The sequence below is a fragment of the Callithrix jacchus genome, chromosome 19 (genome assembly GCF_049354715.1).
Source record: "Callithrix jacchus isolate 240 chromosome 19, calJac240_pri, whole genome shotgun sequence".
NCBI lineage: Eukaryota > Metazoa > Chordata > Mammalia > Primates > Cebidae > Callithrix > Callithrix jacchus.
This window is the reverse complement of record NC_133520.1, coordinates 21,862,775-21,934,863: the sequence shown is the minus strand read 5'-3', so window position 1 is coordinate 21,934,863 and position 72,089 is coordinate 21,862,775. Positions and strand designations below refer to the sequence as shown.

Here is a 72,089-nt window from a genome sequence, read left to right as displayed (position 1 = left end):
AGTGATCCACCCGCCTCCACCTCCCAAAGTGCTGGGATGGGTAATTTTTGTATTTTTTGTGGCGACAGTGTTTTGCCACGTTGCCTAGGTGGGATTTCTCTTTCATTGTGTAGCAAACTTCTACTTGTCCATCATATTTTAGTTTAAATACCCCCTCCTCTAAAGAGTTCTCTCTAACACCGGGGGCATTTTTCTCAGCTCCTAGAGTGCTGTGTTTGAGTTTCAGTTGATCTGTTTCTGTGTGTGGCTTCTTCACTTCACAGTGAGTTAAGGTGCGTAAAGGCAGCATTTTGTTTTCTCTAGATTGGTATCTACTCCTGTAGCACAAAGAAGCTGAAAAGGGGCCGGGCGCGGTGGCTCAAGCCTGTAATCCCAGCACTTTGGGAGGCCAAGGCGGGTGGATCACGAGGTCAAGAGATCGAGACCATCCTGGTCAACACGGTGAAACCCTGTTCTCTACTAAAAATACAAAAAATTAGCTGGGCATGGTGGCGCGTGCCTGTAATCCCAGATACTCGGGAGGCTGAGGCAGGAGAATTGCCTGAACCCAGGAGGTGGAGGTTGTGGTGAGCTGAGATGGCGCCATTGCACTCCAGCCTGGGCAACAACAGCGAAACTCCTCTCAAAAAAAAGAAGCTGAAAAGCAAATGGTGGAGGAACACGATACTAAAGTGATACTAAAACCAGTATTTTTAATTATATATCTTTTTTATCAGTCTTAACTAGGATGTAATTCATCTACTACACAATTCACCCATTTAAAATATACAGTTCAGGCTGGGGATGGTGGCTTATGCATGTAATACGAGCATTTCGGGAGACAGACGGATCACTTAAGGTCAGGAGTTGGAGACCAGCCTGGCCAACATGGTGAAACCCCATCTCTACTAAAAATAGAAAAATTAGCTAGGTGTGGTGGCATGTGCGAATAATCTCAGCTACTCAGGAGGCTGAGGCATGACAACTGCTTGAACCCGGAAAGGGGAAGTTGCAGTGAGCCGAGACTGCACCACTGCACTCCAGCCTAGGAGATGGAGCAAGATTCTGTCTCCAAAAATAAATAAATAATAAACAAATAAACAATTCAATGGTTTTTAGTAAGTTCACAGAGTTATCATCCACCATCGCAATCTAAGTTTAGAGCTTTTTGTACCCCGCAGAAAGAAACTTCACACCCTTTAGCTACCGCATCCTCAAGACCCCATTATTCCCCGCTCAGCCCTAGGCAACCAGTAATCTACTTTCTCTCTAGATTGCCTGTCTTGAAGATTTCATATAAATGGAATCATAAATACATGGCCTTTTGTGACTGGCTTCTTTCACTTCACGTAATGTTTTCAAGGCTCATCCACATTGTAGCATTTGTCAATACTACATTCATTTTTTTTTGCCCAAATAATATTTCATTGTATGGGTATCCCGTATTTTCTTTATTCATTGATCAGCTGATAACCATTTGAGTTGTTTCTAATTTTTGGTTATTAAGAATAATGCTGCTTTGAACATTCATGTACAAGTTTTTGTGTGGACATGTGTTTTTATTTCTCTTGGGTAGATCTGCTAGCTGTGGAGTTGCTGGTTAACCTTTTCCGAAGCAGCTGCTCCGTTTTACATTCCCACCAGCAACATTTGAGGGTTCCAGTTTCTTCACATCCTCACTGACATGTGTTAGAATCCATCTATTTGATTACAGCCATTCTGGTGGGTATCTCATTTTTATTTTCATCTCCCTAATGACTCATAATTTTTAGCATCTTTTCATGTGCTTATCAGCTATTTGTATATTTTCTTTAGAGAAATGTCTGTTTGAATCCTTAGCCCATTTTCAAATTGAGTTACAGGTCTTTTTATTGTTGAGTTGTAAGAGTTCTTTCTTATATTTGGGGATTTTTCTCTTCTTTTTTTTTTTTTTTTTTTCCAAGATGGAGTCCCCTCTGTGATCCAGGCTGGAGTGCAGTGGTGTGATCTCTGACTCCTGGGTTCAAGCAATTCTCCTGCCTCAGCCTCCCTAGTAGCTGGGTCTACAGGCATATGTCACTACATCCAACTAATTGTTGTAGTTTTAGTAGAGACAGGGTTTGCCATGTTGGCCAGGCTGGTCTAAAACTCCTGACCTCAGGTGCTCCGCCCACCTTGGCCTCCCAAAGTTCTGGGATTACAGGTGTGAGCCACGTCTGTTATTTTGAATATAAATTTCTTATTGGATATGTGATTTGCAAAAATTTTCTCCCATTCTGTGGGTTATCTTTTCACTCTTGATTTGTCCTTTGAATCACAAAACTTTTTAATTTTAATGAAGTTCAATTTTTCTATTTTTTTCTGACATTTGTGCTTTGGTATCATACATAAGAAAGCACTGCCTAACCCAAGGTCATACATATTCACCACTATGCATTCTTCCAAGAGTTATAAACTGTTAGCTCTTACATTTGGGTCTATGATCGATTTTGAGTTCATTTTTGTGAATGGTTTGACGTAGGGATCCAATTTTATTCCTGTGCCCATGAATATTCAGTTATCTCAGCACCATTTGTTGAAAAGAATATTATTTCCCCATTAAAGTGTTTCATCCCCTCACAAAATCAACTGACCATAAACATGAGGTATGTGGACCCACCATTTTTTAAATTAAGCTATATCCTATTCTTCTGCCACTACTAATTAAAACCGTTTTGTCTTTTATTATGGATTCAAAGACTTTGTGCCAATAATTAAGTTGGAAGCAATGAAATTTGAAGCACAAAGTGTCCCTAAAATTAAAGTAACCTCGAGGACCTGAGAGAAACTCTCAGAGGGTACAAGGCAATGGGCTTCCACTGCTGAAGGCCTGTGCTTGGACCCTGCTAAGGTTAGGGAATCACAGGTCACCCATTCTTTGGAGCCGGCTGCCCCTGCTCAGCAGGTTTTCTCTCTCCAGGCAGTCCCACTGAAACCTTTCTTTCTTCTTCTGCTTCAAAACAAACCCCACCCTATCCAAATCTTACTCTCTCCCTTATCCCAAAATTCATATTTTGAGTTTCTTAGCATATGAGGTGGTTTTCAGTAGGGTGTAATTCATTTTCTTAACACACATTTATTGCACATCTGCTCTGTTCTTCATTTTGTTCTTGGCTCGGGAATACAGAAACAAAACAAAAAATGCTTTGCTTTCAAAGGATGTACATTTTAGTAGCAGAAATTAGCAACAAAACTAAAACAAACAAACAAAAAACCTCAAGTAATGTAATAAGTAAATAAATTCCAGATAGTGATTAATGCCCTAATAAAAATAAAAAGTGATAGCAGAATTGCAAGTGAAAGAGGGGTCCTATTTTAGGTAGGCTTATTAAGGGAGCTTTGCCAAGAGGTTGGTTGGTATTTGAAAACTGAGAAGTGAGCCATGCGAAGATCTGAGAGGAGAGTAATCCAGGCAGAGGTAGCAGCAAGTACAAAGCCTCCAAGGAGGGTATGCAGAGTGGCAAGAAAACAAAGGTGGCTGGAGCAGAGTGGATGAGGGAGAAAAAGGGGCAAGGGGTTATGGTAAAAGAAGAAGCCGAAGGCAAGATCGTGCAGAACTTTGTAGATTGGATTAGGAGTTTAGATTTTGTTCTAAATGTGAGAAAAAGCCCTTGAAGAATTCTAAGCAAGGGAGTGATATGATCTGATTTCCACTTTAAAAAGAGTACTCTGAGAGAAGAAAACAGATTAAAATCTTTGTGACCTTGAATTAGGCAAAAACGTCTTAGATATAATATATAAAAGCTTGATCCATGAAAGAAAAAAAATAAAAATTGGATTTCATAAAAATTAAGAATTTCTCTTTTCTTTCTGAGAAACATTATTTAGAGGATTAAAAGACCAGGCACCATCGGTCAGGCATGTAAGGAGCTTGGAAGTTGTCGCTCCATCCAAACAAGTAAAAAGCTGAACAAACTGAAAAATGAATGAAATAAAAAAACCAATGAGAAGGAACCAGCATGGGGAAGGACAACTTAAAATGTAATTGACAAATTGCTGGAGGCTTAGTGTGGACAAGTCTCTGAGTCAAAAACTCCAGGGGATACAGTCAATGGGGTGTGGGACACTTTTGTGAGTTTTACCTCCAGGAGCTTGACGAGATTCTCACAGTGAATATTGGACAAAAATTCCCTCATTCTTCTGGCAAGGGTATGAAAAAATGAATCATTTTGAAATACACCAAAGCATGCTGTACTTCTTAGCAAGGCCTGCCTTCAGGACTTTGATAAGGACCCTAACCTGCTGGGGTTTAATCAGAATCGTCCCTGGGGGAGGGAAATACTCAACTTCAGCCCACTCTAACCATTCTGCCTAACTCAAGCAGGGAAGAAAACACTAACAAACACTTGTAAAGTTCACAGTCAGTCCATGGGCGCAGGCTCACCTAAACACCTAATCTTATGACTACAGATAAGCAAGTAGTCCCCTACTATTTATGGGGAACTTCCTTTCCCCTCACACTTTAGGACTACATCACTAAAGGTCTATTTATCACAGTTCCTTTTACACGGCACATCATGTCTAGCTATCAAGATAAAATTATAAGGCCATGCCTGTAATCTCAGCACCTCAGGAGGCCAAGGTGGGCAGATCACTTGAGCTCAGGAGTTTGAGATCAGCCTGGCCAACGTGGTGAAATCCTATTTCTACTAAAAATACAAAAATTTAGCCAGATGTAGTGGCTCATGCCTGTAGTCCCAGCTATTTGGGAGGCTGAGGCAGGAGAATCACTTGAACTTGGGAGGTGGAAATTACAGTGAGCCTAGATTTGTGCCACTGTATTCCTGCCTGGGAAACAGAGCAAGACTCCATCTCCAAAAAAAGATAAAATTACAAGGCTTACTAAAAAAGCATAGTTTGAAGAAACAGAGCAAGCATCAGAACCAGACAGATATAGCAGAGATGCTGGAATTATCACAGTGAGAATTTAACACAAATATCATACATAGGCTAAGAACTCTAACGGATAAAGTAGACAGCATGTAAAGACAGATAGGAAAGGTAAGCAGAGAGAGGGCAATATTAGCAAAGAATTAAAAATAAATGCTGGAGATAAAAAAACAACCACTGTAACAGAAATGAAAAATGTCTTTGATAGGCTTATTAGTAGACTGCATATGGCTGAGGAAAATCTCTGAGCTTGAGGTCATTTCAATGCAGTTTTGAGTTTTCATCTCAAAACTGAAAAGCAAAGAGAAAAGACACTGGGAAAAGAAAGAAGGAAAAGAACAATCAAGAACTGTGGGGCAACTACAAAAGGTTTAATGTATGCACAATAAGAATACTAGAAGGGGCCGGCTGCGGTGGCTCACGCCTGTAATCCCAGCACTTTGGGAGGCCGAGGCGGATGGATCACGAGGTCAAGAGATCGAGACCATCCTGGTCAACATGGTGAAACCCTGTCTCTACTAAAAATACAAAAAATTAGCTGGGCATGGTGGCACGTGCCTGAAATCCCAGCTACTCAGGAGGCTGAGGCAGGAGAATTACCTGAACCCAGGAGGCGGAGGTTGTGGTGAGCCGAGATTGTGCCATTGCACTCCAGCCTGGGTAACAAGAGCGAAACTCCACCTCAACAAAACCAAAAAATATTATAAGAAGTTATTCAGTGTGAAGGAAAATGGTATAAGTCAGAAGTTCAGGTCTGCAGAAAGAAAGAAAGCACATCAAATAACAAATTTATGAAGGTTAAAAACTTTTATTTTTTTTATTTTTAATTGATTTAACAACCATTTGTCCAAAGAACAACATCAATAATGTATTCAAGTACAGATGCATGCGTGTGTATGTCTGTGTGTGTATGTGTGTGTGTGTTGATGCTTATATATAAATGAAATGAAATGATATGAATGATAGTAATGATACAAAAAACAGGAAGAAGGAATTCGGATTATTTTGCTATAAACTACTCACACCATCCATGAAGCAGTATATTTTTATTTGCAGGTAGATTTAGAGTAGTGATAAATTAATATTGCAAACTCTAGGGCAGACACTAAACAAGTAAAAAGAAGTATAACTGATATGCTAAGAAAGGACAGAAAGTGAAATCATTTTATAAAATGCTTGATTGCAAAGACAAAAGTAGAAACAGAGAAAAGGGCAACAAGTAGAAAACAGTAACTAATATGGCAAATCTTTTTTTCTTTTTTTTTTTTTTTGAGACGGAGTTTCGCTCTTGTTACCCAGGCTAGAGTGCAATGGCGCGATCTCGGCTGACCGCAACCTCCGCCTCCTGGGTTCAGGCAATTCTCCTGCCTCAGCCTCCTGAGCAGCTGGGATTACAGGCACGCGCCACCATGCCCAGCTGATTTTTTTGTGTTTTTAGTAGAGACGGGGTTTCACAATGTTAACCAGGATGGTCTCAATCTCGACCTCTTGATCCACCCGCCTCGCCTCCCAAAGTGCTGGGATTACAGGCGTGAGCCACCACACCTGGCCCACATCTTAATCCAACTATATCAATCATCACTTTGAAGATCAGTGACATAAATATACCAATTAAAAGACAATGTCTGTGTGGGTCAAAAACAAGATCCAACTATAGGATGTCTACAAGAAGTCCACTTTAAATATAAAGACACATACAGATTAAAAGTAAATGGGTGACCAAATATTTAAGGAAGAAATTATACTAATTCTTTACAATCTTTTTCAGAAGACAGAAGCAGATGGAAGACTGTGAAGCTAGTATCACCCTAAACCAAAATCATAAAAGACATTACAAGAAAACTGCAGACCAGTATCTCTCATGAACACAGATACAAAAATCCTTAACAAAATATTAGCAAATCAAATATAGAAAAAGAATTATACACTATGACCAGGTGGAATTTAACTCAGGTGTGCAAAGATGATTCAACATTTAAAAAATCAACTAATATAGCCCGGTGTGGTGGCTCACACCTGTAATCCCAACACTTTGGGAGGCTGAGGTGGGTGGATCACGAGGTCAAGAGGTTGAGACCATCCTGGTCAACATGGTGAAACCCCGTCTCTACTAAAAATACAAAAAATTAGCTGGGCATGGTGGCACGTGCCTGTAGTCCCAGCTACTCAGGAGGCGGAGGTTGCGGTAAGCCAAGATCGCGCCATTGCACTCCAGCCTGGGTAACAAGAGCGAAACTGTCTTAAAAAAAAAAAGAAAATCAACTAATATAATCTATCATCTCAACAAGATAAAGAATAAAACTAACATCATATCAATAGATATAGAAAAAGCATTAGATCAAATCCAACACCCATTCATCCCTGACAGGGACTATTTAAAAAAAAACCAACCCTACGGCTAACATCATACTTAATGGTAAGAAAATAAAGCTTTCTCACTAAGACCAGGATCAAAACAAAGATATCCCCTCACCTACCATTGGTTCCCTTCCCTCCTTCCTTCCCTCCTTCCCTAATTCCTTCCTTTTTTTCTTTCTTTCTCTTTCTCTCTCTTTTTCTTTCCCTCCCTCCCTTCCTTCCTTTCTTCTTTCTTTTTTTTCACAGGGTCTTGTTCTGTCATCCAGGCAAAAGTGTAGTGGTGTGAACATGGTTCACCGGAGCTTCGACCTCCTGGACTCAAGTGATCCTTCCATCTCAGCCTCCTGAGTAGCTAGGACCACAGGTACGCAACACCATACCCAGCTAATTTTAAAAAGGTTTTTTTTTTTTTAAAGATAGGTCTCCTATGCCCAGGCTAATCTTGAACTCCTGGGCTCAAGTGATCCTCCTGTCTCAGCCTCCCAAAATGCTGGAATTATAGGCATGAACTACTGCACCTAGCCATACTACTCCTTTTCAACATCATACTGGAAGTCCTAGCTAATGGAATAAGACAAGGAAAGCAAATTAAAAGTGGAGTGATAGGAAGGAAAAAATAAAAGTGTCTTTATTGTAAATGACACGATTGTCTATGTAGAAAATCAGGAAGAATTGCCCCCAAACTCTTGGAGTTAGCCAGGTGTGTGCCTCATGCCTGTAGTCCCAGCTACTTGGGAGGCTGAAGTGGGAGGATTACTTGAGCCCAGGAGTTTGAGGCCAGCCTGGACAACACAGTTAAACTTTACCTCTTAAAACACACGAAAACTCCCAGAAATTTTTCTGCAATTATAACAAGGTTGCAGGGTATAAGTTTAATACACAAAAGTCAATCTTTCCCTCTATACTGGCAAATAAGTGGAATTTGAAAATAAAAACACAATACCATTTACATCAGCACGCAAAAAAATGCAACAATTAGGTATAAATCTAATGAAACATATACAAACTTTATATGAGGAAAACTGCAAAACCTTGTTGAAAGAAATCAAAGAACTAAATAAATAGTCCATGGTAAGGGATAAGAAGACTGAATATTGTCAAGATGTCAGGTTTTGCTAACTTGATCTATAAATTCAATGCAATCCTAATTTGTCATGGACAAAGTAGCAAAGGAAATGTAATGGAAAAAAATGATAATCTTATCAACAAATAGTGCTGGAATAACTGGACATCAACATGCAAAACAGGGCCGGGCGCACTGGCTCACGCCTGTAATCCCAGCACTTTGGGAGGCCGAGGCGGGTGGATCATGAGGTCAAGACATCGAGACCATCCTGGTCAACATGGTGAAACCCCATCTCTACTAAAAATACAAAAAATTAGCTGGGCATGGTGGTGCATGCCTGTAATCCCAGCCTGTAATCTCAGGAGGCTGAGGCAGGAGAATTGCCTGAAACCAGGAGGTGGAGGTTGCGGTGAGCTGAGATGGCACCATTGCACTCCAGCCTGGGTAACAAGAGTGAAACTCCATCTCAATTTAAAAACAAAAACAAAAACATGCAAAATAATATATCTAGACAAAGACCTTATACCCTACACAAAAATTAACTCAAAATGGATCACAGATCTAAACATAAAACACAAAACTAGAAATTTCTAGAAGATAACCTATGAGAAAATCTGATGACTTTGGGTTTGGAAATAACTTTTTAGATAAAACATCAAAGTCATAATCCATGAAAGAAAGAACCAATAAGCTGGACTTCCCTAATATTAAAATTTTTTACTCTGTGAAACATACTGTCAAGGAAAGGAAAAGCCAAGCCACAGATGGGGAGAAGATATTTGCAAAATATGTGTCTGATAAAGGGCTGTAATCCAAAATATAAAAATAACTCTTAAAAAGCAACGATAAGAAAACAACCCAATTTAAAACTGCAACGATAAGAAAACAACCCAATTTAAAACTAGGCCAAAGATCTTAACAAACAGCCCACCAAAGAAGATACACAGGAGGCGAATAAGCGTATGAAAATCTCAGCATCATACCTCATCAGGAAATGCAAATGAAAACGAGACACCACTACACAACTACTAGAATGGCCAAAACCCAGAACACTGACAACACCAAATGCTGAGGCGGATGTGGAGCAACAGAAACGCTCATTCTTTGCTGGCTGGAATGCAGAATGTTTCAGCCACTTTGGAAGACAGTTTGGTAGTTTCTTACAAAACTCAACATACTCTTAACGTACAATCTAGCACTCACACTCCTTGGCATCTACCCAAGTGATTAAAAAAAAAAAAAATCATGTTCCCACAAAACCTGCACACAGGTGTTGATTTATTCATAGTTGCCAAAATTCAGAAGCAACCAAGATGTCCTTGGGTAGATGAATGGTTGAATAAACATCCAGACAATGGGATATTATTCAGCACTAGAAGGAAATAACAAACCATGAAAAGACATGGAGGAAAGTTAAGTGCATGTTACTGAGTGAAAGAAGCCAATCTGGAAAGCTATCTGCATATAATTCCAACTATGTGACATTTTGGAAAAGGCAAAATTATGGAGACAGTAAAAAGACCACTGGTGGCTAGGGGTTGATGGGGAAGGAGGGGTAAGTAAAGAGGATTTTTAGGGCAGTGGAATACTTCATATGACACTATAACGGCAGATACATGCCATTGGATCTTTGTCCAATTCCATAGAATGTAAGACACCAAGAGTGAGCCCTAATGTAAACTCAGGACTTTGGGGGAGAATTATATGTCACTGTAGACTGATCAGTTGTAGCAAATGCACCGTTACAGTGGAAGGTGCGGAAATGCACTGGGAGAGGCTATGCATGTAAGGGGCAGGTTTATATGGGAAATCTCTATACCTTCCACTCATTTTGCTGTGCTAAAACTGTTCTAAAAAATTTTTTTTTAAATACAAGGCATACACTGAGAGACTGAGAGAAAATATTTTCAAATCACACATCAAACAAAGGACGTATATCCATTTCCTAAAAGAAACAAAAACAAAAACATAAAAACAACCTTTCTAAACTCAACAATTAGAAAATAATCAAATTAGAAAATAGTAGTCAGGCACAGTGGCTCTTGACCATAATCTCAGCACTTTGGGAGGCCAAGGTGGGAGGGTCATCTGAGCCCAGGAGTTTGAGACTAGCCTGGATAATATAGTGAGATCTCATCTCTACAAAAAATTAAAAGACTAGCTGAGCATGATGACACATGCCTGTGGTCCCAGCTACTTGGGAGACTGAGATAGGAGGATCACTTGAGCCTGGGAAGCACAGGTTGCCCTGAGCTGAGACTGTGTCACTGCACTCGAGCCTGGGTGACAGAGTGAGACCCCATCTCAAAAAATATAAATATAAATATATTTTGCCATATATGTATATATGGCAAAAGACTTGGATATTTCACTAAAGAAGGTATATGGATAGCAAAAAAATCATATGAGAAGGTGTTAGACATCATTAGTCATTAGTGAATTGCAAATTAAAAGCACAAATTCCTACACATCTTGTAGAACAGCTAAAATACAAACAATAATAATATGAATGCTGGTGAGATTATGGAGAAACTGGATCTCTCATACAGTGTTGACGGGAATATAAAGTGGTACATCTATTTTGGAAAACAGTTTGGCAATTTTTATAAAGTTAAACATATACCTTAAAACCTTGATACCAGGCCAGGTATGATGGCTCACGCCTATAATCCCAGCACTTAGGGAGGCTGAGGCAGGCAGATCACCTAAGGCCAGGAGTTTGAGACCAGCCTGACCAAAATGGCAAAAACCCATCTCTACTAAAAACACAAAAAGTAGCTGGGTGTGACAGCGCATGTCTGTAATCTCAGCTACTCGGGAGGCCAAGACACAAGAATCACCTGCACCCAGGATGTGGAAGGTTGCAGTGAGCAAGGTCGTGCCACTGTACTCCAGCCTGGGTGACAGAGTGAGACCCTGTCTTAAAAAAACAAAAACAAAAAACCTTCTAGAGAAGCCGAACTCTTTTTCTTTAAAAAAAAAAAAAAACTTTTATGCCACTCTTGAATATTTACCCTAAGAGAAATGAAAATGTATGTTCACTCAAAAACCTGTATATGAATGTTTACAGCAGTTCTATTTGTAATTATCAAACACTGGATAGTCCATTCCCACACTACTATAAAGAACCACCTGAGATTGGGTAATTTATCAAAAAAAGAAGTTTAAATGGCTCACAGTTCTGCAGACTGTGCAGGTGGCGTGGCTGCGGAGGCTTCAAGAAACTTTTAATCATGACGGCTGCGGAAGGGACGCAAGCACATCCTGTAATGGCTGGAGCAGGAGGAAGAGAGGGAAGGGGGAGGTGCCACACACTTTTAAACAACCAGATCTCGTGAGAACTCACTAACTATCACGAGAACAGCAAGGGGGAAATCTGCCCCCGTGATCCAGTCAACACCTACTAGGCCCCTTCTCCAACACTGGGGATTACATTCTACATGAAATTTGGGCAGGGACACAAATCCAAACCACATCACAACCTAAACGTACTTCACTGGGGAAGGGATATACAAACTGTGGTCTATCTATACCATAGAATACTGCTCAATAAGAAAAAGGAATGGACAATTTAAAGGCATTCCAGGAGGAATGCATCTCAAATACATCATAATAAGTGAAAGAACCACAAAGACTCGTATTGTTAGATTCTGTTTATATAACATTCTGGAAAAGGCAGACAGTGATAGAAATAAATCAGTGGGCCAGGCGTGGTGGCTCACGCCTGCACTTTGGGAGGCCAAGGCAGGCAGATCACCTGAGGCCAGGAGTTTGAGACCAGCCTGGCCAACATAGGAAAACCCTGTCTCTAGTAAAAATACAAAAATTAGCCGGGTGTGGTGCAACACGCCTGTAATCCCAGCTGCTCTGAGAATCACTGAGGCAGGAGAATCACTCGAACCCAAAAGGCGGAGGTTGCAGTGAGCCAAGATCGCACCACTGCACTCCAGTCCGGGTGACAGAGCAAGACACTGTCTCAAAAAAAAAAATCACCACATTCATGTCACCTATGTTATTTCTACACTGGGCAGCGTTGACCGACTACTAAGTGCATTTTCTTCATTAGTCCTGATATAAATGGAGATGAGACAAAAGTTATTTCCTCCATTTTACCCAGGACTTAATCTAGATGTATCCAGTCAAAGGCAAGTGCCTGTAAGCAGAACCTTTAACTCTGAACAGCCTATTTTGTGAGCGTTAAGTTGCAGTTCAAAGCAGGGTGAAAAGCCTTGATACTGTGAACCACTGTGAGCTACAAAGAATGCCAGATTTGATTGGTCCTGAAAAAGTGATGTATTGTATATATGCATATGTGCATATGATTTGTAAGTATTTTCAGCCTACTGAAAACATTTTTTTTTTTTTGAGATGGAGTTTCGCTCTTGTTACCCAGACTGGAGTGCAATGGCGCGATCTCGGCTCACCACAACCTCCACCTCCTGGGTTCAGGCAATTCTCCTGCCTCAGCCTCCTGAGTAGCTGGGATTACAGGCACACGCCACCATGCCCAGCTAATTTTTTGTATTTTAGTAGAGACGGGGTTTAACCATGTTGACCAGGATGGTCTCAATCTCTTGACCTCGTGATCCACCTGCCTCAGCCTCCCAAAAAGCTGGGATTACAGGCGTGAGCCACTGCGCCCGGCCAGAAAACATTTTAAACATATGAAAATTAGCAGAAATAAAAATGAATAGGTAGTAAGGGAAATAACATACTAGATTTGTGGCTGCGTGGAAAAAAAGAGAAATTACTTAAATAAATCCAACATTCTGTGTAAATAAAAAATTAAAAAGAAAAGTCAGCTCTAATTTATCCTATGTTTGCACCTCTAGAGTCAAAAGCACTCTGTTTTTATGTTTTGTCTTGGAATTGGTTCCCTTATATAATGCATGTCAAAATGGCTAGAAAATTATGATTACCTAGTGCTGGCTGAAATTCTTGTCCCACAAAGACAACTCCCTCCCGGCTTCCTTTTTTTTTTTCCCCCTCCATATTTTGGGCACTGTGAGCTAATGGCTGGAGCACAGGCAGGCAGGCAGGCAGTGTGGCTCTCCGAGAGAGAGAATTCCAGGCTTGGGTCTTTTAAGTCTGCAGCAGATCATTAATTTACCAGGTCCTGCTGCCAGAGCCCCTTAAATACTCACTGTGGTCTCACACAGGGTGTGGGCAGCAGGAATTTTGCCGCCGGCTAGGTTTTCACAGAAGCTCAATCTTGTGAAAGTGTAATGTGGGTGCTCAAGGAAGAAGAAAAAGTAAATCAAAACACACTTCGGAGACCTAGGCACAACACTAACACCTTTGCTTTGATTGCCTCATCCACAAAGGCAGAACGGCATTATATACATTCATGAGCCTACCTTCTAGAGAAGGTTTTAAAGAAACATGCAGACACATTCTTATCCTACTGCCAGCAAATGTGCTGTTTTAGGCACCTAACAACTCCTCAATTTCCTGGTAAGTTATCTATGATGAAGTTCATAAACATGATTAAAAAGTTTCTTTGATAGGCTGGGTGTGGTGGCTCATACCTGTAATCCCAGAAATTTGGGAGGCTGAGGTGAAAGGATTGCTTGAGCCCAAGAGTTCAAGATCAGCCTGGGAAACAGAGGGAGACCCTGTCTCTATTTTAAAAATATATATTAAAAAAAAGTTTCTAGAAGAACCTCTCAGGAAGGAATGCATTCAAAATGGCTAACATAGTTTTTGCCACCTGGGTACTCTGAAAAATTGTTTAACTTGAGTTCCTTAGATGACTAATACTTAATAACATGAAGGGGCATTTATAAAACAATTAGGGGAATACGTGAAATAATGCTAAAAGTCGTTTAGTCTTCAGGGTGCTAAGTAAATCTTGAGATTTTGACAACACCCCTCCCTATTTCTCAAATACTGTCCTTTCTTGCTGGTACTAGATTCCTTTTTTTTGAGACAGAGTCTCACTCTGTAACCCAGGCTGGATGCAGTAGTGCTGTCACTGCTCACTGCAGCCTCAACCTCCCAGGCTTAATCTCAGCCTCCCAAGCAGCAGGGATTACAGGTACACACCATCATGCCCAGCTAATTTTTTTAAAAAAAAGTTCTGTAGAGACTGGGTCTCCTTATGCTGCCTAGGCTTCAAGCAACCCTCTCACCTGGGCCTTCCAAAGTGCTGGGATTATAGATGTGAGCCACTGCTCCCAGCCCATTTTTCCACTTTTAATCAATCAATTGATTAATATTTATAGAACAGTTACTTACAATATAACTGGCAGCAGAATAAGCAACAGGGAGGATCCAGAAGATATGGAATGCATGGTCCTTATACTCAAGATGTTTATAATCTATTTAGGAAAATTTAAGATTCAAAACAGCAGCAAACACCATACACCTAGGCATTATATATTTATACCTCTGTGCTTTACCAACATAGTCATATTCTGAGCAAGGAAGATGGGTGGAGATCAGAGTGCTTAGGCAAATCTTTAGAAATCTCATCTTTCTCCTGAGGAGAAAAGTGGGGCAAGAAAAATATAAAGAATGGAATCTTGAAATCTGGAGCCTGGAGGACAAGAATGTCATCTCTCACTGAGCAGGCAATCTAGAATTATGTAACCAAGTTGAATGGGACAAGTGAATTTATTATTTTATTTATTTATTTATTTATTTTTATTTATTTATTTATTTATTTTGAGACGGAGTTTCACTCTTGTTACCCAGGCTGGAGTGCAATGGCGTGATCTCGGCTCACCACAACCTCCGCCTCCTGGGTTCAGGCAATTCTCCTGCCTCAGCCTCCTGAGTAGCTGGGATTACAGGCATGCGCCACCGTGCCCAGCTATTTTTTTTTGTATTTTTAGTAGAGACAGGGTTTCACCATGTTGACCAGGATGGTCTCGATCTCTTGACCTCGTGATCCACCCGCCTCGGCCTCCCAAAGTGCTGGGATTACAGGCGTGAGCCACTGCGCCCGGCCGACAAGTGAATTTATTAAGATGGGGTGCCTAAAACTGTGCTGTACAATATAGCAGCTGTTAGTCACATGTGGTTATTTAAATATAAATGAATTAAAGTTAGATAAAATTAAAATTTTAATTCTTCAGTCTCACTAGCCACATATAAGTGGTCAATTGCCATATGTAGCTAGTGGTACCATATTGGATAGTACAGATACAAATGTTTCCATCATTACAGAAAGTTCTCTTGAACAATAGAGTTCTAGAACCACAGAATTGTGGAGCAAGAGGCAGAAAGTCGTGGCTCAAAAAAATCCACCAAGCCAACTGGCATGCTGGGTCTTCTGGCGTGTACATGATTTCCATGACCACAAGTTGTGCAAAATCCAAAAGTGGTCTAATAAATTTAACAAGTATACACTGAGCACCTAGTAATACAAGGCTAGGTGATACGAGAGACACAAAAGTAAAGTAGGTTCGAGCCTCAAAGAACTTAACATGAAGAGAGGAAATAAAGAGCTGTACATGAATAACGATAGTGCAAAATAAAAAGTGAGAAGCATCCGAAGGGGTGCAATTGAAGCATGCAGGTGTTGAAAGAAAGGACAGAGTACTTCTGCTTGAAGGCTTCAAGAAGACTTCTTAGATAGGCATTATTTGAGCTAAACCTTGAAGAAAGCATTGGGGCTTGGTGGAAAAATCCCTGGGGACCAGTAGTCCAGAGATGATCTCTAGGCTGGGTTATGTCCTAATTAACCGTGCGACTTCAGGTAAGCCAGGCTCCAGGCCTCAGTCTCTTTATCAATTGGGTAACAGAAACAAAGAACTAAATTTCTAGGCAGAGAGATCAATGAAAGCAAAGCAATGAAAACAGGGATAGATTGGTATGTGTAGAGGAAACCATATAGTCACATTAATAATGAAGTGTAGCCATAGTACAACTATCTTATAACTTGTACCTGGGTATTGTATGATTCTTGCACAACCCAAAGCGTGTACACAAAAATGAAAAGTCAGCATCACACACACACACAAAAGCTAGCTTTTGGTCATGTTCTGATAGTTTAGTTCAGATTTGAGAAGCAAAGCAGATAGAATGGAAGTGATTGTATTTGCATTTAAATATGGTTGTTAAGTGGAGCTAGAGAATAACTACTATTTTGGTTCCCTTTGGGAAAAGGCTGTCATTCATGAAATTATGAGCAAGTGCCACACTTCAGGAAACAATAAATAAAATTACAGGACATTTCTGAGGAGGAAGAAAAGCAAGTTAGAGTTTGAAGCTGAGAAATCACTATGGAACAGGTGGTTAAAGGATAGAGCTGACATGAAGAGTAAAGCCAAGAACATGGGAGTTAAAATAAAATGTATTTCATAAGTGGAATGTGGAGTCCCTTGTTAAGAAGCAAACAGAAAATAGTACATAAGTAAACTACCAGCTCAGCAGGTTTGTTGATCTCTATCTCTGAAGCGAACATGAATATACATAGAGAAATATTTGTGTTTTGCAGCTGTACCAAAGCATCTGTCAGTAATCCATTATCATTTTCTTGTGTATATATTTTTATATCCACATAGAAACATTTGAGTAGGTAGAAACATATGCTCTATGTGTTCAAATATACTAAAATATTTACTTAATGGTTAGAATTAAAAGTTCCTAGTAATTGCTTTTTCTAACCCCACAGCCTCCTACTGGCTAAGGGCACATTTCTCAGTTCCTCTTTTATTTCTCTAAAATCCCGAAAATAAGATCCAGTATAGCAAGGCGTGGTGGCTCATGCCTGTAATCCCAGCGCTTTGGGAGGCCAAGGTAGATGGATCACCTAAGGTCAGGAGTTTGAGACCAGCCTGGCCAACATGGTGAAACCTATTTCTACAAAAACTACAAAAATTAGCCAGGCATGGTGGCGGACTCCTGTAATCCCCACTACTTGAGAGCCTGAGGCAGGAGAATTGCTTGAATCCAGGAGGCAGAGGTTGCCATGAGCAGGGATCATGCCACTGCACTCATGCACTCCAGGCAACAGAGTAAGACTTTGTCTCAAAAAAGCAAAATAAAACAAAAAAGATTTACTATGGCTAAGGGAAGACACATAGCCATTATAAACAGAGATATGTGATCACCTACCCATGCAAGTTTTAAAAATAGGCTTAAGTGCTATTCCCTCCAAGATATGTAGAATTTGCTTTAAAAATAAATATGGGTTGGGCATGATGGCTCACGCCCATAATCCCAGCACTTTGAGAAGCTGAGGTGGAAGGATGGCTTGAGGCCAGGAGTTCAAGACCAGCTGAGGCAACAAATAAGACCCATCCTCATCTCTCCAAAACCAATTTTTAAAAATTGGGTAGGCATGCTGGTACATGTCTGTAGTTCCAGCTTCTAGGAAGACTGAGGTAGGCAGATTGCATGAGCATGGGGGTTTGAGGCTTCAGTGAGTTATGATCACACCACTGTACCCAGCCTGGGCAACAGAGTGAGACTCCATCTCTAACAACAAATAATAAATAAATAAATAAGTATTCTTTTTTATAGTGCAATGATCTGTGATTTTGTAAATATGCAATGATTTTATAAATGTGTGGGTGCAACTGTATTTTTTTATGATTTCTAATCTCATTTATTAGTGCTCTTTTCTTTATCGATCTTATTAAATATTGGGTATTCATACTGGATATTTTTCTTAAAACTAACTTTCATTTGAATTTATTTATTTTATGACTTTGATTTCTATTGCAGCGTTTTCTGTCTTTATTTTTACTGATGCCTACTGTTATGGGTCAAATTGTGCCCCCTGCCCAAAGAGAGGTTGAGGTTCCAATCTCCAGTACTTCAGAAGGTGACTTTGTCAACAGGGTTATTGCAGATGCAATTAGCTAGTTGAGATGAGGTCATAGTGGAGTAGGGTGAGCCTCTAATCCAACAAGACTGGTATCCTTAAAAGAAGAGGGAAATATGGACACAGACATAGACACAGAGGAAGTTGACGTGAAGACATACAGGAAAAACATCATGTAAAGACAGGCTTGGTGCACCTACCAGCCAAGGAGCATCTGAAGCTGCCAGCAGTTGTGAGAGAGGCATGGAGTAATTCCTTTCCTAGCACTTTCAGAGGGAGCATGGCTCTGCCTATACAGATAATGATGGTTCAACTTATTTTTCAACTACACAATGCTTTAAAAGCAATTCAGTAGAAACTGTACTTCAAGTAACCATGTAACAATTCCATTTTTCACTTTCAGTACAGTATTCAACAAATTACATGAGATATTGAAAAACAGGCTTCGTGTTAGATGGTTTTGTCCAACGGTAGGCTAACGTGTGAGTTCTGAGCACATTTAAGGTAGGATAGGCTAAGCTGTGATGTTTGGTAAGTTAGGTGTATTAAATACAGGTTTTTTTTGAGGTGGGGTTTCACTCTTGTCTCCCAGGCTAGAGTGCAATGGCACAATCTTGGCTCACTATAACCTCCGCCTCCTGGGTTCATGCAATTCTCCTGCCTCAGCCTCCTGAGTAGCTGGGACCACAGGCGTGAGCCACCACACCTGGCTGCTTTTTGTATTTTTAGTAGAGACGTGTTTCACTATGTTGGCCAGGCTGGTCTCTGGTCTTGAACTCGTGACCTCAGGTGATCTACCTACCTCGGCCTCCCAAAGTGCTGGGATTATGGACATGAGCCACCTCGCTTGGCCTGATTTGGGATTAAAAAAAAAAATCATTCTTACTTTCGGAGGCCCAGGTGGGGAGATCACTTGAGGTCAGGAGTTCGAGGCCAACCTGACCAACAGAATGAAACCCCATCTCTACTAAAAATACAAAAATTAGCCAGGCGTGGTTGTGGGTGTCTGTAATCCCAGCTACTTAAGAGGCTGAGACAGGGGAATCGCTTGAATTCAGGAGGCGGAGGTTGCAGTGAGTGGAGATCCCACCGACACACTCCAGCCTGGGCGACAGAGTGAGATAGTTTGAAAAAAAAATCCATTCTTATAACCTCTGTTTTATAGTCAATTTTTAACAGGTTTATGGTTGCTGAGGCTAATGATAAGGTTTCAACTTATTTTTAACTTTCTTTTTTTCATTTTATGTTTATCCTTCTTTGCTTATTTTTTCCCTTTTCCTTGCTTCTCGTATTGAAAACATTTTCTATATTCCCTTTTTCTTCTGCTGTTACTTTCGGAGCCAGACGTGGTATCTTCTTTAGCAGTTGTCCTTATATGTTAACTTGCATACATAACGATTCCATATTCTAAGAACATCTAAACTATTAAATATTCCTTTTTTCCCTGATTTGATATTGATATTAGCCTATCAATTAATCCTCCCTCTCTAACTGCTGTCTCATATTTTTTTTTATCTCTTTGTCTCTCTGTCCTGTTTCTTAGGCAAAAATCCTCAGCATTATCTTCAAGCCAGTAATTTTCTCTTTAACTATTGCCAGCCTACAGCTTATCTCATCTATTATATTTTTGTTTTAATGACTATATTATTTTTCATTTCCAATATTTCTAATTGTTCTTTTTACTACACATCCATTCTGATTTCATTTATGTTGGCTTTTTTTTCATAATATCTTGCTTTTTAAAAAAAAATATAAGTTGGCCGGGTGCAGTGGCTCATGCCTGTAATTCCAAAACTTTGGGAGGCTGAGGTGGGCTGATCACAAGGTCAAGAGATAGAGACCATCCTGGCCAACATGAAGAAACCCCTTTTCTACTAAAAATACAAAATGAACAAACAAATAAAAAATTAGCTTGGTGTGGTAGTGTGTGCCTGTAGTGCCAGCGACTCAGGAGGCTGAGGCAGGAGAATCACTTGAACTTGGGAGGCGGAGGTTACAGTGAGCTGAGATGGTGCCACCGCACTCGAGCCTGGTGACAGAGACTCTGTTTCAAAAAAAAAAAAAAAAAAAGTTTTTCCTGCCTATGTCTTTCTGCACATTGTAAGCATATTTAAACCTTTTTTCAGATTGTTCTAGAAAATTAATTTCAACAGGAGTAAATTTATGTTCTTATTTTTTGTTTGTTTTGGCTTTCAAAGCATTGGATTTTGGTTGATGAGCTCATTTTGAGACTAGGCTTGCATTCTCTGTCCCTCTCTTTCTCTTCTTTTCTCCACTCCCACTGTGCTTTCTCCGCCCTGTCCAGTGGCTTTGCGATTCCCTTCATTTTGTACTTGCTCCCTGGGGTTCCAGTTCAGACCCAATTTGCTAATGGTGATTCCAAGATCCAGCCCACAGTCATAATGAGGACAGCACAGATTTAGGCACCAAACGGACTGCCTTCTTCCTAGTCACAAGGTTGTATCTGTGTCCTCCCTCTTGCCTAAATCTGCAGTTTGCTAAAAGCTGCAGCTTCTGGCAGAAATAGCTTCCATTTCTGCTTCCTTTCTGGAGTAAGAGAAGCCTGCCTTGCCTCCGGCTTCAAGCAGTGAGTCTGGCTTTCAGCCTCCCATCTCGGCATGGAACTCTTTTTTTAATTTACTCGGGAAGAGCCAAAGTATAGCTAATATTGCCTGATTCAGATCCAGAGCCCCATAAGCAAGTGGCTTCTGCTCATCTCACAGCTTTGTATTTCTGTTTCAAATCTGGGCCACAGATATGTTTACTTAATTTTTAAGCTTGATAAACTTTATCATTGTTAAGTGTTTGTCATAAAGATATGTCAAAGAACAAACTTTTGGAGCCATATAGACTAGGTTTGCATGCTGACTTCTTCATAAATTGAAGACTTTGCAAGAAATTCGGTTGAGTCTGTAGTTCACCTTTGGATGAGAACAGGATTTAGACTGTGACTATATGCCGAAACTAAAACAATGTCAAAAGCACAATTATTTTAATGATTTTATCTTAACACCTGATTACCAAGTAATGAATTCGCTTGACTATTAAATGATCTAATTCAGTTGTCATAGTATTGAAAACATAAAACTTTCCACCTTTCAATTAATTTTTTTCTAAGGGCATAGTCTTACTCTGTTGCCCATGCTTGGGGGCATGATCTTGAGTTCAAGTGATTCTCCTGCCTCAGCCTCCTGAGTAGCTGAGATTACAGGCATGTACCACCACACCCAGCTAATTTTTGTATTTTCTGTAAAGACAGGGTTTTGCCATGATGACAAGGCTGGTCTCGAACTCCTGGGCTCAAATAATCTGCCTGCCTCAGCCTCCCAAAGTGCTGGGGTTATAGGTATGAGCCACTGTGCCCAGCCTCAGTTAATTTTGTTTTCTACATTTTTATAGAATAGTAAACATTTTTCAAAAATAAAAAAGACGAGGAAAAAGTCATTTCTTAGCCCTTGGATTCTGGAATTTTCTAATGATTATTTTTACCAAGTAAATAAGCCTAGGAGTAAATGAAATGTGGTTTACTGCTGTGCTTCCTGGAATTTCTTGCAGCCAACACAGAATTATAGCATCTCAGAGTCAGAAGAAATTCTTCATATGACCACATTTTTTTTTCCTGTTGATCTGCATCAAATTTGTTAGTGACTAAAAGTCTAAGACTTTAGAGAGTATTGTGGCAAAGGTAGAAGCTCACTTCAAAGGAAGTTCAGACACCCAGCTGGTTCTTCTGAAGAGAATTTATTTTCATAAAAACTTTCTGATGAGACTAGAGAGCAGAGAAGGTCATTTCCCCCTTCACTTTACTACAAATGGGAGTCATATTGCCAGTGGCATGTTGGTACATGTTTACAACCAGCTCTCCCAAAAAAACAAACCATAGAAGTGATTGCTAACTTCCATAGTGTAAATACTCCCACCATGGCTACCAATGTGTCATCACTAAACACAGAATTGGGAAAAGACAACCACATAGATTCTCTGCACTGGTGGGAATCAGTTTCAGCACGCTACTGCAACAATACCAAATACAGTAGAAACGTTCCCAACCTCAACCTCTCAGAAGCATTGGGCATAGCTGCTTGCACCATTCAGGAAACACTCTGCCCTTGGTCTTTTTGTCACCATGCTGTCCTCTTTGTTCTAGTAAGTCCAGGCTAATGTAAGTCTCACAGCTAACTCCTCTCCTCTGCCTCTACATATTAGAGACACTCGGCACTCCTTCTGGAGCCTGTTTCTTTCTTCTCTCTACACTTTCCCTCAAGTACTCTCATCTAGTCCTGTAGCTTTATTTCATTTCATTTCATTTTATGTTATTTTATTTTTTGAGACAGAGTCTTGCTGTGTTGCCCAGGCTGGAGTGCAGTGGTGTGATCTCGGCTCACTGTAACCTCTACCTCCTGAGTTCAAACAATTCTCCTGTCTCAGCCTTCCGAATAGCTGGGATTACAGGCACGAGCCACCATACCCAGCTTGTATTTTTACTAGAGACAGAGTTTTTCTATGTTGGCCAGGCTGGTCTTGAATTTCTGACCTCAAATAATCTACCCACCTCGGCTTCCCAAAGTGTTGGAATTACAGGAGTGAGCCACTGCACCCGGCCCAGTCCTGTGGCTTTAAATATCGCCAAAAATGCTGTTAACGCCCACGTTTTAATCTTCATTCCAGGCCTTTTTTTTCTGAGCTCCAGACTTGTGTAGCCAACTGCCTACTCACATATCTGAGGCAACTCAAATTTAACTTATCTGAACTCTTGATCTTACTCCTCCCATCTTCCTTATCTAAATATATGTTACTACCATCTGTTCATTTGCTAAAACCACAAATCTAGGAGTGATCTTTTCAAATGCCTTTTCCTTTGCTTATAACAGCCAGCCCACTACCAAATACTACTGATTCCACTTTCAAAATATTTCTCAAGTCTGTTCCTATTTCTCCATCTCCAAGTCCTTAGTCTCTCTCAAATGGACTACTGCAGCTGAACTGCTACTTTCATCCCTTCCTCTTTTCCTGCCCCACCCTCTTTGAAACATAGTTTAAGCCTTGTTAAGGATGTTATAAAACATCCTTATATGGTTAGTGACTAAAAGGCTAAAACTTTTGAGAGTCCGGCAGCAAAGGCAAAAGCCTACTTCAAAGGAAGTTTAGATACCCACCTGGTTCCTCTGAAGAGAACTTATTTTTGTGAAAAATATTCTCAAAACTTTGTGGTGGGATCAGAGAGTAGAGAAGCCCATTTCCCTCCTCCCATATAAGGAGAAGTCCTTATATGGACTGCAAGCACCTTCATGATCAGATTTCAGTTTAAATCTCCAACCTCATCTCCTACCATGCTCTTTACTGCACTCTAGCCACATAAGTTGTTTTTGGTTCTTAACCATGTAAACGCCTTCTTGTCTCGGATCTTTTGCATATGCAATTCATTTTCCTGAAATGCTGCTTGCCCCACCCTACAACCTTCCACTTAAACCTCACCTGATTGTCTTGGCTCGTCACTTTTTCAAGGAGGACTTTCTTGGTCCCCTGAACAAAATCCAGTCCTCTCTTGTAGTCTCCCATGGTTTTCCATTTATTTTCCTCATAGCGCTTAATATGGCTTATAATTCTAAGCATGATTGTGCTCATTTAATGTCTGTCTTCCTCCCTTATACTATCTGCTCCATGGCTGCAAGGATCATGTCTGTTACACTCATTGTACGTCCAACGCCTATCTAATAGTCAGTGCTCAATACTATTGAATTGTTGTCGAATGAAATAGTAAATACACAAAAGAATGAAACATCAGATTTTCACGTAAGTCCTTTTAGGTCATACATTTGGGACATGTATAAAGGAGAGATTGGAGTGGCTGTTGGCATTGAAGCTTTAGAATGCTGTGATAGAAAAAAGGTTACAGTTCCTCTGAGAGGACTGTTACAGTACCATAAAGTGGAATGATTTGTTCTGAAAAGGAAGCCTAGAAAACAAAGAAAACAATGAACTTTTCTGAGTAGGGGTAAAATTCAAAACAAATGATCAAGTAATAATGCAATCACCAAGTATATCCATTTTATAAAAAGAAGTGCTGAAGGAGAACTCTAGCATAGGGTATAGATGCTCTAAAGCTAGAGTTGATTCTGTCACTTAAACAGCTGTAGGAAGTTGAACAAATTTCTTAGCCTCTTATTTCCTTCCTCTCTAAATCAGGGACATTAATATCACCAACTTCTTTTTGTGAGATAATGCATCAAAAACACATTCTACCACCGAAGTTACTCTATCCTTAGTTAATTTTTCTGAGCTCCAGTATTTTCATTTATAAAACAATGGATTTGTGCCTGACTTCTCTTAAGAGCCTCCAGTGCAAAGACCCTTTTTTACTCTATGTAGTTGGATGCTCTCAAAGCCATCCCTACCCTCGGTTAACTAGATGAAGAGTGCTGCACTGTAAGGGCCCCTTGTGGTGCATCCGGGCAGGAACAGGGTGTATCGGGCACTGTTCGGTAAGGAGACTGCTTGTCTGGTTTGCCCTCAGCCAGTACAATGGGTTTTAGGATCAACTTTTAAAAATGGTTTAAAAGTATTTATGGATTTTTTTCTTTTCAAGAGTAATACATACTAGTAAGTATATTCCATCAGGGCAGGAGCTATATCCATCTCTCTTTTCTCTTTTATTTAGTTAATTTTCTTAAATAGACTATTTTTTAGAGCAGTTTAGATTCATAACAAAAATGAGTGGAGGCCAGGCACAGTAGCTCATGCCTGTAATCTCAGCACTTTGGGAGGCTGAGGCCTAGGAATATGAAACCAGCCTAGGCAGCATAGCAAGACCCCGTCTCTACTAAAAATAGAAAAAAAATCATCCAGGCACGGTGGCATGTGCCTGTAATCCCAGCTACTTGGGAGGCTGAGGTGGGAGGATCTCTTGAATTGGGAAGTCAAGGCTGCAGTGAGCTGTGATTGAGCCACCACACTTCAGCTTGAGTGACAGAGTGAGATTATATCTAAAAAAAAAAAAAAGAGACTGGAATGGATACAGAGTTCCCACATATCTTCTAGCCCTGCACACATATGGCCTTTCCCACTATCAACATCTTCCACCAGAGTGGTACATTTCTTACAACTGATGAACCTACATTGATGACACATCACTATGACACAAAGTCCAGAGTTTGCATTAGGGTTCACTCCTGGTATCCTACATTCTATGGGTTTGGAGAAATGTATGATGACATCCACCATTATAGTGTCATACAGAGCAGTTTCACTGCTCTAAAAAATCCTCCATGTTCTGTTTTATCCCTCCCTCCCCGACAATGATCAGTGATCTTTTTACTGTTTCCATAGTTTTGCCTTTTCCAAAATGTCATGTAGTTGGAATTATACAGCCTATAGCCATTCAGATTGGCTTCTTTCATGTAGTAACATGCACTTAACTTTCCTCCATGTCTTTTCATGGTTTGTTAACTCATTTTCTTCTAGTGCTGAAGAATATTCCATTGTTTGGATGTACCTATTTATTTATCCTTTCACCTACCAAAGGACATTTGGTTGTTTCTGAATTTTGGCAACTATAAATAAATCAACACCTGTGTGCACGTTTTGTGTGGACATAGTTTTTTTTTTAACTCACTTGGGTAAATACCAAGGAGTGTGAGTGCTGGATTGTATGTTAAGAGTATGCTGAGTTTTGTAAGAAACTGCCAAACTCTTCCAAAGTGGCTGAACCATTTTGCATTTCCATCAGCAAAGGGGGCGTTTCTGTTGCTCCACATCTGCATTAGCATTTGGTGTTGTCAGTGTTCTGGGTTTTGGTCATTCTAATAGGTGTACAGTGGGGTCTTGTTTTAATTTGCATTTCCCTGATGAGATATGATGTTGAGCATCTTTTCATATGCTTATTTGTCATCTGTGTGTCTTCTATGGTGAGGTGCCTGTTAAGATCTTTGGTTCATTTTTTTTTTTTTTTTTGAGACAGAGTTGTGCCCTTGTTGCTCAGGCTGAAGTGCAATGGCATGATCTCGGCTCACTTTAACCTCCACCTCCCGAATTCAAGTGATTCTCCTTCCTCAGCTGCCCACGTAGCTGGGATTACAGGCAGGTGCCCAGCTCGAATTTTGTATTTTATTTTATTTTTTTTAGTAGAAGCAAAATTTCCCCATGTTGATCAGGCAGGTCTTAAACTCCTGACCTCCACCCGCCTCAGCCTCCCAAAGTGCTGGCATTACAGGTGTGAGCCACTGTACCTAGCCCTTTGGCTCATTTTTGATAAAGTTTATCGTTTCCTTATTTAAAAAAAAATGATCAATGGTTTAGTTTAATGGTTTTTAGTATAGTCATAGACTTTTGCACCCATAACCACAATCAATTTTAGAATTTTAAAATTTTATCTCCAAAAGGAAACTCATACTCATTAGAAGAAACTCATCATTCTCCCCTCTTCCGGCCCCAGGAAACCATTAATCTACAGTTGACCCTGGAACAACATGGGGCTTAAGGGGCTTCACTGACTCCCTGTGAAGCTGCAAATCTATGTATAACTTAGAACACCCCCAAAATTTAACTACTAATAATCTTCTGTTGGCTGGAAGCCTTACTGATAACAATTAACTTGTATGTATTATATACTATATGCTTACAATTACAGTAACTAAAGAAAATTTTATTAAGAAAATCATAAGGAAGAGAAAATATATTTACTATTCATTAAGTGGAAGTGAATCAAAATAGAAAGGATCATCATGGCAAATGGGAGGCAGAACTAGATTGCAGCTCTGACTTGAATGGACAGAGCAGTGTGTGGAGGCTCACATTGTGAATTGTAGCTCCAGAATACCTGCAGAAATAAACCGGGTATCTTGAGAGGACCGACTGACCCTCTAAAGGAAGCAGACTGCTCCTGCAGGACCCAGGAGACACCCCAAATACCGTGAGTGCCCAAACTGCGGAAGTGGGAAAAGGAGATCCTCCATCCCTGAGCACATACCCGCTCTGGGAAACTGAAGGTCTAGTTTGTGGGAAAAGTTTCTGACCATACCTGAAGCTGAGTCAATTTAGAGAGTCAAGTGAAATACAGAAGTAGAGGAAGCAGCAGGAAAGGCTCTGGGAGCTCACTGGGTCCCCAAGCAGCCCATTCGTGCATAGTACCACAGGGATCCTTTGGCAGGGTGTCCAGAGACATAAGGAAAACATTAAAGGGAGAAGAAAGTCTCCAGCTGAACTTTGTGACAATTTGAACCTGGTGAGAAGCCTTCTGGCCAGAACTTGGGGCTGGAGGGGATGCAAATCCAGGGTGCAGACTCCACAGATGGGGGAAGAACTAAAGTCCTTTTCTTTCACAGCCAGGAAGTGGGTAACCTGGGGCAAGTTCTCAACCCTGCTTGCCCACTGTCTGGAAATGGTCTTGGTGCTGTTAGTGGGGACACAGTGGGAATGAGACTGGCCCTTTAAATTGTGTGGGAGCTGGGTGAGACCTGTGACTGCCAGCTTTCCCCCACTTCCCTGAAAACCTGCATGACTTGGAAGAGGCAGCCATAATCCTCCTAGGCACACAATTCCAGTGACCTGGGAACTTCACCCTGATCTCCCACAGCAGCCACAGCAAGACCTGCCCAAGTAGAGTCTGAGCTCAGACACGCCTAGCCCTGCCCCGACCTGATGGTTCTTCCCTACCCACCCTGGTAGCTGAAGACAAAGGGCATATATTCTTGGGAGTTCTGTGGTCCTACCCACCACCAATTCCTCTCCATACTACCACAGCTGATGGTCTCTGGAAAGTATCACTTCCTGGTAGGAGGCCAACCAGCACAAAAATAGAGCATTAAACTACCAAAGCTAAGAACTCTCACAGAGTCCATTTCACCCCCGTGCCCCCTCCACCTTCACCAGAACAGGTGCTGGTATCCACAGCAGAGAAACCCACAGATGGTTCATATCACAGGACTCTGCGCATAAAACTCCCAGTACCAGCCCAAAGCCTGGTAGATTTGCTGGGTGGCTAGACCCAGAAGAGAGATGATCACTGCAGCTCAGCTTTCAGGAAGCCACATCCATGAGAAAAGGGGGAGAGTACTGTATCAAGGGATTACCCGTGGGACAAAAGAATCTGAACAAGAGCCTTCAGCCCTAGACCTTCCCTCTGACAGAGCCTACCCAAATGAGAAAGAACCAGAAAACCAACTCTGGTAATATGCCAAGATATTACCTAAATGCTCCACTTAAACAATACAGAACTGTAGATAAGAATTCACTAACCATCTGCTGCCTTCAAGAGACCCACCTAACACATAAGGACTCACATAAAGTAAAGGAGTAGAAAAAGGCATTTCATGTAAATGGACACCAAAAACAAGGAAGGGTAGCTATTATTATATAAAACAAAACAAACTTTAAAGCAATAGCAGTAAAAGAAGACAAAGAGGGACATTATATAATGGTAAAAGGCCTTTTCCAATAGGAAAATAACACAATCCTAAACATATATGCACCTAACACTGGAGCTCCCAAATTTATAAAACAATTGCTACTAGACCTAAGAAATGAGATAGACAGCAACACTGTAATAATGGGGGACTTCAATACGCCACCGACCGCACTAGACAGGTCATTTAAACAGAAAATCAACAAAGAAACAATGGCTTTAAACTACACCTTGGAACAAATGGACTTAACAGATATATACAGAACATTTCATCCAACAAATTCAGAATACACATTCTATTCAACACGACATGGAACTTTCTCCAAGACAGACCATATGATAGGTCCCAAAAAGAGCCTTAATAAATTTAAGAAAATTGAAATTATATCAAGTACTCTCTCAGCCCACAGTGCAATAAAACTGGAAATCAACTTCAAAAGGAACCTTCGAAACCATACAAATACATGGAAATGAAATAACCTGCTCCTGAATGAGCACTGGGTCAAAAATGAAATCAAGATAGAAATTTTAAAAAGTCTTTAAACTGAAGGACAATAATGAAACAACCTATCAAAACCCCTGGGTCGGCTAGGCGTGGTGGCTCATGCCTGTAATATCAGTACTTTCAGAGGCTGAGGTGGGTGGATCATGAGGTCAGGAGTTTGAGACCAGCCTGACCAAATGGTGAGACATTGTTTCTACTAAAAATAAAAAAATTAGTCTTGCATGGTGGCGTACGCCTGTAATCCCAGGTACTGGGGAGGCTGAGGCATGAGAATTGCTTGAACCTGGGAGGCGAAGGTTGAAGTGAGCCGAGATTGAGCCACCGCACTCCAGCCTGGGTTACAGAGCAAGACTCTGTCTCAAAAACAGCAATGGCAACCACAAAACCAAACCAAACCCTGGGATTCAGCAAAGGTGGTGCTAAGAGGAAAGTTCATAGCCCTAAATGCCTACATCAAAAAGACTGAAAGTGCACAAACTGACATTCTAAGGTCACACCTCAAGGAACAAGAGAAACAAGAACAAGCCAAACCCAAACTCAGCAGAAGTAAGGAAATAACCAAGATCAGAGCAGAACTTAATGAAATTGAAACAAAAAATACAAAAGATAAATGAAACAAAAAGCTGGTTCTTTGAAAAGATAAGTAACATTGATAGACCATTAGCAAGATTAACCAAGAAAACAAGACAGAAAATCCAAATAACCTCAATAAGAAATGAAATGAGAGATATTACAATTGACACCACTGAAATACAAAAGATCACTCAAGGCTACTATGAAACACCGTTATGCACATAAACCAAATACTTACAGACAACTAATCTTTGACAAAGTAAACAATAACACAGAGTGGGGAAATGACACCCTTTTCAACAAATGGTGCTGGGATGATTGGCTAGCCACATGTAGGAGAATGAAACTGGATCCTCATCTCTTACCTTAAAAAAAAAAAACAACTCAAGATGGATTAAGGACTTAAATCTAAGACCTGAAACTATAAAAATTCTAGAAAATAACATTGAAAAATCCTTCTAGACATGGGTTTAGGCAAGGACTTCATGACCAAGAACCCAAAAGCAAATGCAATAAAAACAAAGATAAATAGCTAGGACCTAATAAAATTAAAGAGCTTTTATATGGCAAAAAGGAACAGTCAGCAGAGTAAACAGACAACCCACAGAGTGGAGAGAATCTTCGCAATCTATACATCTCACAAAGGACATTGTAGATCCAGAATCTACAATGGACTCAAGCAAATCAGCAAGAAAAAAACAAAAACAAAACATACCATCAAAAAGTGGGCTAAGGACACGAATAGACAATTCTCAAAAGAAGATATACAAATAGCCAACAAACATGAAAAAATGCTCAACATCACTAATGATCAGGGAAACGCAAATCAAACCCACAATGCAATCCCACCTTACTCCTGCAAGAATGGCTATAATAAAAAAATAAAAAAAACAGTAGATGTTGATGTGGGTGCAGTGATCAGGAGACACTTCTACACTGCTGGTGGGAATGTAAATTAGTACAACTACTATGGAAAACAGTGTGGAGATTCCTTAAAAAACTAAAAGTATGACTACCATTTGATCCAGCAATCTCACTACTAGATATCTACCCAGAGGAAAAGAAGTCATTACACAAAAAAGATACTAGCACATGCATGTTTATAGCAGCACAATTTGCAATTGCAAAATCATGGAGGAAACCCAAATGCCCATCAACTGAATGGATAACGAAACTGTAGTATGTATATACACAGTGGAATACTACTCAGCCATAAAAAGGAATGAAATAACGGCATTTGCAGTGACGTGCATGAGCTTGGAGACTATTATTCTAAGTGAAGTAGCTCAGGAATGGAAAACCAAACACCATATGTTCTCACTAATATGTGGGAACTAAGCTATGAGGATGCAAAGGCATAAGAATAATACAATGGACTTTGGGGACGTGGGGGGAAGGGTGGGTGGGAGATGAGGGATAAAAGACTACAAATACGGTGCAGTGTATACTGCTCAGGTGATGGGTGCACCAAAATCTGACAAATCACCACTAAATAACTTACTCATGTAACCAAACACCACCCATACCCCTATAACCTGCAGAAAAATAAAAAATAAAATGGAAGTGAATAATCATAAAGGTATTCATCTTCATTTTCTTCTCATTGAGAAGACTGAGGAGGAAAAAAAGAGGAGGGGTTTGTTTTATTGTCCAAGGGGTGGCAGAGGCAGAAGAAAATCCACATATACGTGGACTCATGTAGTTCACATCTATGTTAACTGTCCTTTCTGTTTTTTTTTTTTTTTTAAAGATGGGGTTTCACCCACCTGACCAGTTGGCCAGGCTGGTCTTGAACTCCTGACCTCAGATAATCCACCCATCTCAGACTCCCAAAGTGCTAGGATTACAGGCATGAGCCATCACGCCCAGCTTGTCCTTTGTTTCTATGAATCTGTCTATTCTGGACATTTCATATAAATGGAATAATACCATATGTGGTCTTTTGTGACTGGCTTCCTTCACTTAGCATAATGTTTTCAAGGTTCATACATATTGTAACATGAATCAGAAATTTTTTGTTGCTGAATAGTATTCCATTGTATAGATATACCATTTTCATTCATTAATGAATGAATCTAACAGCTTTTAAGCTAGTCTTCCCTCTAATCTGCTAATTTTCACTCATTTTCAATCTCACTTTAAGAACCTCATTACCAATTCCTAAGACTGGGAGTTCTTCAGTGTAAATTGGGCTCTCAGCTTCCCAACCACTGTTATAAAGTTTGGCACTCTCAGGTCTTCTAATTCAGTTATCATTTGTCCCAGTGCTTTCAGGCATCCAAAATTTGGTTTTTGCTTTCTCCTTTCATCTTTGTCCCTGTGGCTTATGTCTTTTTTGTGTTTCAAAATCCCTTTAATTACTCTTTAAAATAACTTGAGAATAAGGGTTAATGCGTGCATTTTACCTGCATCTTTAAAATTTCTAATATTAACCTCTAATAATAACAGATGGTTTTAATCTGATTTATAAAATCAATACAAAGTGTAAAATTACTATTTTTATGATGTGCCAACATCATAAAAAACTATAAACAGTGAACTTAGACAAATACATGCAAACATGAAGCTGTAAATGACACACAATGTGGCTCTGGTTTTCATTTTAGACAAGCATGATGGACAGAAATCTCTCTCTCTTGTTCCTTTTTGATCCTTCCACTGCCACTGGTCATCTACTGATCTTCTTCTGTCACACATACTGCCCCATATCCCACACTTTCCTTTATCAATAAGTCCTATTCCTGGTATTAAGAATTTCATATAGGCTTGGTTCCAGACCACTGCAATGAAGCTAATATTGCAATAAAGTCAGTCATATGGACATTTTTGTTTCCTAGTGCATATAAAAGTTATGTTTATACTATACTGTAGTCTATTAAGTGTACAATAGCATTATGTCTAAAAATGTACATACTTTAAAAATACTTTAATGCTAAAAATGCTAAAGATAATCAAGTCTTCAGCAAGTCATAATATTGCTGGTAAAGGGTCTTAACACTGATGGCTGCTGACTGATCAGGGTGGTTGCTGCTGAAGTTTAGCACATATATTCGTTGCGGTTCTTCAGAGATAGAACCAATAGGGTAGATAAATAAATGAGACGGGATTTATTAGGAATATTGGTTTACATGATTATGGATGCTAAGAAGTCCCACAATAGGCTGACTTCAACCTGGAGACTCTGAGATGCTGGTAGCATGGCTCAGTCCAAGTCTACAGACCTCAGAACCAGGGAAGTGGATGATGTAACTCTCCAGATGAAGTCAGAGGCCTGAGAACAGGGGAGGCCACTAGTTTTAATCCTTGAGTCCAAAGACTGGAGAGCCTGAAGTTGTTGTCCAAGGATAGGAGAGGAAGAGTGTATTTCAGCTCCAGCAGACAGCATAACATCTGCCTTTTCTGTTTTGATTTCTCCAGGCCCCTGGAACATTGGATGGTGCCTGCCTATATGAAGGGTGGATCTTCCCCATCTCTTCCACTCTCCTCTAGAAAAACCCTTACAGACACATCCCAAAATAACACTTTTAGAGGTTTCTATATTTCCTTAATCCAGTCAAGTTGACACCTGAAATTAACCATCATCGCAGGGTGGCTGTGGCCATTTCTTTTTCATTTTTTAACAGTTCAGAATTCATCTTTATCTTCCACCTGCCTCATCAGTGGACATTTAAAGTCATGAATTTTTTAGACATTGATACCTGTGTACATAGACAAATAAACTCATAATAGATGACAACTAATTTTTTTTAAAGTCCAGGTAGAGAAAGAAACAATCATTTTGAACTGAATTCTTTCTATGTTTTTTGATTACTATTCAACTTACTGTTCAGCAAAAAGCAGTTTCCATAGTGTTCATCTCAAATCTTATTGCTGTTACAGTGATCTGTGATCAGTGATCTTCAGTGTTACTGTTATAATTGTTTTGGGGAGCCATGGGCAGCACCCATATAAGAAGATGAAATTGATCAACAAATGTGTGTGTTCTGATTGCTCCACCAGCCAGCTCCTTCCACTGACTGGCTGTTCCCCTATTTCTCTCCCTCTCTCCAAGGTCCTTCCTATTCCCTGCAATACGACAATATTAAAATCAGGTCAGTTAATAACCCTACAGTGTCCACGAAGTGTTCAAGTAAACAAAGAGTTGCACATCTCTCACTTTATTTATTTAATTCTTTTTGAGACGGAGCCTTGCTCTGTTGCCCAGGCTGGAGTGCAGTGGCACAATCTCACCTCATTGCAACCTCCACTTCCCTGGTTCAAGTGATTCTCCTGCCTCAGCCTCTCAAGTAGCTGGGATTAATTAGCCACCACACCTAGCTAATTTTTGTATTTTTAGTAGAGATGGGGTTTCACCATGTTGGTCAGGCTGATTATTGAACTCCTGACCTTAGGTGATCCACGGGCTGAGCATGGTGGCTCATGCCTGTAATCCCAGCACTTTGAGAGGTCAAGGTAAGAGGATCTCTTGAGCCCAGGAGTTCAAGACCAGTCTGGGCATCACAGTGAGAGCCTCAACTCTAAAAAAAGAAGTTAAACAAGGTATGCCTTCAATTGCAGAGCATTCCCAATTGATCAGCCCATCTCTGCTCCTGTAAGTAGGCTCTTTGTCACAGTCTATGGTTCTAGCTATGCACATTCACAGTTTCCTCTTGAATAATTCTACCTTCCAGTGAAACACAGTGAGATCTGCTTAACTCTAGGATCTCATAAAAATGACTTTGGCATGTGCCTTTGCCTGGGAACAGCTTTTTCAGTTGTTGCTGCTGCTGTTTAATACGGTATGTTACACAGACTACCTGTTTTTTGTTAAAGAGAATGACTTCCAAATTCAGTAGGTGCTTCTTGAAAAGAGTTCTCCATGATGGAATAATAATTGATTCTGATATTTTTAATTCTTCTTATGTATGTGACATATGACATGCAACATGAGACACAGTTCCTATATTTTATATTTGTTGTTTGTTCTGCAATCTTTTCATAGATGGGATTAGGTTGCACATTACCCTGTTCTATCTGAATTATATGTAATATGTTATAAATTAGAATAATCTACTGTAAGATGATTTTAAGCTTGACTCTGCCCCGGCAGGTAATAATTATTTTATTACAGCATTCTGTCTCTAGCCACTCTGCATAGTGTTGACTCTCGTTTTGAAGTCACACCTTATGCCTGTGGTTCAGTATGCATCTTTGGGCCTCAATGTCTTAGAAAAACTTAGCTTAGCAGACTGGATTTACAGATCTGGGGAGGACATGGAAATTTCAAATTTGTCATCCAGAATCTTCTTCCAACTTGCTGTGTGGCCTTCCAGGCATCACTTCAAATTTGCTCCATCATTTCTTAATTTCAGTGTGGAAATGGAGCCCATTAGCTTCTCAATGACATTGTAAGAAAGGGAAGAACAGTGGTCAATAAGCAAACAAACTGGAAAATATCAAGATCCCCTCAGTAGTTCTGACCTCCTAGTTCCACAAAAAGGAACAAGGCAGTACCGGAAACCTAGCGTGTATATAGCCAAGACCAAAGGCTTGTTGTTGTCATAAAGAAAAAGCTCAATGTCTGATTTTAACATTCACACACTCCAAACCACAATATTCCAAGCCTCTGTCCTGCATCCAAGGCTGTCCTGCAGCAGCCAGGTCTAGAGGGAAGTTTCCAGAAAGCAGATTTTGGCAAAGGTTGCCTTTAAGCCTGCAGAGAATTCCATTTTTTTTTTTTTCTTAAGGACATTTTCATTTCTTTTGCCACAGAATTTCATGGACTATGTTTATCTTTCCTTTTCAGGTCACAGTATATAGACTTTTCACAGTCAAATGTGAGGAGTAGACATATTTCTTGAGTGTTTCTTCATTCTTTCCTTACAAAATTCTTTCAACTTGGAGGTGGAGCCAAATTCTAAGATTATATTTTCAGAGAATCATTTTTCTTATGTGATCATTAAATTACCTCAGAGAAGGAACGAAATATTAAAGTTCACTCTCTGACTGCTTTGAGAAGAGGCTCACACGTGCCAAGTGAAAGTAATAATTATTTATTTTAATTACATTCCCTGGACAAACGGCCCCTGTGGCCCAGAGCGCTGGCACCGGAGATGGCAGAGAGCCCTGGGTCTGTTTAGGATAGTTTTGTAAACCAAAAGAAAAAAAAAAAAAAAAGAAAGGAAAAAGAAAAAAAACCACTGCAAGTGCACTGGTTTTAGAGGAATGTTCAAGAAAATTGCCCTTCTTCTCATCACAACATGTGATTATAGAAAAACAGAAGTCCCTGCATTCCAATCTGATTTTCATTGAACTCTGCAAGCCTGTAAATTGTGCCATGAGGTAAGGGGCTGATTCAGAGCTCCAGGATCCTTTCGGTGCCACAGACACTATTTCAAAATGGATATGCCTTTGGGTTTCTCAGTGTTATTCTGCCAGGGTCATGGAATAAATGGGACTCTGTCTGATGAGAACTCCCAGTCCTGGTAAACAAGAATCGGGACGCCTGGTGGTCAAAGTAGCTGCCTTGTGTTTTAAAGATTAGGAGTTCAAATCTTGTGGGTTCGTGCTTGGGTTAAAGTATGCTCATATCCAGGTTGAAGCAGCAATAACGTTGCACAACAGAATCTGGCTTACCCACAACTAAGTTCTGGTTACAATTAATTAAATACATACTTTCTATGGAATTCTTTACCTTGTAGATTGTGGACAAAGTGTCCACACTCCAGAGGGCACAGGAAAGCTTTACTTTCCAAACTTCCTGCACTGTACAGTGCCTTTAGACTTGAATTCCACCACACAGGCATGGAGTTCATATTTGTCACATTCCTTAAATTCTGACAGACCTATAGCCCCAGGCCTCCTTTCTCCTCTTAATTTTCTTTTCTCCTGATTTTCCAGGGAGATAATAATTTACAGTTTTGTTGTTTTTTTTTTTAAACAGAGTCTTGTTCTGTCACCCACGCTTGAGTGCAGGGGCGCCATCTTGGCCCACTGCAACCTCCGCCTCCCTGGCTCAAGCGATTTTCCTGCCACAGCCTCCCAAATAGTGGGGATTCAGGCATGCCCACCAGGTCCAGCTAATTTTTGTATTTTTAGTAGAGACAGGGTTTCACCATGTTGGCCAGGCTGGTCTTCAACTCCTCACCTCAGGTGATATGCCCACCTTGGCCTCTCAAAGTACTGGGATTACAGGCATGAGCCACTGTGCCTGGCCTAATTTACAGTTTTGAAACATGTTCTTTGCATAGATGACCCACTGGAAATAGGACCCATTGATGGAAAATATAACTTGTATTAAGGCCTGTCATTGTAGTGGTCCAATCTTTGCAATGCCTTGTTTCTATAGCATTTCAATGTTTATGAAACATATATACGATCTCTTTTTGTACTTAGTGTCTTCGAATAAGTTAAATATTGTTCCCATTTTGTGGACAAGAAAAATGAGAACCAGAGAGGTTAAGAGCTTGTTTAAAAGTATTCAACCAAGTTAATGTCAGAGCTGGTACTTGAACTCAGGCCTCTACAAGTCTAAATGTTTTCAATGATAGTAAATTGCCTCTAATGGCAAAACATTGTTGTAGAATCATATTGATGTTCCAGATTTTGTTGCCAGTCCTACTTCATTGAGCTATGCTTGGTAATGCCACTGCCATCGTGGAAAGAAAATACTTGCTGAAGTTCCCCATAGATGCTGAACACTCAGAAAGTGCCAATAGTTGCCTTGATTTTATTAAACACCCACAAATAAAGGAAAAAAACCCGTTGTGCCCCCATTTAAGAATCCCTGAAATTAGAAATATCCCAGTATTGTGACCTGAAGTTGCCTCAGCAGGAAGTCTGTTTTTTAAATTAGGACTCCAGCCATTTTCTGTCCAGTAGTTCTTATTGCCAATGGGGCTTTGAGCAAATAGTTCCCAGGAAAGCTATCTTTATCTACTTGAGACGAAGACAATAATGATACCTGCTTCCTGTCTACCTGGCAAATGTGTTGGGAAAAGCAACAAGATCATGTCTATCATGTGCTTTGAATACCTAGAGAGAAAGATAGGGTTTATGAGCAAGGGTGTAATTATATTGAGTCAGCCATGATATCATGGTCTATATTATACATAATGTGGTTGTTGCCTAAGACTCCGCTGAACATAATTTGGCTCTCATGTTTGATGTTTTAAGACCATGAGGATATTACAATAAGTTAGCAGAAGACCGTAAGTTGGGAAAGGAAGGCATTCTTTTCTTTTTAAAATTCCTGTGTGACTGAAATTTATTTTAGGGTATCTTCTCCAGCTGGTCCTACAATTAGGCCTGCTTCCAATGTTCACAAAGTACTCCTTCCATATCTTCATCAGTCAAGTAATTTCTCCTCTAGCCAGTCCAGGATGGTATGGCAGAAGAGTGACCTGGAGAAGAGAGAAAATGTGTCCAACTTTAGTGAGGGACCACTACAATTTAAAAGCCCAAATAGAGGATTTCTATGACTACGCTTCTAGAAAACCTATGCCTGTCAGGCCAGTTCCCATAAAGCAATGTCCTGTCCCACACCTAACAGGCACACCAGATGACTTGCCCCCAACCACCATTTGAAATTGTTTAAAAGACTAATTCTAGACAGGGAACGGTGGCTCATGCCTAATCCCAGCACCTTGGGAGGCCGAGGCTGGTGGATCACCTGAGGTCAGGAGTTTGAGACCAGCCTGGCCGACACACTATCTCTACTAAAAATACAAAATTAGCTGGGCGTGGTGGCACATGCCTGTAGTCCCAGCTACTCAGGAGGCTGAAACAGAAGAATCACTTAAACCCTAGAGGCAGAGGTTGCAGTAAGCCGAGATCACATCACTGCACTCCAGCCTGGGCGACAGAGTGAGACGCCATCTCAAAACAAAAACAAAAACAAAAAAACAAAATCAGAAACAAACAAAAAAGGAATAATTCTAAAACCATTCATAGCAATTCAAGCACCTTTTGGAATGTCAGGCACTGCCTGGGGCACTTGAGATACAGACATTAAAATATTCTTCCTGGACCAGGCTCATGCCTGTAACCCCAGCACTTTGGGAGGCCAATGTGTAAGGATCTCTTGAGCCCACGAGTTCAATATAGGGAGACCCTGTCACTACAACAAATTTAAAAATTAGCCAGGCATGGTGGTGTGTGGTGTGTGCCTATAGTCCTAGCTACTTGGGTAGTAGGGCTGAGGTGGGAGGATTGCTTGAGCCCAGGGGGTCAAGGCTGGAGTGAGCGATGTTCATGCCACTACACTCCAGCCTGGGTGACAGAACGAGACCCCATCTCAAACAAACAAACAACACAACACAACAACAATAAAAACCTATTCCTTAGGGGAATCACTGTGCAAGGAGGAGATCCTTCAAAAGGACCAGCACCCAGTAAAGTGCCTGAGACACAGTAGGACCAGAAGAACACTTGTGGAATAAATGGGCAATAATGTATTGCAGGGTGATAAGGACCATAATAATGAAAGCACAAGATGCTATGGGAGAATGTAAGCACCCACCTAACTAAGAGTGGTAAGAGGAGAAAGGAGAGTGCATGGAAGACCATGTGCAACAGCTTCACATAGGAAAGAGTGGGCAAGTCCTTGGTTTACGCTAACAGCATAGTGTCAGACTTTTTATTCTATTCTAGTTCACTTCAAACAAACAAACAAACCAACCTCCAGTACGGCCCACTAAAGGTTTCAAGCATGTGAAAATTCTATATTATTAGAAAGGGTTTTCTCTTCTACGCACCTCTTGGCCTTGGAGCCAAGGACTAGACAACAGAATCAAAATGTTTGCTCGGGAGTTCTTAAATTTCTGCCAGTGGGCACAATCATTTCCACCCTATCTCATTATTCCATTTGCATTCATGAGCAACTGTCTGTATTAGTTTCCTATGGCTGCTGTAAGACATTGCCACAAATGTGAAAACCTAAAACAAATATATTCTCCCACGGTTCTGGGGACAGAAGCCTGAAGTCAGTTTCACAGAGCTGAAATCAAGGTGCGGGCAGGGCAGAGCTCCCTCCCAAGGCTCTAGGGGAGAATTCACTCTTCGCCTTTTCTCCCAGCTTCTGGTGGCTGCTCCTTTCCTTGGCTTGTGGCCACATCACTCCAGTCTCTGAGTCCCTGGCCACATTGCCTTCTTCTCTTCTGTCCATGTCCAATCTTCCTCTTCCTCCCTCTTATTTAAGGTTCACCTTGCTAATCCAGCATAATCTGTCCATCTCAAGATCTATAATTTAATCATGCCTGCAACATCCTTTTTTCTTGCCATATAACATTCACAGGTTCCAGTGATTAGGACGTGACTATATTTAGCAGTTGAGGGGCATTATTCAGTCTACCACGCCATCTCTGTCTGAATCACTGAGTCTCCAGTATAAACCTGTTGAATATCTCAGTCGAATTTCTCTTTGTTATCATTCAAGAAGGCAGAATAACTCCTCTCCTCTTTCTTTAGGGGAGAAGAGAACGGACAAGAGGATGGGAGGGAACCTTTGCTGAGCACCTACATTTACATACACTCCTCATAGCAAGATTGTGCTATTATCACCATTTTCCAGATGACAAATGTCATCTCAGTGGGCTGAGTGACTCGCCCAGGTTCTCCCAGGGAGTATGTAGGAGAGGCAGAATTTGAACATGCATCCATCAGATTTCAAAGCCCATGTCCCTTCTGTTATATCAACATTACTCAAATTTTAGGAACGCACCAACACCTCATAAAGGAAAAAAAGATCTACAAGCCCCAGTTTGAGAAAAAACTGAATTAAGAAATGAAGTTTTATTCTATAAAAACATAATTTCTACTTATTTATTTATTTATTTTTTATGAGACAGGGTCTTGCCCTGTCACCCAGGCTGAACTGCAGTGGCACAATCATAGCTCACTGCAGCCTTCAACTCCTGGGCTCAAGCAATCCTCCAGCCTTAGCCTCCTGAGTAGCTGGGACTGCAGGAGCACACCACCATGCCCAGATAATTTAATTAGTTAATTAATTATTTTTATTATACTTTAAGCTCTGGGTAAATGTGCAGATTGTGCAGGATTGTTATATAGGTATACACACGCCATGATGGTTTGCTACATCCAACCCCCATCACCTGTATTAGATATTTATCCTAATGCTCTCCCTCCCCAATGCCCCCACTCCCTGCTATCCTTTCCCTAGCCCCACCCCAACCCCCAACAGGCCCCAGTGTGTGATGTTCCCCTCCCTGCGTCCATGTGTTCTCATTGTTCAACATCTACCTATGAATGAGAACATGAGGTGTTTAGTTTTCTGTTCTTGTGTCAGTTTGCTGAGAATGATGGTTTCCAGATTCATCCATGTCCAAGCAAAGAACATGAAGTCATCCTTTTTTATGGCTGCATAGTATTCCATGGTGTATATGTACCACATTTTCTTTAGTCAGTCTATCACTGATGGGCATTTGGGTTGGTTCCAAGTCTTTGCTATTGTAAACAGTGCCGAAATGAATGTACATGTGCATGTGTCTTTATAATAGGACGATTTATAATCCTTTGGGTATATACCTAGTAATGGGATTGCTGGGTCAAATGGTATTTCTATTACTAGATTGATCCTTGAGGAATCACCACACTGTTTTCCACATTGGTTGAATTAATTTACACTCCCACCAACAGCGTAAAAGCTTTACTATTTCTCCACATCCTCTCCAGCATCTGTTGTCTCCAGATGTTTTAATAATCGCCATTCTAACTGGAGTGAGATGGTATCTCAGTGTGGTTTTGATTTGCATTTCTCTAATGGCCAGTGATGATGAGCATATTTCATGTTTGCTGGCCGCATAAATGTCTTCTTTGTACATATTAGACACACAAAGCTCCTCTTTGTACGTCCCGTAAAAATTCAGCTGTGAACCCATCTGGTCCTGTACTTTTTCGGGTTGGTAGGCTATTCATTGCTACCTGAACTCCAGACTTTGTTATTGGTCTATTCAGGGATTCAACTTCTTTCTAATTTAGTCTTGGGAGGGTGTAAGTGCCCAGGAATTTGTCCATTTTTTCTAGATTTACTGGTTTATGTGCATAGAGGTGTTTCTAGTAATCTCTGATGATAGTTTGTATTTCTGTGGAATTGGTGGTGATATCCCCTTTATCATTTTTTATTGCATCTATTCGATTCTTCTCTCATTTCTTTTTTATTAGTCTGGCTAGTGGTCTATTTTGTTGATCTTTTTTAAAAAAAAACCAGCTCCTGGATTCATTGATTTTTTTGAAGGGTTTTCTGTGTCTCTATCTCCTTTAGTTCTGCTCTGATCTTAGTTATTTCTTGTCTTCTGCTAGCTTTTGAATTTGTTTGGTCTTGCTCCTCTAGTTGTTTTAATTGTATGATAGGGTGTCAATTGTAGATCTTTCCTCACTTCTCATGTGGGCATTTGGTGCTATAAATTTCCCTCTAGACACTGCTGTAAATGTGTCCCAGAGATTCTGATACGTTGTGTCTTCATTCTCATTGGTTCCAAAGAACATCTTTGATTATTTATCCAGTAGTCATTCAGCAGCAGGTTGTTTAGTTTCCATGTCGTTGTGTGGCTTTTAGTGAGTTTCTTAATCCTGAATTAAAATTTGATTGCACTGTTGTCTGAGAGACTGTTTGTTATGATTTCCATTCTGTTGCATTTGTTGAGGAGTGATTTACTTCCAACTATGTGGTCAATTTTAGAATAAGTGTGATGTGGTGCTGAGAAGAATGTATATTTTGTGGTTTTGGGGTGGAGAGTTCTGTAGATGTCTATTAGGTCTGCTTGGTCCAGATCTGAGTTCAAGTCCTGGTTATCCTTGTTAATTTTGTCTCATTGATCTGTCTAATATTGACGGTGGAGTGTTAAAGTCTCCCATTATTATTGTGTGGGAGTCTAAGTCTCTTTATAGGTCATTAAGAACTTGCTTTATGTATCTGAGTGCTCCTGTATTGAGTGTATATATATTTAGGATAGTTAGCTCTTCTTGTTGCATTGATCCCTTCACCATTATGTAATGCCCTTCTTTGTCTCTTTTGATCGTTGTTGGTTTAAAGTCCATTTTATCAGAGACTAGTTTTGCAACCCCTGATTTTTTTGCTCTCCATTTGCTTGGCAAATCTTCCTCCATCCCTTCATTTTGAGTCTGTGTGTCTTTGCATGTGAGATGGGTTTCCTGAATACAGCACACCGATGGGTCTTGACTCTATCCAATTTGTCAGTCTGTGTCTTTTGATTGGGGCATTTAGCTCATTTACATTTAAGGTTAATATGGTTATGTGTGAATTTGATCCTTCCATTTTGATGCTAGCTGGTTGTTTTGCCCATTCGTTGATAAAGTTTCTTCATTGTGTCAATGGTCTTTACCATTTGGTATGTTTTTGCAGTGGCTGGTACTGGTTGTTCCTTTCTGTGTTTAGTGCTTCCTTCAGGAGCTCTTGTAAGGCAGGCCTGGTAGTGATGAAACCTCTCAGCAATTGCTTGTTCATAAAGGATTTTATTTCTCCTTCACTTATGAAGCTTAGTTTGACTGGATATGAAATTCTGGGTTGAAATTTATTTTCTTATAGATGTTGAATACTGGACCCCACTCTCGTCTGGCTTGTAGGATTTCTGCGAGAGATCTGCTGTGAGTCAGACAGGCTTCCCTTTGTGGGTAATCTGACCTTTCTCTCTGGCTGCCCTTAGCATTTTTTCCTTCATTTCAACCCAGGTGAATCTGACGATTATGTGTTGTGGGGTTGCTCTTCTTGAGGAATAACTTTGTGGTATTCTCTGTATTTCCTGAACTTGAATGTTGGCCTGCCTTGCTAGGTTGGGAAGGTTCACCTGGATAATATCCTGAAGAGTGTTTTCACCCTGGATTCATTCTCCCTGTCACATTCAGGTACACCGATCAAATGTAGATTAGGTCTTTTCACACAATCCCATTTTTCTTGGAAGCATTGTTCATTTCTTTTCACTCTTTTTTCTCTTATCTTGCCTTCTCATTTTATGTCATTGAGTTGATCTTTGACCTCTGATATCCTTTCTTCTGCTTGATTGATTTGACTATTGAAACTTGTGTATGCTTCATGAAGTTCTCATGCTGTGTTTTTCAGCTCCATCAAGTCATTTATGTTCTTCTCTAAGCTGGTGATTCTAGTTAGCATTTCATCTAACCTTTTCTTCGAGGTTCTTAGTTTCTTTGCATTGGGTTAGAACATGTTCCTTTAGCTCAGAGAAGTTTGTTATTACCCACCCTCTGAAGCCTGCTTCTGTCCATTCGTCAAACTTATCTTCTATCCAGTTTTGTTCCCTTGCTGGCGAGGAGTTGTGATCACTTGGAGGAGAGCATTCTGGTTTTTGGTGATTTCATCCTTTTTGCCCTGGCTTCTTCCCATCTTTGTGGATTTATCTACCTTTGATCTTTGAATTTGGTGACTTTCAGATGGGGTCTCTGAGTAGATGTCCTTTCTGTTGATGTTGAAGCTATTTCTTTCTGTTTTTTTAGTTTTCCTTCTAACAGACCCCTCTGCTGCAGGAGGTCCACTCCAGACCCTGCTTTCCTGGGAATCACCCGCAGGGGCTGCAGAACAGTAAGGATTGCTGCCTGTGCCTTCCTCTGGTATTTTCATCCCAGAAGAGTACCCACCTGATGTCAGCCAGAGCTCTCCTTTGTGAGGTGCCTCTTTGGATATACGGGAGCCACAGGCAGTCTGTCCTTTATCAGAGCTCAAGTGCTGTTCTGGGAGCTCTGCTTCTCCCTTCAGAGCTGCTGGGCAGGGACATTTAAGTCTGCTGCAGTGTAACTCACAAGCACCCCTTTTCCCAGGTGCTCTGTCCTGGGAAGGTGGGGCTTTATTTATAAGTCCTTGAGCTGCTGCCTTTTTTCAGAGATGCCCTGCCAGTAAGGAGGGAGTCTAGGCACAGCCTGCCTGCAGAGGGGTTGCTGAGCTGCCACGGGCTCTGCCCTGCTGCTGCGTGAACTTCCTTGCAATTTTATTTACACAGGCAAGGTTAGAACTGCCTTGGGAATGGCAGACGCACTCCCCCCCACTGAGTTCGACCATCCCAGGTTGAGCTCAAACTGCTGTGCTGGCTGTGCAAATCTCACACCAGTTGGTTTCAGTTTGCTGGTCTTTGTGGGGTGGCACCCGCTGAGTCAGATCACTTGGCTCGCTGCTTTCAGCCCCCTTTTTTTTAGCATGATGAGTGGTCCTGGCTTGCAGGCATTCCAGGCACAGGCTAAAACCGCCGCCCAGTTTCATGCTGGAACCCTGCAGTGCTGGAGTTTGTTGGCACCGGTGGGAATCTCCTGGTCTGTGGGCTGTAAAGACCATGGGAAAAGTGCCATGTCAGAGCCAGAGTGCCAGAGTGTCCGGAAGAGTCCCAGATGGTCTCCCTTGGGTAGGAGGTGGGGGTGGTCCTCTGGCCCTTTAGTGTCCCACCCTGCCTCGGTTTGCCCTCCTTGGGCTACACTCACTGTCCAACCAGTGTCATTGAGGGGAACCTGGTACCTCGATTGGAAATGGGGGAATTACTGGCCTCTTGCGTTGCTCTTGCTGGGAACTACACTCCAGAGCTGTTCCTATTCAGCCATCTTACTGATTTTTCACCCAGCTAACTTTTTGTTTCTTTGAGACAGAGTCTTGCTCTGTTGTCAGGAACCAGGCTGGAGTGCAGTGGTGCAATCTTGGCTCACTGCAACCTCTGCTTCCCGGGTTCAAGCAATTCTCCTGCCTTAGCCTCCCAAGTAGCTAGGACTACAGGCGTGCACCACCACATCCTGCTAATTTTTATATTTTAGTAGAGATGGGGTTTCACCATGTTGGCCAGGATGGTCTTGTCTCTTGACCTTGTGATCCACCTGCCTTGGCCTCCCAAAGTGCTGGGATTACAGGCACAAGCCACCACGCCCGGCTTGCACAGCTAATTAAAAAAAAAAAAAAGATTGTAGAGACAGGGTCTCACTGTGTTGCCCAGGCTGGTCTCAAACTTCTGGGATCAAGGAATCCTCCCACCTCCTCCCAAAGTGCTGGGATTATAGGCATGAGCCACCACACCTGGCCTGAAAACATACATTTTAAAATGCTCAAGTTGCCCCCAAATCCCAGTGACTGACACACCTGTATGAGAAATGCTACAAGACACCACAGTACCACTCATTTCTGAGGACTCAATTTTGAATTTTTTTTTTTTTTTGACAGGGTCTCACTCTGTCACCCAGGTTGGAGCACACTGGCATGGTCATGCCTCCATGTAGCCTCAAAGTTCTGATCTCAAGCAATCCTCTCTCCTCAGCCTCCAAAAGCACTGGGATTACAGGCATGAGCCACTGTACCCAGCCTCAAGGCTCTTGAGACTAAGTCCCAGGATCATTACATTTCAACCATGCTGTGCCACTGCTTAGGAAGTTCTTCAGTGAAACAAAGCATTTGCCACTGATAAGATTTGAACACCAGCAATCTGTTAATATTGTAGATGTAAGTTAAATATTTCCACTGCAGAGATGCTTCATGTACTTCAGTCAGATTAAAGTAATGGCTGTGACATTTTCTGAGCTTAATCTGAATGAAAGATTACCTGGATGTCCCATGCAAGCCTTGTAGGTGAAAAATGTTACCCTTATTCTGGCATATTCTAACCACCTATAATAACACTGAAGCCTAATGCTTATTGAGCAATTACTTGGTTACACTTATGTGCTAAGCACATTATGAATTAATGTATTTAATATTCATGAAAACCTTATGAGGCAGGTCATATCCTTATTGCCCTTTTATGAATGATAAACAGATAAACAGAGGCACAGAAAGGTTAGGTAATTTCTCCAAAGTCCTGTTGCTGGTAAGAGGTCTAGAGCTAGGATTAAAGACAGTCGTCTGGTTACAGATACCATCTTTTTTTTTTTTTTTAAAGGCAGGGTCTCACTTTGTTGCCTAGGCTAGATTTGAACTCCCAGGCTCAAGCAATCTTCCCACCTCAGCCTTGCAAGTAGCTGGGACTATAGGCATGCAACACTGTGCCCAGCCAGACACCATGTTTTAATATAACTGACAACAAAGATGTTTGTTCGGTGTCCAAACTCATCTCTTGGGCTCAGCCCTGAGACATGAAGTGTCACAAAGAGCTCCAGCCCTGTCTCTGCCTCCACCCTCCCTGTTCTATAGCAGTTTTGCTATATTAGGCTCTTTTGTGAGACCTTATGCTTCCCTTTCACTGTCTATTAACCCGGGGACACGGCCAAAGGTGAAATGATGCTATCCCTATATTGGTTATTAGAAATTCCAATCCAGGTCCTACCACCTGTTCCCAATCAACAGCCTCTACGGTGAAGGGAAAAGAGCATCCCTTCCACCATCCCTCTCTGTCTTCACTCTATTCTCTCAGTCTATCGTTTTCCTTCAACAATGTCCCTGGAAAAGGCTGGGGTTACAGGAGAGACACCATGTGGTTTGTCTCAAATCTCCTAGGAATGGATAGGCTTCCAATTTCAAGAGGTCCTTTAAGTCCTTAATCATTTCGTCCATTTTCATGACTCGGATGTTCTTGTACACTGATCATTAAACTTTATGTCAGTGAAATTTGGTTCTAGAAAAGATTCAGTTCCGGTGACCGAGTGCTTGCATGTAGCTGCACTCTCTAAAGTGTAGTATTTTCTCACTTTCTTAAAGATTTGTTCTTCTCTTTCTAGCATGTGTTCCCAGGAAGAATAAGATCCACTGCATGAGAATACATTCTATACAGACTTGTACGAGGTTTGTTGTCTTGGCTGCATTTGTGGGAGGCATATTCTTGATCCTCATCCAACTGAAGAATCTAAGTACCCAAGCTTGGAAACGCCTTCTCAAAGAATGTACAGCAGTCCCCTCTTATCTGAAAGGGATACATTCCAAGATTGCTAGTGGGTGCCCGAAGCCACAGATAGAACCAACCCTCACAAATACTATTTTTTTTTAATCTGATAACCAAGATGGATAAATGATTTTGTGTAGATACAAAGGTAGGATTTGCATTCTGGGCAGAAATGGAGTAGGACAGCCTGAGATTTCATCATGCTACTCAAAATAGCACAAAGTTTAAAACTTATGAACTGTTCATTTCTAGAATTTTCCACTTAATCTTTTTGGGTGTTTGTTTGTTTGTTGAGACAGGGTCTTGCTCTGTTACCCAGGCTGGAGTGCAGTGGTGTGATCATGGGTCACTGCATCCTTGAACTCCTGGGCTCAAGTGTTTCTCCTGCCTCAGCCTCCTGAGTAGCTGGGACTATAGGCATGCACCACCACACCTGGCTATTTTTCATTTTTATTTGTAGAGACAGGGTCTCCGTATATTGCCCAGGCTGGTCTTGAACTCCTGAGCTCAAGCAATCCTCCTGCCTCTGCCTCTCAAAGTGCTGGGATTGTAGGTGTGAGGCACCATGCCCTACCACTTAATACTTTTAGACAGCCGTTGACCAGAGGTAACAATAACTCTGGAAAGTGAAACCATCAATAGGGGGGACTACTGTATAGACAATCCTCAAAAGGCCCCAGTCAATGATAAAGCTGTGCAGATATCCTGACAACCAAGAAGCAACTCACTGTAGAAAAGCATAATGATATAAAGATTACATAAGGTCAACATTGTGGGGTTCTCAAATTATACCTCACTTACTCAGAGGTAAACAGATCCATATTAGTTCTACTGTCTGTTTTGTTTTTGTGTTTGTTTTTCCTTTATGGAATCTTGCTCTGTTGCCCAGGCTGGAATGCAGTGGCGTGATCTCAGCTCATTGCAAACTCCACCTCTTGGGTTCAAGTGATTCTCCTGTCTCAGCCTCCCAAGTAGCTGAGATTACACGCGCCTGCCACCATGCCTGGTTATTTATTTATTTTTTTGTATTTTTAGTAGAGATGGGGTTTCACCATGTTGGCCAGGCTGGTCTTCAACTCCTAACCTCAAGTTATCCGCTCACCTTGGCCTCCCAAAGTGCTAGGATTACAGGTGTGAGCCACTGCACCCAGCCTCTCATTTCTTAGTCATTGATGTCCAGTTCTACTTGAAAGACTTCAAACTCTGTTGCAGTTAACCTCACCAGTTTTCCCCCACACAGTCCAGTTTTGGGTATGTGCCTGGCGTCTAAGAATCGGACAGCAGACATAGCCACCCTGACTCTACTTGGATTTCATCTTTTAGTCTCTGGACTCAGCCCCAACATTTGGACATTTGCAAGCAGAAAGATATGTTCCCAAATAAGGAAGTCAATAAAAAATCCATGTTTACATTTTTCACTCCTTTCTCATTCCCTGCACTTATAGGGCCCTTCTCTAAGATGGTATCAGTCTATTTAATCTGTTTCCCTAAACTGTAAGTTCTTCAGAGAAGAAAACAATCCATTAAGTGCTCTGTTTCCCCTTCATTTTCCCTGGTCAGGGTCCAACAGACAATCCATGTGGCTGACAGAGTGACTGAGAAACCCCAGCCCTTATGGTCAGGTGGGCATCCTTTGTCTGTCCCCAGGTTTCTTAAAAAATGGTCATTCTTATTTTGTTATTTAGTATGGTTTTTATGCAAAGAGGTCAGTTCTTCTGAAGGGCAGACTTTCAACCAACTGATCAAGAAATCTGGGAGAACCTTTCCCATCTCAGGATTCCCAGTAGAAAGAAAATCACACTGCATGTGGCCCTGGGCAAAGGCGATCACTTCCAAGCATGGCTGGCCACTTTTTCCCGGCCTCTCCAAGATCCTAGCAGCCCCTTTACCAAATCCCTAAATGTTATGCTTATTGGTCATTCTGGCTACCCAGCCTTTAAACATCTTTTCCCTTTGGAAGGAAGCACCCAAAAAAGGGGGCAGGACTCCATTTCCTACTTCAGAAGCCAAAGAGGGCAGAGGGTTTCTCTCTTTGCCCCAGCAAAGAGAGAAAAACAGCATATTACCTGGGTTCAGCTGATCAGTGGCCCCAGGAGGACAGGAAGCCTGTGGGAAGGCAGAATTTTTTGGCAGTGTCTGTGCTGGAGTTGAGTGTCCAGCAGCTCAGCAGTGAGTGAGTGTTCAGGGGTGCCAGAGCCCAGCAGGGTGATGCCAAGTGCTCAGCAGTGACAACACCAGTGGCAGCATCCCAAGTAGACTATCCCTGTGCCTTGCCGCCCTTGACTTTTTTTTTTCCCCAAATAGTCTCACTCTGTCACCCAGCCTGGAGTGCAGTGGTGTGATCATAGCTCACTATAGCCTCGACCTGGGGCTTAAACAATTGTCCTACCTCAGCCACCCAAGTAGTTGGGACTACAGACATGTGCCATCATGCCTGGTCAATTTAGTAATTTTTTTGAATTGATGAGGTCCCTCTGTGTTGCCCAGGCTGGTCTTCAACTCCTGAGCTCCAGTCATCCTTCTGCCTTGGCCTCTCACGGTGCTAGTTCATGAGCCCTCCCTTGATTTTTATCCAGTTTCATCACCTGGTTCTCCTGCCTTGCACTGATTTCTTGAACCATATGATACTTTCCCAATGAATCCACTTTCCAACTGAGATTTCTTTTGGTGGCAACCAAGAATTCTGGCTGGTAGACCAACTGTTTCTTCTTGAACACACAGTCCAGGAACAACTGAGTTTGGCGGACTTGATGAGGCCATTTCCTGCTCTCTTACTGATCCTCCCACTATGTGGTAATTGCTTTACTTTCTCTTAATACTGAAAAAGCTGTGTGTGCTCCAGAAATAGCCATATAGGACCTTAGAAGGTGGGTACCATAGAACCCAAAGCAAACTCAGATCAATGACTAGGAAGTGGGAGAATGCATCTGATGGCTTCTCCTTATGAAGACCAAATGAAAAGAACCTTGTACATGGACTCTTTTCAAAAATGAAAATTTACTTTGTTTCTGCCTCTAACAGAAATAATTCATGTTCATTGTGGAAGATCTGTGGGAAACAAAAATAGAAAGAAATAAAGAACCACCTGTCATCTATCAAACACCAATAGCCACAATTGAAATGACGTGTTTCTAGTATTTTTTCTATAAAAATCTTTTCATAGCTATTTTTTTTTTGAGACAGAGTTTCGCTCTTGTTACCCAGGCTGGAGTGCAACGGCAGGATCTAGGCTCACCGCAACTTCCGCCTCCTGGGTTCAAGCAATTCTCCTGCCTCAGCCTCCCGAGTAGCTGGGACTACAGGCACACACCACCATGCCCAGCTAATTTTTGTATTTTTAGTAGAGACGGGGTTTCACCTTGTTGACCAGGATGGTCTCGATCTCTTGACCTCGTGATCCACCCACCTCGGCCTCCCAAAGTGCTGGGATTATAGGCGTGAGCCACCGCACCCGGCCTCATCCCTATGTTTATCCTAGTCTATTGCCAATTAAAATTCTGAAAAGAGCAGCAACATTTCCAGTATATGACTGACATGCACACACATACAGTATACACACATTGTGTTAGGCTGTTTTGGCATTGCTATAAATACCTGAGACCCAGTGACTGATAAAGAAAAGGAGGTTTAATTAGCTCACAATTCTGCGGGCTGTACAGGAAGCATGATGCTGGCATCTTCTCAACTTCTGGAGAGTCTTCAGGAAACTTACAATCATGGCAGAAGGTGAAGAGGAAGCAGGCACTTCACATAGCCACAGCAGGAGCAAGAGAGAGAGAGTGGGGAGGTGCTTCACACCTTTAATGACCAGATCCTGCAAAAAAGTCTCTCATTATTGCAAGGACAGTACCAAGAGGACGGTACTAAGTCATTCATGAGAAATTTGCTCCCATGATTTAAACACCTTCCACCAGGCCCACCTCCAACATGGAGGATTACAATTGAACATGGGATTTGGGTGGGGACACAGACCCAAACCATATCATATACACAGTATGTATATATGAAAATGGAATGGAAATGTTTATCATATGTCATATATCTTCCTCCACTTTATTATATATAATGTAATATTAATATATAAATATGAATATAAATTATAAATATAAATTATAATTATAGGCTGGGCACGGTTGCTCATGCCTGTAATCCCAACACTTTGGGAGGCTGAGGCAGGAGATCACTTAAGGTCAAGAGTTTGAGACCAGCCTGGGCAACATGGTAAAACCCTGTCTCTACTAAAAATACAAAAAAATTAACTGGGTATGGTGGTGGGAAACTGTAGTTTCAGCTACTCAGGAGGCTGAGGCAGGAGGATTGCATGAACCCTGGAGATGAAGGTTGCAGTGAGCAGAGATCCTGCCAGTGCACTCCAGCCTGGGTGACAGAGCAAGAGTGTGTCAAAAAATAAATAAATAAGTAAACAAAATTATAATTATATATTATATTATATAAAATACATAATTATATATGATGTAATATAGAATTATATGTTTAATATTATGCTATAATATAAATATATATTTTAAACATTTATATATATTTATATTATCACTATAAATATATTTATACTTTATTTTTTTTTGCAGCCCCAGCTGTTGCAAGAATATATTTATATTTTCTATAAATATTACATGCAATAGAATATTTGTTATATAATATATACTATACTATAAAGAGTTATACCTTATAATATATAACATATATATTACAAATATTCATATTATATAATATAAATACATAATTTATCCCTAGTACTAAATCTAGGACAGTAAACTCTGTTTTTCAGCAGGAAGCATTTCTCAAAGTGTCACACAGAACACTTATTTCCCCGTTTGTTATACCTGCTATACACATAATATAAAAATATATTTTCTTAATCAGATAAGTTTGGAAAATGCTGAGGTAAAGTCAAACATGTTTCTTTTTCATTTCCTTTTTTTTTTTTGAGATGGGGTCTTGCTCTGTCACCCAGGCTGGATCCCAGCTCATTCAAACTTCCGCCTCCTGGGTTCAAGCAATTCTCCTGCCTCAGTCTCCCAAGTAGCTGGGATTACAGGCACATGCTACCACACTCAGCTAACATGTTTCTTTACTGCATGAATTTTCAGAGCTTTTAACACAGCAGAGTGCAAACATGCATTTCCCAACCCCTGTATGACCACAGAACTCCCCTTTTTTTGTTTTGTTTTTAAAATAATCTTGACTTTTAAAAAGTTAAGTACATTAGACGAAACTGAAAAATACAAGAAGCAAAGAACAGTCACAATCACAAGCAGTTTACAGTTGGACACATTGTTCTAGGCCCTGTGCATCTGCAGGCACAACATCCAATTTTATGGGACTGAGATTGTATGGTATGTACCATGATTTTTCACACTTCATGAATATTTATCGATTCAAAATCCCAAAGCTATATGAGCATTTTGATAACCAACAATACACTACACCAACTCAGTCTGTTAAAAAAAAAAAAGTAATCCTGTCTTTCTTGGGACAAAAGTTTCACAGAAGACAAAAATGGCAACACGCCTCTAGATAAAAGCATTGGCAGAGTTCTGATTTAAATACTGCATTCCCTTAATGCTCAATTTAAAATGAAGCATATAGCAACAGAATACACTAACTATAATGCTTCTAAGAGAGCTCATTAGCAGATCTATATCATTAAAATATTAGCAAGGATATTTCCATTGAATTATTTAATATATTTCTATAGTACAGCCACAAGAGATGCATACATTAATGGCTATCTTCAAAATGTAAATATGGACACATCTGCATACATCTCTCCCTTTATAGTTCCTTCTGCCCCTCTGCTGCCAACTAATGAACAAGTCCTGACATACACTGCTCAGAGGTGGTTTAACAAGTCCATGTCCAAGATGCATCTTTTCTATCAATTACAACAAAGGTATTTACAAATTGGCTAATTCACTAGCTCTATGTTGTCACCCCAGACATTCATAAAGCTTAGATGTTGCAAAATAATGAACTTTGTCCACAATAAACACAGGCACTTTACTAAAAACACTTATACAGACCTGTGGTTATCATCTAAAACCATCTTTTAAATATGGAGATACTAGCAAAGAGCCCTTCCCTTCACCCTGTCTTCTTCCTCTTCCACCATCCCCAGTGACTTAAGTATAGGATGTCTGGCTCCAAGAGGTAAAGGTCACTCCCAGAAGACAGGCCTTCTTAAAAACTAACAAAAGGACATTCATAAAGGGTCTGCTTTACTCTATCTATTTTGAACATACTCTGAGCATTGACTTGTTTATCCTTTAATACATAATATCAACTAGAATGCACATATAGAACAATGGTTAGACCAGCTGAACTAATCTCAGGGGCACAGAACCCTTCTCCCTGCATACCTCCTCCTCCCCAACCCATCACCACCCAATAAATAGTCAGCATAGGCTCCTAAGCATCAAATTTTAACAATTCCATTCCCAAATGCAGCCAACCACTCCTAAGGAAATAATGAAAACAAATGCTTAGAGGGGTGTTACTTTAGCCCTCTTCTTTTAACCTATGCTGTGCACTTTTAAACACCTAGAAAGACTAGATATTACCAACTGGACTTAAGTTTTCCATTATATACAGAGTAGCATTGAATAAATGGTGTATATACATAACACAGACTGTAATTTGAGTGTCTTCTAAAAAGGAACATTCTGACCTAGAACCTACTTCCCTTCCCGACCTCTGCCAACCCCATGGACAGCTTATGGGGTATTTTAACAATTTCACTTCTGTTTTTTGCAAGTCTTCCTTATGATCTAAAAATCATACACAAGATATACTCAATGTATTGAATTTACTAACTCTACTTCTGTCATACTTCTTTAACATCGACTAGATGTAAATTAGAGCTCTTATGTCCACTTATATACACAGCACAGTTAATGAAAATGCAGACATAAGGGATAATGATCAATGTGCCTCATCATAAACACACTGGTGGAAAGCCCTTTACACTCCTCCTTCTCCCTGAACCTTTACAAATATCATAATGTACTGCTCAGAGAATCAATCAATTTCCAAAAGATGATCTATCAAAAGGATAGCTACAAAATGTGTTTGTTATTTACTACCTCTACTTTTAACATACTTTGTGCACTTCCAACCACCTAGAAAGACTAGATGTTTCAAATTAGGACTTAAGTTTGTCCACTATACACACAGTAGTGTTGAATAAACTACACACATGTAACAATGGTTATATCTGAAAATGTCTTCTAAATAGGAACATTCTGGTCTACAACTCCTCATTCCTTCCAACTCTTCACCACCAACAACCTGGTGGATACAGGCACATGTGTCACTTAGAGCTGATGTTACTTCACTTCCAGAAGTCTTTCTCAGAAGACAGCCTTTCTATGAATTTTAACAAAGTGTACAGGATGTGTTAGTTTACTAACTCTACTGCTATCATATAGTGGCAATCTCTTTAATACCTAGAGACTAGATATTATAAAATTGGGACTCATTTGTCCAGTATATACATAATATATACAGTATAGCAAAGTTCAATGAAATGCATGTAACACATAAGCAATGGATTAACCTGAAATTTTCTTTCTTTTTTTTATTGTAAAAAAGGAATAATTTATTTCTATATGATTTTAATAATATTCCCTAACTAATTTGTAATGAAGGTTTTCTTCAAATTCAAATTAACAAATAATATTTGTCATAGTACATTTCAATAGTATTTGAAAAGGCTTTTTCAGGTCGGTACATTTTGTTTCTTACAAATATAACTCAAGCTTGCTCCAGTTCCACAAGGACTCCACCACAGTCTTTAGGATGGAGAAAAATCACTGGTTTTCCATGTGCTCCTATTTTGACCTCTTCACGTAGACTACGGATCTTGTTTTTTTTCAAATCCATCACAGCTGCATTTATGTTATCCACCTCGATGCAGATGCGATGTATTCCTCCAGCCTTGTTTTTCTGCAGAAAACCTGCATTTGGACTCTCACTTCGCAATGGATGAAGCAGTTCCATCTTGGTATTTCCCAGATTGACAAAAACAACAGATATTCCACGTTCAGGAAGAGAAACTGCTTCACTTACCTGGGCCCCCAAAATATTCTTATAAAATGCTGCGGCCTTTTCCAAATCTGGCACTGCTATGGCTACATGATTGAATTGACCCAGGTTCCACACAGGACCTGCCACTTGATCCAAGGGCTGTGACGTGGAAAAAGCTCTTACTGTTCGAACTGGAGCATGGAGTCTGGAAAAAAGCCAGAATTCGTGGCCTCCGCCTTCAGCGTGCGCGCCATCTTGGAAAGCAGCTGAAATTTTCTAATCAACAATGGCAAAACACCTTTTGCAATTTCTTCCCTCCCACCTCCCAGGTGGTTCCACAATTCCTCTTCCCAACAGCATTTCCCAACACGTTTTAAAAGCTATTTACAAAAAGTGTTATTCTACTACTACTTTTAAATACACCAAGCACTTCCAAATATCTAGAAAGACTAGATATTTCATGTAACTTGTCCACACGTACACAGCACTGTTAACTAAAATTGCACACACATAACAATGGTTATCATCTGAGGTATCTTCTAAATGTGACCATTTTGGCCTTGAATCATTCCCTCCTCTCTTTCTTCTCTGCCTTCAATCCAGTGGACAAGTAACAGGCATGCGTAATGCTTAGAGGTGATTGAACAAATTCTAGTGCAAAAGTCATTTACAGAAGACGAGTTTTCCTATGAATTTTATCACAAAGAGTACAAAATATGCTGATTTTACTAAATAGTTTGTCAAACACTGTCAACCTCTTTAACATCTAGAGACTAAATGTTGAAAAATTAGGACTCATTGTCCATTATATACACTATATACAGAGCAAAAGAAAATGCACAAAACCCACAGAAAAATAGTGTCTGAATTGTCCAAGTGTGAACACACTAGAATATTATCTTTTCCAATTTCTTCCCTCTCACCTCCTCTAAACCATTGAACAAGTATAGACAGTACTATACTGCTGACAAAGGTGGCTTCACAATTCAATTTCCAAAAGTATTTCCTGTGAATTTTAGCAAAAAGATATTTACAAAGTGGTATTTTACTACCTCAACATTTAACATACATCCGGCACTTCTAAACACCTAGATAGACTAGATGTTTCAAGAAAGGAGGTAATTTGTCCACTATATACACAGCAGTCTTGAATAAACTGCAAACATGTAACAACAGTTATCATTTGAAAGAGCCTTCCGAATGTGAACATTCTGGCCTAGAACCCTTCCCATCTCCATCAACCCAGTGGGCAAGAATGCTCAAATTTTCAGAAGACAATCTTTCCTAGACTTGTAAACAAAATGTACAGAACATTAGGTTACTAACTCTACTTCTGTCATACACTGGCAACCTCTTTAACATCTAAAGAGACTAGATGTTGTTAAAGTTAGGCCTCGTTTGTCCTTTATGTACACTATATGCACAGAGATAATAATTCATCTTGCCTTGCTGTAAGCAGGGTGGCATAGAACTGTCTGCACCTCCCCTTTCCTCCTCCTCCCCTGAACCACTGCACACACGGTGAGTATTACTCAACAGGTGATTTGGCCATTCCCCCCAAAAAACATTTCCTACAAGTTGTAACAAAAAGATATCTACGAAATGTGATTTTCCTACCTCTAATTTTAACATCAGGCACTTCAGAACATCTAAAAAGAACAGACGTTTCAAAAAAGTGTAGCATTGTCCACTATATATAGAGTAGTGAGGAATAAAATGCGCACAAAACAAGGGCTAGAATACGAAAATGTCTTCTAAATATGAGCAGTCCAGCATAGAACCTGCTCCTCCTTCTCAGGTCTTCCAGCTCCATGTCATCTAACCCACTGAACAAACGGACTTACCGCTTCCAGAGGCCATCTAACAACTCCGTTTCCAAAAGTCATTTACAGAAGACATGTATTTTCTACGATTTCTTTTAAACAAATGAGAATTTACAAGATGTGTGGTTTCCTAAGTCTACTTTATCACATGTGGGCAACCTCGTTACATCTAGAAGGGCTAGATGTGACAAATGTTTTCTATTAAAAGATCGGGGTGGAGTTGAGAGCAGCTTTTTCATATTATATACACAGGCCTTCCATAAACGGCCAGTAAATCTTCTCAGAGGGTGGCGGGCATTTCCAACGGGCCAAAAGTGGCCTGTCATTCTACCATTTCTCTCTTCCGACAGCAAGGTCAGCAAGGTCTGGTAGAATGTAGACTAACCCCCCGATGGCCGCTAACCGTTCGGAACTTCGCTCACCTCCCAGGCCTGTTTAGGCCTTTGTCCGTTGTCGTCAGGACTAGGTAGGTCTCGCCCAATGGGGACAGAGTGGTCACTGGGGACCCGGACCTGCAAGGCTCCGTGGCCTAAAGAGGCGGCCAAGCCTGCCTGCGTCCTTAGGCCGCCTTCCCAGGCCCTCCATGACCTAACAGCCTCCGCTGCGCAGCAGTCAAGCGGCCGCCATGTTTCCTGGCCCGCCACTCCCGCCGCCTACCAAAGGCGTTGCATCCCGGCAGCTCAGCTGGAGCTTCATCGAGGCCTGGGCCGGGAGACCCAGTGGCCATCAAGGTCTAGGCTGGGGTACGGGCTGGGAGAAACCGCCGCCGCCATCAGTCACCGAAGTGGGGTCGGGTAGAGAGGTTCGCCACGGCTTCAAGGCCTGTGCCTGGCCAGTGGGCAGCCACAGCGGAGGCCTCCGTGTCTGAAGGGCAGAGGGCATGGCCTGTCCAGGGGCCCCCCCGGCTCACTCGCAGGACAGGGGCCGGAGGGCTTGGAGGGCCCTGGGGAGCTCGCTGCGTTCTGCGCCTCCCGGCGCTCCCTGCAGGACTGGAACTCAGAACTCCCTTTTAAAGCATATTTCTCAGAATGAGTGTTCTAAGGAGCACTGACTCAGAAAGCTTAGAACTTCCTATCACACTCCTTCCACCCACTTCATTATTGAAGAAACAGTTTGATGTCTCCTAATAAACACCTTATTCACTGCCGACTCTGCAAACTTGCTTTGTGCCAAAACCCACCTGTGAGACTCCACAATACTCCAGACCCTGGTAGCTGTCATTTTTGGAATATGCTAAGCGTCTAGGAAAGTCTGGGAAATACCAGAGTTCAAAAGCACCTTCTTTCTGTGAAGGAGCCTAAAGGATATTCTAGGGCAACTTGCTAATTTTTCAGTTGAAATTTTTTTCATGCTTCTTCTGTTCGGTGTGCTGCTCTGGCATGGCTCACCATGCCTGAGCTGCACAGTAACAGCTCCCAATGACCCTTGAGAGGGAAATGGAACCTGAGATTGTCAAAGCTAGAGGGGACCTGAATAATCATCCCCTCTAGCCCAACCCCCTCTATTTATAGATCTGAAGTCAGGGAGCCTGAAACCCACTCAGCATCCTGAGAGTAAATGTGTTTTCCTCCCTTCTTCTATTTCTGTGCGATTTTCCCATGGCATCTGGCCAGAGCATCTACACTAGCAATGTCTAGAGGATTTATGAGGCCAAGTGATCCTTTGCGTTTCTACGCAGACCTAAACAGGAAACCCACACAAGGAAATGCCCTTTCTGTTTGCAGGCCAAATTCCCAGGATGCCTTCACCAGAGTGCCCTGGCTGGAACAAAACAAAGGACTGGCACAATAAATGCCCTTAGATCTGAAGGCAGAAGTGCCCTTCCCCCCTCCCTTTCTCCTCCCTAGTCCAAAGGCCCTCTATTAGTTTAATGAAAACAAGACTTCCTTCTGTCAGAACTTAACTTCGCTTACTCCACTGGTTGAGATGGGGGGGGGTGCGGGGGGCGCTCCCCTTGGATCTCCAGGTAGATTTCAGGAAATTACTTCTCCTTACTTGTGCAAAGTCAACGTGGGCAAGTCCTCCAGGTTAATTAACCAGGCACCCTACTCACACCCCTCTTATTTTTCTCCATGTTTAGCCCCTAGAAGATGCCTTAGAGATGAAAAAAAAAGAATTCATTTCCCAGTCAAGAGGCAGCCAGAGTCCCTCCGAGCCCTGACTCACAGTGTGACAGTTATTCAACACAACACAGCTCTCTTGCCTTTGCCGAACCTCAACACCCTGCATCCTGCCAAATCTCCTCTTCCCGTTTAACCAGTCCATCTGTGCTGGTGTCCAGCCACTCCAGTCCACCATGACGTTTTAAAATCTTCCCAGCTCTCTGTGGAAGATTGGAGACTTAAGAAAGAAAGAGGCTGTTGCTCAGGGCTGAACAGGAAGGAAGTCTGCATTCCTGGCTCCCAGAACAGAATAGCAATGTGGGTGACCCTTTCCCCCTCCTCAAGGCGTCCCCTTAGGCCAACACAAAAATAGATTCTATCCTCTTTGTTGGTCTCCACCACCCTCTGGAGAGAAGACACAGGCTTCTAGTGAGTCAACAGTATTATCGGGACTTGACTGTGTTTCAGGAATGACCAGATGCTGGGAAGAGGATAATGTGTCATTTCCTTTAACAAATAGTCCGGGCATCTGTGCATTTCCTTTTGAGCTAGCTCTTCAGGAGACTGTGCTGCAGTGACAAAGAAGGACACATCAGCCTGGCTTCTGCTCTCACAGGTACTGGGGGCCTTCTCGAAGCCTTTGAATTCCAGCCCTCCATTAAGAAAACATTTCTGTCCTGTGTATGCATGAGTGACACCATGAGAAGACAGCATAGGGAGTGGTTACAAGCAAAGAATTTGGAGAAAAAATAAATGCTCTAAGGGAAAAAGACAAGTAGCCAAGGAACACTGGGAGAGGCTTGGAGGAAGCTAATTGTTCATCTGTTCCCCCAGATCAGCGGTTCTCAGTAGTGAACCAACATGAACAACGTTCGCCTGGAAACTTGTCCACCACCCCAGCCCTACTGAAACTCCAGGGGTAAAGCCCAGCAATCTCCTTTGACAAGCCTTCCAGGAGATTCTGATGTGAGCTCAAGATTGAGAACTACTGGTCCAGATAGATCTTATCTGGTCCTAGGGCTTCCCAGAAAGCATTAAAAAAAAAGCAGAGATTCTCCTCCACAGGAGACCTACACACTGCCGCTTGTGCTGCCACCACGTCTCTAGTGACCCCTGAAAAGTTCCAGCATATTTTGCGAGTACTCAGCACCAACATCGGCTGTGGGTTGAAGATATGCTAATGTGGTGTTGAGGAAAGCAAACTCTGACCTCACCAAGAGGGCGGGAGAACTCAGTAGGATAAGGTGGAACATGTGATCATCACTATGCAGGATCCGTGCCAGTACAAGGTCCCAGACTGGTTCTTCAACAGACAGAAGGATGTAAAGGATGGAAAATATCATCTCTGGGTGGTGGAATATGAATAACCTTTGGTTCATCCTTTTGATGTTTTGGTTTTCCTGCAATGTTTTCGAAATAAATAGGTATTTTTAATAACAAAAAAAACCTGTAATAAAGTGAGAAGCTTGTTGGGTCAAAATAGTCATTTAAAGAAATCTGTATAGCCATCTCCAGAGATTACCTCTCCAAGAATTTATGTCACACCGATAATTAGCACCACCTGTTACACTTGTGCTAAAAAGGGCATGAAGAACTTTGGATTCAGAATGTATAAAGAGATTTTTAAACTCATCAGCTCCAATTGAAACCAGCACAGCAGGGAGAGCTGCAGAAAAATGTGAGCCAGAGCCCACCCTGAGGCCCCAGGGCCTTCGTGTGCTTCCATCCAGCATGTGAATCTGGGTTGCTGGGTTTCCTCAGCGGCCTGCAGGGACCCATTGTCCTCTGCACAGCTTTGTTCAGGAGCCCCAGCAGCCTCTCAGTTTTTACACCCTGATTTCCTACCAGGCAGAGGCCCCAGGCAAAAACAAAACAAAATAATAACACTGAAAGGGCTCTCAAAGCCTAGAAAGGAAGAAAGGACAATGGAACGTGATGTAAGGGTAGCTAAACAGCCAGTGACTCAGCGCTTCTGCACGGTCAACACCAGCTGCAGCCTGTGGCCATGGCAGCTCACAGAACAGACACACACACACACACACACACAGTGCAAACATCACACTGCCTGGAGAATGACAAAAAAATTCTGACTCTTAGACTGTGCTGCAGCCAAGAAGACACAGAATCAGAGATTTCTGGAGCTTCAAGGAACCTGGCAGAATATATAAGTATGTTGGACCTTAATTCAGTTTTCCATTAGCATCTCTTATCAAGATCCCTAAGGAGGGCTGGGCATGGTGGCTCATGCCTGTCATCCCAGCACTTTGGGAGGCCAAGTTGGGAGGATCATTTGATGCCAGGAGTTTGAGATCAACCTAGGCAACATAGTGAGACCCCAACTCTACAAAAACCTAAAAATTAAAAATTAAAAAAAAAAATCCCTAAGGAGCTGTATTTGTCACTGGGGTCAGATTCTGTAACCTGGACCCACTGTCTGCCCACAAGCGTGGCTATAACTCATTCTAATTCCTTCTGAAACATCACAGGATGAAATGTGGTTAGTGTGGTAGATTCGAGTGTGGGCTTCTCGAGGAGACTCTGGGATAAAATTCTCATCCTTCATGAGTCATATGACCAGCTGGGAGAAAATTCTTCACAAATCACAAATGAGAGTGGGGGCCAGGCATGGTGGCTCACGCCTGTAATCCCAGCACTTTGGGAGGCTGAGATGAGTGGATCGCTTGGGTCCAGGAGTTCAAGACCAGCCTGGGCAACATGGCAAACCCTGTCGTTACAAAAAATACAAAAATTAGCTGAGTGTGGTGGTGCAAGCCTGTAGTCCCAGCTACTCAGTAGGCTGGGGCAGGAGGATCACCTGAACTTGGGGAGGTCAAGGCTGCGGTGAGCAGTGATTGTGCCCCTGCACTCGAGCCTTAGCAACAGAGTGAGACCCTGTTTCAAAACCAAACCAAACCACAATAATGACAACAAAAAACCAAATGAGAGTAGGAATCTGTCCCATAAATTCTCAACACGGGTAATACTTCTGTCTGCAAATGTATCATCTTACTGAAAGATGTCTTTTTAAATTCAGCCTTTACCTCAATCCAAAGTCTGTTGAAGCAACCCCTCCCACAGAATGAGTTGGGCTCCCCCTGCTCCTCCCGGATGGCTCTGCTCCCACTGGGCCCATAGTAAGGAACCCTGTAAATTAGGTTAGTCTTAGGAGGCCTGACGCTCACCATTAACCACCAAATCTATTTGTTGGTCCAGCACTGCTCATGGGATGTGACTAGAAAGCAACTTTATTTTTGTTACCTGCTGCTCCTTCAAAATGTATTCCATGAGGAAATCTCTTTCCTGCCTTAGATAACAATTATGAGGACTCAAAGATTTTTTCTGCTCAATCTAAGATATTAGATCATTCTATGGGCATTTTAAATCACAAAATACAGACTCCTTTGAGGAATTAAGTGTCTGAGCTTAGTCTTAAGGGCACACCTATAATCTCAGCAATTTGGGAGGCTGAGGAGAGAGGATCGCTAGAGGCCAGGAGTTCAAGACCAGCCTGGGTAACAAAATGAGACCCCTTCTCTAAAAAAATAAAAAAAATTTAAAAACAGCTGGGCATGGTGATGCATGCCTGAAGTCCCAGCTGAGGTGGGAGGATTGCTTGAGCCCAGGAATTCGAGGTTGCAGTAAGCCATAATCATGCCAATGTACTCCGGCCTGGGTAACAGAATGAGAGACCAATGAAAGAAAGAAAGAAAGAAAGAAAGGAAAGAGAGAAAGGAAAGAAAGAAAGAAAGAAAGAGAGCTGGAGGGAGAAAGGGAGGGAGGGAGGGAAAGAGACAGGAAAGAGAGAGAGAAAGAAAGAAAGAAAAAGAAAGGAAGTAAGGCTAAATTAGGGGCTGGGTGTAGTAGCTGACACCTCTAATCCCAGCACTTTGGGAGGCTGAAGTGGGAGGATCACTTGAGCCCAGGAGTTCGAGACCAGCCTGGGCAACATGGGGAAACCCCCATCTCTACTAAAAATACAAAATATTAGCTGGTGTGGTGGTAAGCACCTGTAGTCCCAGTTACTTGGGAGGCTGAAGTGGGAGAATCACTTGAGACCAGGAGGTTGAGTCTGCAGTGACCCATGATTGCACTACTGCCTGCCAGTCAGGATGACAGAGCAAGACAGGGTCTGTCTCAAAAAGAAAGAGGAAGGAAGGAAGAGAGAGAGAGAAAGAGAGAGAAAGAAAGAAAGAGAGAGAAAGAAAGATTTGACATCTGGGCCAAGAATCCAGAATATTAACACTTATGCATTTAAAGAAGAGGCTTTCTGGCACTTCCCATGCCCATCCTGTAGGAAGGAGCAGAGCTAAGGAGACACAGTTCTTACTAGGCTCTCCCTGTCACAATTGTCCATCTCAGCTCCCAAGGCTTGGATTGAATTTGGAATGTCTCCCAGCCTGCTCTCTCTGCCATGAGGCCTCCATCTGTTGGTCCCAGCTCTCATGAAGTGTAATTCTTTCCTAAATGCAGCCCTGTTTTCTCCTTCTCCACCTACCTCCTCTGCCAAGGCTACTTTCACAGGAGTTGCCCAAATGCAGATCCCAGAGTATTTACACCATGGAAATAAGCAACTTTTGCAAGATGGAGATATTTCCTCTCTCTTACGCAGCCAGCTCTGGTCACTGACATTTACCAGCATAGCACTCATGGAGTTATAAATGCAATAAATCATGCTGCTATTTATTTCTACTCTGTCTCAAAAAAAAATAGCTATGAGAATATAAATGGAATAATACCATATGTGGTCTTTTGTGACTGGCTTCCTTCACTTAGCATAATGTTTTCAAGGTTCATACATATTGTAACATGAATCAGAAATTTTTTATTGCTGAATAGTATTCCATTGTATAGATATACCATTTTCACTCATTAATGAATGAATCTAACAGCTTTTAAGCTAGTCTTCCCTCTAATCTGCTAATTTTCACTCATTTTCAATCTCACTTTAAGAACCTCATTACCAATTCCTAAGACTGGGAGTTCTTCAGTGTAAATTGGGCTGTTCTCAGCTTCCCAACCACTGTTATAAAGTTTGGCACTCTCAGGTCTTCTAATTCAGTTATCATTTGTCCCAGTGTTTTCAGGCATCCAAAATTTGGTTTTTGCTTTCTCCTTTCATCTTTGTCCCTGTGGTTTATGTCTTTTTTGTGTTTCAAAATCCCTTTAATTACTCTTTAAAATAACTTGAGAATAAGGGTTAATGCGTGCATTTTACCTGCATCTTTAAAATTTCTAATATTAACCTCTAATAATAACAGATGGTTTTAATCTGATTTATAAAATCAATACAAATAGGGTAAAATTACTATTTTTATGATGTGCCAACATCATAAAAAACTATAAACAGTGAACTTAGACAAATACATGCAAACATGAAGCTGTAAATGACACACAATGTGGCTCTGGTTTCATTTTAGACAAGCATGATGGACAGAAATCTCTCTCTCTTGTTCCTTTTTGATCCTTCCACTGCCACTGGTCATCTACTGATCTTCTTCTGTCACACATACTGCCCTATATCCCACACTTTCCTTTATCAATAAGTCCTATTCCTGGTATTAAGAATTTCATGGCCGGGCCGCGGTGGCTCAAGCCTGTAATCCCAGCACTTTGGGAGGCCAAGGCGGGTGGATCACGAGGTCAAGAGATCGAGACCATCCTGGTCAACATGGTGAAACCGAGTCTCTACTAAAAATACAAAAATTAGCTGGGCATGGTGGCGCATGCCTGTAATCCCAGCTACTCAGGAGGCTGAGGCAGGAGAATTGCCTGAACCCAGGAGGCGGAGGTTGCGGTGAGCCGAGATCGCGCCATTGCACTCCAGCCTGGGTAACAAGAGCGAAACTCCGTCTCAAAAAAAAAAAAATAATAATAATAATAAAAAGTCTAGGGCCCGTGAAGCCTTACTGATAATCTCACCTTAATTCCTAAAACAGGAAAACGTTTGTAAATCAAATCCACTGTTTTCTTCTTGGACTCATTATCTTTACGGAAACTAGGTCAAACTGGATTCTTGTCTATTTCTACCAGCCATGTATAGCCCCATTAGCTTTCAATTATGTTAAAAATTAAGCCAAACTTGCCATTCTTAAAAACGTTTACCTTTCCATGCAAGTTCCCTTGACCTGGTTTTCTTTTGTCCTCTTGGGATACAGAATTCCTGACAATGACACGTTATGACACTGCAGAAGACAGGAAGACATTGATGTCAAAGGGCAGCTGACCCTTGAAATCGACAGACTGGAGAAGAGCCATTTTCCCCTCTCCCAGGTCACAAATTACGTGGGAGAGAAATGCCAAACACTGGCCTTGCTTGTTTTTTAAACATCAATTTACGAAAGTATAGACACAAGGAAGAGAAAATTAAATACTAATTCAAAGAAATGTATTTAATTTGAATGTTGGATAAACAGCAGCTATGTCATGAGGTAATAATAGATTATATATTTTTACATCCAAATTTAGAGAACGTAGCCAGGTGTGAGGATGTGTGCCCATTGTCCCAGCTACTCCAAGGCTGAGGTGGGAGGATCTCTTGATCCCAGAAGTTTGAGGTTGCAGTGAGCTGTGATTCCACCACTGCACTCCAGCCTGGGTGATCGAGTGAGACCCTGTCAAAAGAAAGAAAGAAACAGAGAGAGAGGAGGAGGAGGAGAAAGAAAGGAAAAAAAAAGAGAGAAAGAGAAAGAGAGAAGGAGAGGGAGGAAGGGAGGGATGGGGGAGGGGAGGGGAAAGGAGAGGAGACAAAGAGAAACCAAAATCAGTGCTAAGGAGTCTCAAAACAACACCCCCAACCCCATCCAAGCATTCTTAGGCTTAAATGATAATTATCCCAGATCTGGAGGTAACTGGGCATCCTGAAAGCAAAGCTTCTGTTTATAACATCCACCCTCAATTTGACTTGCCACAGAGTCTTAGGACCAAGGTCTCCGGCCCAAATCTACAGTGTTGGGGTTGACAAAGACCATCTGATGGTTCTACTAAACCAACTTAGACTTTCATGATCTTATTTAAAATGGGGGATGAGACTGCCTCCACCCCTAAATTGTTATGTCTATTACTGTGCTACCATCTAATGGCGAAATGAGTTAAAACACAAATGTAACAGTACAGGGAACACTGACTACCGTTAATTTTTTTTTCTATGGACAATAGTTACACTTCTCTATCTCTCCAGATAAGGCAACAAATTTTCTCCATCATTCATGAAAAATGTCCCCAGATCTAAGATTTCTGAGAGGGAAAAAGTAATGAAGTCTCTAATTTAACCATGTGGAAAAAAATTAGGTATCTTTAGGGAGGACAGAAGGGCTTTTCTAAAACACTCTCAAAGTATACAACATAATAAAAAGCAATATTTTGAGATATATATTGTTTAACTTTCTCATATATGAGAAGTTAATAACAGCAGAAATGTTAACACAGTGCAATATGTGCCTAATCATTATCATCTTACAGAGAGGGCAAAAATTAAGCCATAACCCTCTACAGAGACTATTCACCACCCTAAAAATAAAGTCTCATAGCAAAAATAAAGTTTTACTGTTACATAATAAAAAAGATAGCAGATTACCAATATTTTCCCCTCTGCTTCTGCAGGCTAAGATTTCAGATTATTACAACTTATTTGGGGATTTTCCTCCCAGGGCTAAATGTTAGAAGCAGGGATCATTTTGGGAAATGCACTAAGCAATAAAAACAAAGAATGCTTTTCCCCACCCCTAAGCTCTTCCTTTTCTTTAAACACACAGGACATATCTATTGGGGATTTTCTATTTCCTGAGCAGTTCCATTAATGTCACCAATAACTCAAACTTTAAATCACTTCAGGAGACAGGCAGGGCCCCAAGAACTCCTGGGACACAGCCAGCTGGTCTGCAGTGCATGGAGGCTCGTGTGAGCTCCCAGAGAGCGGTCCTGATGAGCGGGGAGGGTGGCATGGACAGATGACGACCAGACAGGCACTCAGTTTGTAGAGCACAGCTGCCATGAAAACAGCAAGTGAGACGGGTAGGTAGAATTAGGACACCCCAAAACATGGCTTTAAACACCAGTTTTGCTGGATATTGTTGAGACACATATTAGTAAACTTTAAAAAAATCTAGAGATGCACATTTCAAGTTGATTTCCAACCAGGGGCATGGACAGGGTCGCTATAAGACTAGAGAATATAGCTTCTGGGTTGGGATACACACTGAGGAGCCCCTTCCGAAGCAGTGCCTTTCTCTCCCATAACTACTGGAGCACAGAGTAATGGATATCGTTTACTGTTAGGTTATAAGCATGTGTAAAAATACAAAACTGGGTCAGGCGCAGCGGGCACAGTGGCTCATGGTGGCAATTCCAACACTTTGGGAGGCAGAGATGGGAGGATTGCTTGAGCCCAAGGGTTTGAGACCAGTCATTACTCAGGAGGCTGAGACAGGAGGATCCCTTGAGTCCAGGAATTCTAGGTTGCAGGGAGTTATGATCAAGCCACTACACTCCTGCCTGGGTGACAGACAGCCACTTTGTCTTTGAAAACAAAAAACAAAAGACCCACAGAACTGTACAAAACCACCACATCTCTTCCCCTCTTGACCTTTATTTTGACCCCAGCCCATAGTTAAGATACAACCACCAGTCCTACCCCTAAATCAGTGGTTCTTAAAGTGTTGACCCCAATCAGCAGCATCAGCGTCCCTCGGAAACTTGTTAGAAATGCAAAGCCTGGGCCGGGCACAGTGGCTCACACTTGAATTCCAGCACTTTGGGAGGCTGAGGCAAGAGTGAAACATTGTCTCAAACAAACAAACAAACAAAAAAAAAAAAAGAAAAAAGAAAGCCTCAGGCCTCATCCCATTATTATTGAATCAGCAACTCTAGGGGTGGGGTCCACAAATCTGCATTTTTTTTGAAGCTTATGCTCCATTTTATTTATCTGTCAATCAGTTAATGATATACAAACCATTAACTAGCAAGGCTATGACATCTCAAAATACATCATTTCCGTATTTTAACAAGTTCTCTGGGTGATTCTGATACACACATTAGTTTGAGACCTGCTGCTGCACATGCAGACCCTGAAAGTACATACAGGGATGCAGTTTGTTGGCTAAAAGATGGCAAACACGGGTATAACCAAGTCTAGCTAAACCGTGAAGCTCTGGAATCAACGCCTTCATCCTGTGCCTTCAACTCCCTCAAATGTCAAATGATGTGGCATTTTGGTCCAGACCACCCCAGCAGCTTTAGTGGGGTCAGCCCACCTCAAGAGCCCGGTTATATTCTCTCTGGGAACTGGAGCAACGCCATTGGAACAAAGCTAGTAATTCGAGGTAGAGTTGAATAGAGAGGTCCTTGGGGACCCTGTATCTCCTTACTTTGTTTTCTAATCTGTAGAATCATTTCCCAGTCCAGCAAGAATGGTTGGCAAGTCCCGGCTGTTAGGTGGGAGAAACGCCGCCCTGGAACGCCGAGATCTTGTTGTGCACAAAGGAAACAGCGCGGTCCCGCTAACAGCTTGGGAACTGAGATAGTGACAGAACCACCAACAGAACCTCGTGAAAGAGGACAAAAAGCCATTTATGGTAGGGTTGTTCTTTTCTGATAAATATAAAAACTACAGAAAAGTCTAAATAATCCCGTAACTAAAACCTATATTCCCACCACCTAGAATTAATAACTGTTAGCAGTGTCAAATTAAACAGCAGTTTTGCGAAGTTGTGAAGACTGCATCTGGCAGTGAGCTGGGGAACAAAGAGGAAAGCAGCTAGAATAGGGAGAAATGAGCTAAGTAATTTTTAACAAAGAATGTGCCCATTCTTTTATCAGAAAACATTTCAAATATGAAGTTTCCACATAGCTACTAATAATAGCTCATAAATTTGAGTAGCTGGAGAGTTGAAATTTACAAATAATGAAGAGCAGAAAAATGGCTGGAGAGGAAGCCAGCTTGTTTCCTTGCGAATAAACAGAACATGCTTTCGGACAACCCCCTCACCCCCTGAAGTGATCAGGAAAGAAATCAGGCTGGTCCAAGAGAAATCAGGCTGCAGATGATGAAAGTGTGAGGTTTTCCCATCGCTGTTTATGGAGTTGAGGCCAAATGCTGGAACACCTAGGGCATTCTCTCACTGGCTGACCTTGGACTATGTGCTTGGTGTTAGCCATCAAAGCAGAGGGACAGTAAGAACATACGCCAAAATAAGAATCATGAGCTATTAGTGCTCCTACCCAAGGTGGGGAAAACATGGAAGTGTGGAGGCTGGAAGGCTGCTTCACAGAGGACAAGGCCACATGGAGCTGAGCTGGCCAAGGAGCATGCAGGAAGGGTTGTCATCTTTGCTGTGATCCCACCAGTTTTGCAGTCACCATGGTGGCCCCTGTGGCAACATCTAGAACCTCTGAAATGACATCCCCTGCAGCTCTGAGGATGTGTCTTCTGTTTTTTGACAAGCACATTCCATTGCTGAAAGTGAACAAAACTTAAAATATTTATTCTTCCCTCTTAACTCTGCTGGAAAACCTCATCCTTGCTTAAACAAACCGATTTCCCCTGCAGGCAGGACAGGACAAACATGGAAAGGAAAGGGGCAGAGGAGGTCTTTTTTTTTTTTTTTTTTTTTTGCTGTATAAGAGGGCTAGAGGAGGGGAAATCTATAGACTAGACATTTCCTGTGTACCTCCTGTTTGTGTACATATTGGTAAATTTAATATACTCATTGGGGAACTTAATGAAGTTAAACAGAGTGCAGCTGGGCAGCCTCAGCTCAACTTGCCACACCCTCACCTTCCAGGTGCAATGCTGTTCTGACTATCAACAAGCACCTGCCCTTTCCAAGAAATGCTATGTGCCATCATAGTCACAGGCTTTACGAGGACCAAGTGCCCCAACCTGGTGATGTGCTTCCTCCTGGATTCTTCAGCACCTCTATTGACGCAATGAGAGTCTGTTTGCCACAGGCAGAGCAAACTGCGGAAGATGCCTGCAAAAACGTTCAGGCCCATTAAAAACCAATAACAATAAATGGATTTTTCACCTGGTTTCCTATGCAAAAGAAAAGAAAAGAAAAAAAAAACAACAAAAAATCCGGGGGAAAAGAGAATGTAAAATACATGTATGTGCGGCTGTGTGTGCATTGCTCATACCTTACTAGTAATCCATTCTTTTAGCCAGTAAACATTTTTGACACTTACTATGCACAAAGCTCTGTGCTAGATTCTGTTAACAAACATGAGTGAGGCATAGTTACTGGCTTCCAAGAGCTCATGATGTGGAGGAGAAAATCACACATAAACACTAAAAAATCGTATTATAAGTTTTATAATAAAGCCTCATTCATCCGTTCAACAAAGATTTATTGTGCACAACGTGCCAGCCTCAAGTGTGAACAAATAATTATGAAAGCACAGAGGCCAAATATAACTACCATTCCCCTTTCAACCATGAAAGGTGTGATAAAAGAGCTCCCATGTATATACTCTTCAAGGACAAGATCCCTATCATTTTGTACACCAGTCATACCTGATGTGTGCCTGAGAAATGTTCAATAAATACTGCCCATCAAAGAATGGATTTTTTGGCCAGGTGCGGTGGCTCATGCCTATAATCCCAGCACTTTGGGAGGCCAAGGCAGATGGATCACGAGGTCAAGAGATCGAGACCATCCTGGTCAACATGGTGAAACCCCATCTCTACTAAAAATACAAAAATTAGCTGGGTATGGTGGTGCGTGCCTGTAGTCCCAGCTACTTGGAAGGCTGAGGCAGGAGAATTGCTTGAACCCAGAAGGCGGAGGTTGCGGTGAGCCAAGATTGTGCCATTGCACTCCAGTCTGGGTAACAACAGCGAAACTCCGTCTCAAAAAAAAAAAAAAGAATGGATTTTTTGTCCTTTTATTCATTAGGACTTTTCAACCTCATCTTTCTTTGCCATCTATTCACTAATTCCATAAGCAGTTACTGAACATCTACACATATGCTGGGAGCAAGGGCTACAGAAACAAGAAGCTGTTCAGTGAGGGAAGCCGGAGCAAAACTATGAGCCTCAAAGAATGTGTAAGAATAAAACAAGTTGTGGCCAAGTGTAGTGGCTCATGCCTGTAAGCCCAATACTTTGGGAGGCCAAGGCAGGAGAATCACTTGAGCCCAAGAGTTCAAGACCAGCCTGGACAACATAGGAAGACTCTGTCTCTACAAAAAAATTAATTAAATTAAAAATAAAATAAGTTTTGTGTGTCTGAGGGATGGCATTTCAGGGAGGGAGGACAGTTTAGGAAAGACATAGGAGAGAGATGCAGTGTGGACATGTGGGGATCTCTAAACAGTTCAATGTCTTAAGCTTTGCATTTTCAAAAGCTTGATCTTGTCGGTCTAACCTTGAGCTAACCAAATTTTTGAGAGGATGTGTATCAACTAGAATGCTAATTCCTCAAGTCGTTACTCTGTCTGGTGGCTAGATGTCCATGTGGGCACTGGGATCTGGAGATATCCAAAAGGATGCTTGAGTGAGCATGACACTGGGGCAAGTGATCTTGTCAACAACTTAGGATAGCCGCCTGTATCTGTCTTTCTCACCATCTTCCCTGTCCCTCTGTCACAGCCACGCTTCCAGGATGCTGCACTCTTTCTACTTCCTCAGCCCACACACTCTTCATGCCATTGCAATCTGGATTCTACCCCACCTCATTCCTGAAGCTGCCCCCACCTAGGTCATAAATGCTCTCTCTGTGGCTAACCACAGGATTCCTCTTAGTCCTTCTCA

The 72,089-nt window shown here is 41.5% G+C and overlaps 2 long non-coding RNA genes and 1 pseudogene across 2 annotated transcripts in view; all 3 read right to left on the bottom strand.

Moving 5' to 3' along the window:
• The window catches only part of LOC144580367 (uncharacterized), a 14,154-nt gene extending 2,550 nt beyond the window's left edge, over positions 1-11,604 (bottom strand). Inside the window, exon 1 of the long non-coding RNA XR_013529767.1 lies at positions 11,489-11,604. This is a non-coding gene — a long non-coding RNA (uncharacterized LOC144580367). The remainder of the gene's footprint in view (positions 1-11,488) is intronic.
• Positions 11,605-34,977: 23,373 nt separating this feature from the next.
• On the bottom strand, positions 34,978-58,238 carry LOC128930200 (uncharacterized). The gene is made up of 3 exons (XR_008477900.2): positions 57,665-58,238; positions 51,014-51,187; positions 34,978-37,944 (listed from the first exon to the last, which is right to left on the bottom strand). It is a non-coding gene; the product is annotated as an uncharacterized LOC128930200 (long non-coding RNA).
• Positions 52,174-56,265, bottom strand: LOC118149472 (methylmalonyl-CoA epimerase, mitochondrial pseudogene; annotated as a pseudogene).
• Positions 58,239-72,089: the final 13,851 nt, after the last annotated feature.